Source organism: Dendropsophus ebraccatus, chromosome 5 (genome assembly GCF_027789765.1).
Source record: "Dendropsophus ebraccatus isolate aDenEbr1 chromosome 5, aDenEbr1.pat, whole genome shotgun sequence".
Taxonomy (NCBI): Eukaryota; Metazoa; Chordata; class Amphibia; order Anura; family Hylidae; genus Dendropsophus; species Dendropsophus ebraccatus.
Genome location: NC_091458.1, coordinates 152,651,239 through 152,711,385, shown reverse-complemented (window position 1 = coordinate 152,711,385; position 60,147 = coordinate 152,651,239). Strand labels below are relative to the sequence as shown.

The 60,147-nt window shown below is 46.2% G+C and overlaps 2 protein-coding genes and 1 long non-coding RNA gene across 6 annotated transcripts in view; all 3 read right to left on the bottom strand.

Annotated features, from left to right (window-relative positions):
* Positions 1-17,417: 17,417 nt before the first annotated feature.
* On the bottom strand, positions 17,418-25,166 carry LSM10 (LSM10, U7 small nuclear RNA associated). Of its 3 annotated transcripts, none has more exons than XM_069972655.1 (2): positions 25,086-25,166; positions 17,418-17,978 (listed from the first exon to the last, which is right to left on the bottom strand). In XM_069972655.1, exon 2 carries the CDS (start codon positions 17,968-17,970, stop codon positions 17,608-17,610), a length of 363 nt encoding a protein of 120 aa, XP_069828756.1. In that variant the 5' UTR covers positions 17,971-17,978; positions 25,086-25,166; the 3' UTR covers positions 17,418-17,607. The 3 variants fall into 3 exon arrangements, with proteins under 3 accessions (XP_069828756.1, XP_069828757.1, XP_069828755.1); XM_069972656.1 differs by having other exon boundaries at positions 25,094-25,118; XM_069972654.1 differs by lacking the exon at positions 25,086-25,166 and adding an exon at positions 20,945-21,030.
* Positions 25,167-31,319: 6,153 nt separating this feature from the next.
* Positions 31,320-55,075, bottom strand: OSCP1 (organic solute carrier partner 1). Of its 2 annotated transcripts, XM_069972652.1 has the most exons (11): positions 54,778-55,075; positions 47,208-47,237; positions 41,573-41,727; positions 41,307-41,474; positions 40,266-40,346; positions 38,978-39,081; positions 38,558-38,686; positions 38,369-38,438; positions 35,373-35,512; positions 33,754-33,817; positions 31,320-31,640 (listed from the first exon to the last, which is right to left on the bottom strand). In XM_069972652.1, exons 1-11 carry the CDS (start codon positions 54,887-54,889, stop codon positions 31,524-31,526), a joined length of 1,170 nt encoding a protein of 389 aa, XP_069828753.1. In that variant the 5' UTR covers positions 54,890-55,075; the 3' UTR covers positions 31,320-31,523. The 2 variants fall into 2 exon arrangements, with proteins under 2 accessions (XP_069828753.1, XP_069828754.1); XM_069972653.1 differs by lacking the exon at positions 47,208-47,237 and having other exon boundaries at positions 54,778-55,073.
* Positions 55,076-58,993: 3,918 nt separating this feature from the next.
* LOC138793913 (uncharacterized) overlaps positions 58,994-60,147 on the bottom strand; it is a 7,020-nt gene continuing 5,866 nt past the window's right edge. The window contains exon 4 of the long non-coding RNA XR_011363370.1: positions 58,994-59,155. This is a non-coding gene — a long non-coding RNA (uncharacterized lncRNA). The remainder of the gene's footprint in view (positions 59,156-60,147) is intronic.

Genomic DNA, 60,147 nt, shown 5'->3' with positions numbered 1-60,147 from the left:
TGCCACCTCTGTCCAAAGCAGGAGAGGTTTTCTATGGGGATTTGCTACTGCTCTGGACAGTTCCTGACATGGACAGAGGTGGCAGCAGAGAGCGCTGTGTCAGGCTGGAGAGAATACACCACTTCCTGCAGGACATACAGCAGCTGATAAGTACTGGAAGACTGGAGATTTTTAAATACAATTAAATAACGAATCTATATAACTTTCTGAAACCAGATGATTTGAAAAATTTTTTTATTTTCGCCGGAGTACCCCTTTAAATCCCACCAACATGCAGTTTGTCTGCTCTCGCTGTGTTTTTGTGGGTTTCTTCCCAGAACATACAGATAGGTCAATTTAGATTGTGTTACAGGGTCCAAGAAGAAAAAGAATTGACAAACTATGTTGGCCTTAGGGTCTGTTAACACTGAGGAATCGGCGCTGAAATTCCAAGTGGAATCCCCGTCACAGACCCCAACCAGAATTGCGCCTGCGCCTGCACCTCAATGTAAGGTATAGGGCGCCTCTCCGCTCTCTGCGGTTTTCAGCTCAAAGAATTGACATGTTCTTTACGTGGAGAGGCGCCCATACCTTACATTGAGGCGCTGACGCAGGCGGAATTCTGAGTGGAGTCTGTGACGGGGATTCCGCTTGGAATTTCATAGCCAATTCCTCAGTGTGAACTGACTCTTATACAAATAAAAAAGCAGAGCAGGAGAGGTTTTTTGGAGGGGATCTGGACAGTTCCTGACATGGACAGAGGTGGCAGCAGACTGGAAAGAATACACCACTTCCTGCAGGGCATACAGCAGCTGATAAGTACTAGAACACTTTGGCTGCCCAGGCATGATGGGAGTTGTAGTTCTGCAACAGCTGGAGAGCCAAGGTTCCCTATCACTGTTCTATATCTTTTGCTCTCAGCAAGAATCTTATGATCAACTTTCTGTATAGGAAAAAGGTCAATGGTAAATGCCTATAGTGACTATATATATATATACACTGTATACAGAGGGATTTACAATCATGTTTAAACAGACTATGGGGGAGATTTATCAGACATGGTGTAAAGTGAGACTGGCTCAGTCGCCCCTAGCAACCAATCAGATTCCACCTTTCATTCATCACAGACTCTTTGGAAAATGAAAGATGGAATCTGATTGGTTGCTAGGGGCAACTGAGCCAGTTTCACTGTACATAATGTTTGATAAATCTCCCCCATATATATATATATATATATATATATACTGTATAATCAGATTCATTATCTCGTGTGTCAGAAAGAGAAATTGACATCAAGTGCGAGTGACATGTGATGCAACCTGGTGTCCTAGATAACATGGCTGCTGTGCCCAGAGATTTATTGTGCTTCTTACTTCCACATGAATCACGGGGTGTTGTTTATGTCGTTTATCGTTTTATTTTATTCTCAGTCTGATTGCCTTCTTTTTATTACAGCAAACGCTCAGTGGACGGTCCCCATGTTGTATCATCCCTTCTCCGCTGTATACGCATGTGATATATATAATACACACCCCTGACACAAACGGCAGACAATGTATTTATTAGGTCGTCTGAACGAAGCCTCAATAAATAATAATATCAGGATACTTAATATTGTACCAGATTTCCTGGTAATGAAAACAGCGCCACCCTTGTCCTCAGGTTTTTTGTGGTATTACAATATAGCTCTATTCACTGTAATGGAACTGAGCTGGCAAACCCACACCCTACCTCAAGACAGGAGAGGCGCTGTTTTTGAAGGAAAGCGGCCATATTTTGCCTAATGCTGGATAACCTTATAATGGCAGGAATGCCCCTTTAAATCGGTTATCCAGGACAAGTAAATCATAGCTGTTTTTTTTCCAGAAACAGCGCCTCTCCTGTCTACCCCCAATGATCCAGATGTATCAATCGGAAGCCATTTATTGTCTCAGATAACAACCAATCACAGCCTGTTCTGTGACGTGAAAGCTGAGCTGTGATTGGTCGCTATTTGTCCGAGACAAAAAAAAATAACTGATAAATTTGTGTGATTGTGCGGTATTGCAGCTTATCGCCATCTAAGTGAGTACAGCAGAGTTGTAATACCACGCAGGACAGGGGTGGCGCTGTTTTTTTATGTTTTTTAATTATGCACAACTTGTTTAAAGGGATTTTCCAATTAACACTTACTTGTCCCCTAGCCCCCAGCTTCTTTGTTTTAAAGGGGTTATGCAGTGCTACAAAAACATGGCAATTGTTTTATGATCGGTTAAGCCCATCTCACACATAGGGTGAATCGGTGAAAGATGGTTTACACAAAGCGATCTGCGAATTTTCAGCGAACGACCAACAACGATTTGAGAACATGTTTGAAAGATCACAATGAACGATTTCTCGCTCGTCACTTGATCGTTCGCTGTGTTTACATGAGGCGATTATCGCTCAAATGCCATCGTTATCGGGAAAATTTGAACGATAATCGTTCTGTGGAAACGCACCATTACACAGGACGATTATCGTTTAAATTCGAATTATATAACGATTTTTGTCCCATGTAATAGGGCCCTAAGGAATCCCCCAACTTTCCCACTGCTGCACTAAAAGGATTCATCTGGTGATATACAGAGGGTTTTCTAGCTCTGTGCGTGCGTGTTTGTGTGTGTGTATATGTATGTCTGTGTTCGTGTGTATGTATGGATGTATGTATGTGTGTGTGTGTGTGTGTGTGTGTGTTTATATGTATGTCTGTGTGAGTGTGTGTATGTATGTGTGTATTTCTGTGTGTGTATGTGAGTGTGTGTGAAAGTATGTATCTATGTATGTGAGTGTGTGTATGTCTCTCTGTGTGTATATGTATGTATGTATCTATGTATGTGAGTGAGTGAGTGTGTGTATGTCTGTGTGTGTGTGTGTGTGTATGTATGTATGTATGTGTGTGTATTTATGTATGTGAGTGTGTGTATGTCTGTGTGTGTATTTATGTATGTGAGTGTGTGTATGTCTGTGTGTGTATGTATGTATCTATGTATGTGAGTGAGTGTGTGTGTGTGTGTGTATGTCTGTGTGTGTGTGTGTGTATGTATGTATGTATGTAGGTGTGTGTGTGTGTGTGTGTGTGTATGTCTGTGTGTGTATGTATGTATGTATGTATGTATGTATGTGTGTGTGTATGTGAGTGTGTGTATGTGTGTATGTCTGTCTGTATGTATGTGGGCCGGATTGTGATATTGTTACCACAGACAACACCCAGCATGAATCATCCCACATCAAAAATCTGCAGGCCAATATGTCTTCCCAAATTCCTGTATGTGTTTGGCTCGGCACCGATTTGGATCCCAGAAAAGCACCTTAGAAGGATTAGAATTATGATCAATTCTTTGATATGGGGTAGAAAGAGGGCCCGATTAAAATTAGAGGTATTATGTCAACCCAAAAATATGGGGGGTCTTGCTTTCCCAGATCTAAAGTTATATTTTTTAGCCTCACAGTTGTATTGGTTGGTAAATAGAACACAAACTAATTTTTATAAGATAGTTGGGGAAGAGATGGGACAGAGGTCGGATATGGTGTTTGAGTTCCTAGAGGGGGGATATTGGAAAGTAGGGGGAAAAAAGGATTGGCCTATGATTCAAGCCCTAGGGAAAACATGGGAGACCATGAAAAAGGTGCTGGGATTGAAGTCGGTGTTTGAGTTCACTCCAATTTGGGGGAATACTAGGTTTGAGGAACTGAGGAAGTTGGGAGTGATAAGAAGTTTAGATAACAGAGGCATTAGAAAAATGGGGGAGGTCTTCTATAGAGGAAAGGTAAAAGAATGGGAGGTTATAAAAGGTGAATGTGATCTGCCTGAGAGTTTGTGGTTTGATTATTTCCGTTTAGGGACGGCGTTAAAAAAGCTAAATATATTGAAGAACGGGCTCTTTGATTGTGATTTTTTAGTTGATCGCATTATGAGACAAAATATTGAGAAAAAGGTGGTAGCATATATATATGGTCAACTGAAGGGTAGAGAGAGGATAGAAATAAGAAGCAGGGGGAAATGGGAGGAAGAGGTTGGGAAGCTAACAGATAATCAATGGCTCAGAATATTCTCTGGAGTCAATTTAGTATCTAAATCCGGTAATCACAGACTGGTACAATTTAACATAATACATAGGATTTATTTTACACCAGTATTATTAAAGAAAATAAAGAAATGGTCGGATAGTAATTGTCCTAGATGTGAGTTTCCGGAGGCAGATTTTATTCACATGATATGGTCGTGTAGGGAAATTCAGAAGTTCTGGAGGGAGGTATATGAAGAGATTAAGAAAATAGTAAAGATAGATATTCCCTATAGTCCTGCTTTGGCTATATTAGGGGATGATACAGGATTGAAAACAGGTAAAAAGGTACGTAGAAAGATCTTGAGATTACTATTCCTCGCCCGGTTGGTTATTTCTCGTAACTGGATTTGTTCTGTTCCCCTTAGTAAAGAGATGTGGGAGAGGTGTATTAAACGGTTTGAGCCCTTTTATTAGTGAGAGAATAATATGAGTAGGGCATATGTGATGTATACTCATGATGGCTAATCATTTAATAATTATTTTTTTTTTTTTTTTTTTTTTTCTCACTCCATGGCAGGGGGGGAGGGAATGGGTGGGGGGGGGGGGTTGAAGTCTAATATTTATATACATGATGTTACTGAGATGTATATTGTTGTTCTATTTTTTATGGAAGCAAAAGAAAAATAAAAATTCAAAAAAAAAAAAAAAAAAAAAAAAAAAAAAATCTGCAGGCCAGTGTGACTTCACCGCGGACCGGCAGCTGGCGTCTGGCTGCTCCTTATCTAAGCAATTATTCATTGGGAAGCAGGTCTAACTACCGATTGACAAACATATTCTGGAAGGTTCCATCACCGATATAGTATAATACCATCACAGAGAAGCTCCGCTGTACCAGCAGGGACTGATTCTGCACAGATGGGAATAACATTAACTAATGTCATTTAGGACCCACACAGCAAATGGATCTCATGAGATGCTATCATACACCAATCAAAGAGCCCAACAGCCCATAGAGTACATAGAGCCCAACAGCCCATAGAGTACATAGAGCCCAACAGCCCATAGAGTACATAGAGCCCAACAGCCCATAGAGTACATAGAGCCCAACAGCCCATAGAGTACATAGAGCCCAACAGCCTATAGAGTGCATAGAGCCCAACAGCCCATAGAGTACATAGAGCCCAACAGCCCATAGAGTACATAGAGCCCAACAGCCCATAGAGTACATAGAGCCCAACAGCCCATAGAGTACATAGAGCCCAACAGCCCATAGAGTACATAGAGCCCAACAGCCCATAGAGTACATAGAGCCCAACAGCCCATAGAGTACATAGAGCCCAACAGCCTATAGAGTGCATAGAGCCCAACAGCCCATAGAGTACATAGAGCCCAACAGCCCATAGAGTACATAGAGCCCAACAGCCCATAGAGTACATAGAGCCCAGCAGCCCATAGAGAACATAGAGCCCAGCAGCCCATAGAGAACATAGAGCCCAGCAGCCCATATAGTACATAGAGCCCAACAGCCCATAGAGTACATAGAGCCCAACAGCCCATAGAGTACATAGAGCCCAACAGCCCATAGAGTACATAGAGCCCAACAGCCTATAGAGTACATAGAGCCCAACAGCCCATAGAGTACATAGAGCCCAACAGCCCATAGAGTACATAGAGCCCAGCAGCCCATAGAGAACATAGAGCCCAGCAGCCCATAGAGAACATAGAGCCCAGCAGCCCATATAGTACATAGAGCCCAACAGCCCATAGAGTACATAGAGCCCAGCAGCCCATAGAGCCCAACAGCATCCAAGGGAGAGTGGAAATCTTCAGGCTTTTATTGCACAATTGCAAACTTCTAAACCGTATCGACGCTCCTGACATCATTATTAATGATGATGCTGGGAGCTCCGAGGTCCGGTCCATAGAACACAGTCTGTGCATGGATGGAATTCGATGGACGTGACCATTAGCCATTACTGTTGCTGTTCCTCAGGGATCAGTTCTGCAGAGGGGGCTTTGCTGCAGCGGGGTTTACTACAGAATGTGGGCTATGCTACTACAGAGGAAGGCTATGCTACAGGGTGGCTAAACTATAGTGGCTGGACCGAGGGGGGTATACTACAGAGGGAGGCTATGCTACAGGGGAGCTAAACTATAGTGGCTGGACCGAGGGGAGTATACTACAGAGGGAGGCTATGCTACAGGGGGGCTAAATTATAGTGGCTGGACCGAGGGGGGTATACTACAGAGGGAGGCTATGCTACAGGGGGCTAAACTATAGTGGCTGGACAGAGGGGGGTATACTACAGAGGGAGGCTATGCTACAGGGGGCTAAACTATAGTGGCTGGACTGAGGGGGGTATACTACAGAGGGAGGCTATGCTACAGGGGGGCTAAACTATAGTGGCTGGACAGAGGGGGGTATACTGCAGAGGACCCTGTACTACAGAGGCTGCACAGAGGGAGCCTATAATATACAGGGGTGGTACAGAAGGGGCCTATACTATATAGGGGCAGCAGAAAGGAGGCCTATAACATACTGGAGCAGCACAGAGGAGGCCTATACTATACAGGGGTTGTACAGAAGGGGCCTATACTATACAGGGGCAGCACAGAGGGGGCCTATACTGTACAGGGGTGGTACAGAAGGGGCCTATAACAGGCATGTCCAAACTTTTTTCGAAGAGTGCCAAATTTGATGAAGTGAACATGTGCGAGGGCCGACCATTTTACATGCTACATGCTATATGCTTTATAACACAGGCAGATAATAGCAAGCTGGATACCTGGGGGGCCGTAAAAGTTCGGAACGCGGGCCGCAAATGGCCCTCCGGACGGACTTTGGACATGCCTGGCCTATAACATACAGGAGCAGCATAGAGGAGGCCTATAACATACAGGAGCAGCACAGAGGAGGCCTATAACATACAGGAGCAGCACAGAGGAGGCCTATAACATACAGGAGCAGCACAGAGGAGGCCTATATTATACAGAAGCTTTACAGATTAGTCCTATACTATGCAAGAGCTGCTCAGAGAAGAGCTACACTATATGGGGGCTGTACAGAGTTAGGCTATACTATACAGGGGCAAAGAGGGAGCTATATTCTATAAGGCTACACAAAGGGGGCCTATACTATAAAGGGTCATAGAGGGAACAATTATATAAGGGGGCTGCACAAAGGAGGCCTAAAACATATAGCGGCTGCACAGATGGGGACTATACTGTAGAGGGGGCACTGAGGGAACCTATACTATATAGGGGCTGCACAAAGTAACACTATACTATATAGGGGCTGCAGAGAGAAGGAATAACAGGAGTGCAGAGGTGGGACTAACTACTACATAGAAGAAAACCACCTCCAGCCACCAAACACGGGTCACAGGGCGCAGGTCCGACACAGGCAACCAGAAAGGTAAATATCCAAACATAAAATGCTTTATTGTAAAGAACCAACGCGTTTCGAAACAATACCGGTTCCTTTTTCAAGAGTATGGTTTCGAAACTCGTTTGGCCTTTACAAAAAAGCGAGAGGACGACTCCGGTGAGTCACTGCACTGTAATCACTTATAAGGTCTGCAGAACCTTCTGTATATAGTGGTGTATGATGGTGTATGGTAAGGGTTGGGCTTATTGTGTATTAGTTGTCCTGTATATACTGGTATTATTAGTAATATTTGTTTATAGTGGTGAGGAGGGACGGAGAGGCGTCACAGGCCTGGGGCACAGACACTCTAGCCCACGCCAATGTGACACAGGGCTGCAAGTTTAAAAGTTGTTTTTTAGGACAATAACTGCATCACCTGCCGAACGGATCCCAGAATTGTAAAGCGCTTCAGGATCTGTTGGCGCTATATAACTAAACCTGGACAGTAACATTATCAGACTATTTATCGTATAAGTATTTTAAGGATGTGAGGAAGGTTGTCACTTATCTGCTGAGGCGCCCCTCCTTGCAGAAGTCTAAAGTCCTTGTTATTGCTTTCATCTGGCATGGCTTACATTATTGCAGCTTGTTGGAGACTTTGAGACATTGTGCAGCATGTATGTTCAGTCTGGATACACCATTGTGCTTGCTGCAGTATGTGTATGGTTTGGTAGCATTGCAGTTGTACAGTCTGCTCCTAGACATCATGAGGCTTAAGGGTACGTTCACACTTACCGGATCCGCAGCGTATTTTCTGCTGCAGATCCGCAGCAGATTTCATTTAAATAACTGAACACAGCATCAAATCTGCTGCGGATCCTGTAGGTGTGAATGCACCCTTAGGATGTGTTCACACCTACAGGATCTGCAGCAGATTTGATGCTGTGTTCAGTTACTTAAATGAAATCTGCTGCAGAAAATCAGCTGCAGATCCTGTAGGTGTGAATGCACCATTAAGAGGTATTACAGGGGGGAAAAAACCGCTTTCCCCCTATCCACAGCAGTGTGGATGATGGTAAGTATTCACTGCATGTGTGATCTGAGAACTGACAGCAAGGATGTATACATATCTGTGCTGTCTGTTTCCACGGCTGCACCAGCAATTCAATGATCCATCGTGCAGCCCGGAACCTCACTTTATTGTATAGCTAAGGGTTCTTTTACATGGCCTGACAGGGGACTGTGCAAGAAGGACGCAGTGAGATCAGCGCTGGTTTGTGTCCCATGTCAGACCATGTAAAAGGACCCTTAGCTACACAATAAACAGAGGGCCCGGCCTGCATGAAGGATCATTAAATCATTAGTACAGCCATGAAAACAGCACAGATACAAGGGTCGATCAACGAGATTTGCTTCCTTGTGGGGTCACGCAACAGGACCCCTACTTATGCAGAAATGCCAGCACATGTACCGTATTTACCGGTGTATAAGACGACTTTTTAACCCCAAAACATCTTCTTAGAAGTCGGGGGTCGTGTTATACGCCAGGTTTGGTTGCCCCATACGGTGGGGGGAGCTCAAAAATGGCCGCATCCCCATTGTATAGGGCGACCACTATATAAAAATAACAAAAAAAAAACGTCAACTCACTTGGGGCCGGTTCCCGGCGATAGCAGTGCATTGGGGATCCCCAGTGCAGTCAATGTATGTCATACTGCCTGCACTGGGAACGGGCCAGGAGGCTGAGAACGGGCCCCAGGTGAGTTAATTTTGTGTTTTTCTTTTTTATTTAGCTGCAGTTAACCCCTGCAGGGCTACGGTCAGGCAGGGGTTAACATTTTCCAGCATTTACATGTTCAGTGATTACGGTCCATGCATGGAAGACGTGCTATGGACCGGAATCACAGAACTTTCGGCATCATGTATCGGTGTGATTGCCTCTTGCCTATGGACTTGTTCACTGTGCGGTACTGGCACCAAACTTTAATCAGCGGCGCCCTGCTGATCAGTCCAGAAAACACCTTTAAAGGGGCACTCTGGCAATTTTTTTTCGTTCAGATTAACTGCAGCCAGAAAGTTATATAGATTTGTAATTTACTTCTATTTAAAAATCTCCAGTCTTCCAGTACTTACCAGCCGCTGTATGTCCTGCAAGAAGTGATGTATTCTTTCCATTCTAAAACAGTGCTCTCTGCTGCTACCTCTGTCCATGTCAGGAACTGTCCAGAACAGGATTTGCTTCTGCGCTGGACAGTTCCTGACATGGACCGAGGTGCCAGCAGAACACTGTGTCAGACTGGAAAGATTACACCACTTCCTGCAGGACATACAGCAGCTGATAAGTACTGGAAGACTGGACATTTTTAAATAATAGTAAATTACAAATCTGTATAATTTTCTGAAACCAGTTGATTTGAACCCCCCACCCCTCTGGAGTACCCCTTTAAGCTTAGTGCCTTACAATATCTTAAATGGAACTGCAGATATTTGCCTGCTAACCTTAGGGTCCTATTACACGAAGAGATTTTTACCGATTAACAACTAACGATAAACGAAGCAAACGAGATTGTTTATCATTAACCTGAAATCGTTCACCATATTACATATTAATCGTTATTACGATCGCTATTGCAATAGTTACTATCGTTTAAATTCGAACCATATAACGATTTTTCACACGATAATCGTCCCGTGTAATAGGGCCCTTAGGATACATACCATGGATTGTCTTATCTAATGCTGGGTTTACACGGAGCGATAATTCGCCCGATCGTACGATTAACGATTTTGAAGTAACGATTTTTTTATTATAACGACCAGCGTTTAGACTGTACGATATATCGTACAGAAAATTCGCTTTGCGATCGCTTAAGCCTATCTCACACATAGGGAAAATCAGTGAACGACTGTTTACACGGAGCGATCGGCGAATTTTTTGCGAACGACGAACGACGATTTAAGAACCTGTTAAAAGATTGAAATGAACGATTTTTTTGATTGTTTGCCGCGTTTACACGTACGATTATCGTTCGAATTCGATCGTTATCGCGAAAATTTGCCCGATAATCGTTCCGTGTTAACCCAGCATTAGGGTGTGTTTACACAGAAAGATTATCTGCCAAAGATTTGAAGCCAAAGCCAGGAATGGATTTGAAAAGAGGAGAAATCTCAGGCTTTCCTTTATGACCTGTTTTCTGTTTATAGTCTGTTTCCGGCTTTGGCTTCAAATATTTGGCAGATAATCTTTCTGTGTAAATGGACCTCTTAATGTGCCTTATTGTCTGAAAAAACAGCTTACAGGCTATGGTCTCCAATTTGTGGTAATCCAGCTGTAGTGACACTACAACTCCCAGCATGCTGGATAACCACATGCTAGCCATATAGAGACTACTGGTCAGTCCTGTATACACGCATAGTAAGTGGCCTTCCCTCGCAGCCATGCTTCACCAGGCACCGAGGAGTTTATGCGTCACAGGTCTCCTCTGTGCGGTATTTGCACGAGCTGACGTGGCCGGGACTGCAAGTCAGCAGGATGACTCACTTTCCAAACCCAACGCTGCCTGTCAAACATTCTCCGCTGTCATTTCATCCGTGTGTTGTGAGCAGACACAAAAAATGTCAGCTCTGAAGGTGGAGAAACTGTATATGCATCTATAGCAGGGGTGGGGAACCCTGGCCCTCCAGCTGGTGCAAAACTACAACTCCCATCATGCCTGGACAGCCAAAGCTTTAGCTTTGGCTGTCCAGGCATGATGGGAGTTGTAGTTTTGCAACAGCTGGAGAGCCAAGGTTCCCTACCCCTGTTATAGAGTAACATTCTGCTATATATATATAAATATATATATAGGCTTCTGCATAGTATTTTTCTCCAGAAAACCTTAAAAGAGTACTCCGAGTACTCCATGGAAAACATTTTATATATTGCTGCAGATGCCGCCACTCCCTAGGAGGTCGTTTCGGTAGTGACAGCCCTCGCAGCCAATCATTGATTGAGACGGGACAGCATGGCAGCCAGTGATTGGCTGAGCGGGTGGTCACCGCCGAGACAAGTCAGAAGTGGCAGCGGGAGTGTTCAGCGTGGGACCTGAAAACATTGCAGGAGGAGGACATCAGAGGAGCGAGGGGGGCAAGAATAGCGCTTTTATTGTACTCTGTGTAGGGCTGGGCGATTAATCGAATTAATTCGCCTAGATTTTAAGAATTGATTTCAATCTCTTTGAAAAACGTAAATTCGATTTTTAAAGAAAAAGAAAAGAATTGCCCTCCGACCTGCAGGGGGAGCAGTGGCGCTCCAGGCAAGCTGATCCTCCTGCAGTTCAGAGCGGGACAGCACACAGCCGGCCACCCCCCGCCTACCTACATGCACGATCGCCCCCAGCAAGATGCCCAAATGCACCCACAGAACTGGGAGCTGCTCCTCCGACCAACGGAAACATGGAGCTGGTGCCCGCTTTAGCGTGAGTGTGTGCCTGTTACTGTGTGCGTCCTCTACTACTACCACCCCCAATACTGCTCTACTACTACCCCTAATACTACTCCCAATACTGCTCTACTACTACCCCCATACTGCTCTACTACTACCCCTAATACTACTCCTAATACTGCTCTACTACTACCCCTAATACTGCTCTACTACTACCCCCATACTGCTCTACTACTACCCTTAATACTACTCCTAATACTGCTCTACTACTACCCCCATACTGCTCTACTACTATCCCCAATACTACTCCTAATACTGCTCTACTACTACCCCCATACTGCTCTACTACTATCCCCAATACTACTCCTAATACTGCTTTACTACTACCCCCAATACTACTCCTAATACTGCTCTACTACTACCCCCAATACTGCTCTACTGCTACCCCTAATACTACTCCTAATACTGCTCTACTACTACCCCCAATACTACTCCTAATACTGCTCTACTACTACCCCCAATACTGCTCTACTACTACTACTCCCAATACTGCCCTACTACTACCCCCAATACTACTCCTAATACTGCTCTACTTCCCCCAATACTACTCCTATACTGCTCTACTACTACCCCCAATACTACTCCTCATACTGCTCTACTACTGCCCCCAATACTACTCCTAATACTGCCCCCAATACTGCTCTACTGCTACCCCTAATACTACTCCTAATACTGCTCTACTACTACCCCCATACTGCTCTACTTACTACCCCCAATACTACTCCTAATACTGCTTTACTACTACCCCCAATACTGCTCCTAATACTGCTCTACTACTACCCCCAATACTACTCCTAATACTGCTCTACTACTACCCCCAATACTGCTCCTAATACTGCTCTACTACTGCCCCCAATACTACTCCTAATACTGCTCTACTACCCCCAATACTACTCCTAATACTGCTCTACTACCACCCCAATACTGCTCTACTACTATCCCCAATACTACTCCTAATACTGCTTTACTACTACCCCCAATACTGCTCTACTACTACTCCCAATACTGCCCTACTACTACCCCCAATACTACTCCTAATACTGCTCTACTACCACCCCAATACTGCTCTACTACTACCCCCAATACTACTCCTAATACTGCTCTACTACTACCCCCAAATACTGCTTTACTACTACCCCCATACTGCTCTACTACCCCCAATACTGCTCTACTACTACCCCCAATACTGCTTTACTACTACCCCCCAATACTGCTCTACTACTACCCCCAATACTACTCCTAATACTGCTCTACTACTACCACCAATACTGTTTTACTACTACCCCCAATACTGCTCTACTACCACCCCAATACTGCTCTACTACTACTCCCACTACCATTGCTATTAACCCCACTCCTGATACCACTACTACTTCCATAACTGCTACTCCCCTTATCTACTACTACACCCCTCATCTTCTATGCTTCTACTGTTACTACACCCCTTATCCACTATGCCTCTACTACTACACCCATCATAATTAGCCCAAAAATATATATATTTTTTTTTTGCCCATATTGCCCAGCCCTAGTTCTATGTAAGAATTGCAATATTTAAAAAGTTTTCCATGGCCGGAGTACCCCTTTAACTGTTTTGGGCAAATACTTTGGTAGGAGTTTATAATTTCCTGCACTTGTGCAGAGGGGCAAAATTGCAAAAAAAAATCTTCGCACTGGCTGTTTTTGCACTTTTTTTTGTGCAAAGAGGGAGGAAATGATATCTTCATCTACTGTTTGCAACCTGCCCCAAGTCTCATGTGGGAATGTTCGGTTTGATAGATATCTTATATAAGGTCTGTGCATCCAGGGGGAGCAAGGACGGGGCGCATCAACGAGTCTCCACTGAGGTTAGGGTACTATACTAACTGCTCCCAAGGAACCTGGCAACCACTATCGGAGCAGAGCTGGGTGGTTGAAAACCTCAGCAATGATCAACAGTACAGGGAGAATAGCACCAGTACTGACACTAAATAGAAACCATTGTACAGAGTCCAATATTACCCTCATGCAGTGGCAAGATTAAGATCAGAGTGCAGTTACATTCAGTGACCCACAGGGGGTCATCTTCTCTCGTTAAAGTCATTAACTTTCCCTTTTTCTCTCCATTCGGTTCATGAAGACTTTTTAGCCACGACTCGTCCCCACAGCATCTATCGGAAAAACATCGGCAATCCCTTTTCCTGTGCCCCTAGGTAGCAATAATCCTTACTTCTGTGCTTTCAAGTAGTCCCCCTCCTGTGCCCTTATTGATAATCCCTCTCCTGTGTCCCTCATCTCCTATATAATTTTTTTCAGCAAAAAAAAAAAAAAGTACAGTTCAGATTAGATGCTATCAAGTTGCTCACAAATATAAAGAGCATACATGGTACTTAAAATCCAGAACAGCATGTCAAACCAAAACCACACAGTGGTGTCTAAGTAGGTAGGAGCCGGCTGGCACATGATCCTGGCACTCGCAGAGCATTGCACAAGTGCCCCTTCTTGCCAAACAGATCCCACAATGGAATAAAACAGCGGTGAAGTCAGAGGTTCTAATTGAAGCTGGCAAAAATCCGTGTTTACAGCAACGTCCCAGAGTATAGTACAGAGAGTTCTCACAGAGAGGAAGGCCGACTGCTATCACTGCCTGAGATACAACCTTACATGACCCAATGGAGCCACAGAGGAAAGGGCTACACATAGAAACCTGCAGCTCTCCGCAATAGGATGTTGTGCATGTAACTTACAGAGTCTTCCAACCAGGAATGAAATATCAAGTAGAGTGCCGAATCCTTCTCGCATTGTACGGTCAGCTCTCCTGTCACACATCAATCATACAGTGACATTATACTGACTGGATTGTTGTATAACACAGAGCATTGTCTCCTGGTAAGGGTCCATTTACACAGAAAGATTATCTGACAAAGATTTGAAGCCAAAGCCAGAAACAGACTATAAACAGAGATCAGGTCATAAAGGAAAGCCTAAAATTTCTCCTCTTTTCAAATCCATTTCTGGCTTTGGCTTCAAATCTTTGGCAGATAATATTTCTGTGTAAATGGACCTTTAGCTGCAGAGCTGACAAAATAATTAGAAAAAGTTAATATCATCAGGTAATTTCCCTCAGCCGATATACAACCTGCATGGTGGACAGGTGTCTCTCCTTGGATGGGACAAGACTTTGTCTCTTTTTTTTGAACAGAGAAAAGACCAAATATGAACACGGAGAAAGCATGGAGCACAATTTGGCCGTATGTATAACGTTGATTTACACATAGAAAACTTAAAATAATAAATCGAGTATATTGCAAAACCGCTTGCGACCACAACCCATATTCATTTCTTAAAAAATAAATTTATGACAGGTACACTTTAAGAAGCAACTTGGCATTCACATTCCACTGTTACAGTGCGTGCACAGGTGAGGTCCCGCGGAATGAAATTCAGAACGAGTTTAACTCTTTGTGCTGGTGTTCTGCACTTTTCGTATATACGGAACGGACTTCGGTACTCACAGCATCACTGACCCTAAGGGTCCCCATACACCTTATACTTTCATCAGCTGTATGCGGCGATCGTGGAAGGTTCAGACGTCGGTATAAGGTGTACGGAGCTCTCCCGAATGGCCACTGACTGACAGATGATGTCGGGGGTGGTAGAGATGATGGGAAAAACACTGCCGGACCCCTTTGCTCTGGAGCAGATAAGCTGCAGCGAGAATTCTCTGGCTGCAGCTTAACTTTTCCCAGAGAGAACACAGAATCGCTCGGCTGTGCCTAAGGGCCCTTTTACACAGGAGCGATAATCGGCTGAATCGGCCCAATTATCGCTTGGTGGAATACAGAAAACGATCAGCCGATGATCGTGTCATCGGCTGATCGTTTATTTAGGGCCAGACCTAAAATCATCGTTCCCCCACCGCGCATCGCTACGGTGGAAAAGCGGTACACGGATGATTTGGGAAGCATCATATATTACCTGTTCGGGCTTCTCCTCCGCTCCGTCTTCCTCCCCGAGTCCTGCACGCTCTAGCTTCAAAGCGGCCTGTCAGCTGTCAGAGCGCTCAGCCAATCACAGGCCGGGACATCCCGGGGAGGAAGACGGAGCGGAGGAGAAGCCCGGACAGGTAATGTATGGTGCAAGGACATCGGTAACGATGTCCCTGCAGCCCTCGCTCAACGATCAGGCCGTGGAATAGGCACAGTAAACGAGCGCCGATCTAGCAGATCGGCGCTCGTTTACATCGTTGATCAGGCCCTGCTCGGCCCGTGGAATAGGGCCCTATTACACGGGACGATTATCGTGCGAAAAATCGTTATATCGTTTGAATTTAAATGATAATCGTTCTGTGTAATTGCAGGCAGCGATCGAAGAATCGTTCGTGTGTCGTTGATCTAGATCTGAACTTAAAAATGATTGTTAATCGTTCACTGTAATTCCACATTCGTTCACTAATCGTTCAGTGTAATTGCACATTGTTTTGCTGGGATCAAAAGAAATGAACGATCATAGTAACGATCGCAGTAACAATCGTAACTAACGACCATCGTTCTGTGTAATATGGGGAACGATTTCAGGTTAACGAAAAAACAATCTCGTTTGCGATCGTTCATCGTTAAGATTCGTTCCGTGTAATTGGATCCTAATGCTGCGTTTACACGGTGCGATAATTCGCCCGATCAAACAATTAACGATATTAAAGTAATGATGTGGTTTTTATAGTGATCAGCGTTTAGATGGAACGATATATTGTTTGGAAAATTCGTTATTCCGGTCGTTTAAGCCCATCTCACACATAGAGTGAATTGGTGAAAGACTGTTTACACAAAGCGATCGGCGAATTTTTAGTGAGCGACCAACGACGATTTGAGAACCTGTTAAAAGATCAAAATGAACGATTTCTTGCTCGTCGCTTGATTGTTCGCTGTGTTTACATGAGCTGATTATCGCTCAAATGCCATCGTTATCGCTAAAATTCGAATGATAATCATGTATGGGGAGGATGGCGATGTCAGCTGTCAGTTATTGAGGGTGTGCGGCCACCATTACAGTGCAGCTGGGTACAGGTAACAGTAACACACACACACACACACAACATATATTAGTATGTACAGAAAGAATTTAGTATAGCTCACGCAGCATGGGACTGACCACCCAGGTTACTGGACTTGATTTGTAATTTACTTTATTTAAAAATCTCTAGTCTTCCAATACTTATCAGCTGCAGTATGCCTTGCAGGAAGTGCTGTATTCTTTCCAGTCTGACAGTGCTCTCTGCTGCCACCTCTGTCCAGAGCAGGGGAGGTCTTCTATGGGGCTTTGCTACTGCTGACATGGACAGAGGTGGCAGCAGAGAGCACTGTGTCAGACTGGAGAGAATACACCACTTCCTGGAGGACATACAGCAGCTGATAAGTACTGGAAGACTGGAGATTTGTAAAGAGAAGTAAATTACAAATCTATATAACTTTCTGACACCAGCTGATCTGAAAGAAAAGAAGATTTTCGCTGGAGTTCCCCTTTAAGGTCTGTCGCTTTCCTGTATGCATTAGTATGTGTCAGTACATTTCACTCTGACAGGAATGATCCTTAGATTTTATTGATAATCTGACAGGGTACGTGAGAACACACGGCCCCGGTAATGAGTCCGTTAGCTTCATCTCCAACCATGCATCATGGCTGCTTCCTTGTTTTTTGGTGAAAATTTTTGGTGTCAAATACGAAGGTCCTTGTCCGTTCATCGGGAGATGGAGGATATTGGAGGATGCAAGTTACTTGAACTTTTTTGATGCAAATTCTTTCCTTCCTTTTCCAAACCCGCGGACACTTTGTATCTTCCTCAGCTGTTCTTCTATCGTGGGGATGATCTCCACCTCTTCGGGGATATGAACGTACCTCACGTTGCGTCCGGTAATAAACAAGTCATCCAGCTTGGCCTCCTGGCCGTGGCGATCCGTGTAGGTCACTTTTTTCAGCCGTATATTCATAAAAGCATCTACATTCAATACGGTCCCGGTGGCGGAGCTCTCGTTCCGTAAGTCGACGGTGGTGACGCGTCCGTGTAAGCCCTGCAGGAGGAGGACCAGGCTGTTCTCGGCAATCGTCCTCTCCTTCACCGAGTGACTAACCTCCATGGCGGCACCTGCAAAATAACATCAACCTGTTAGTCCCCACGTAAGGCCGACAACAGCTGATCGCAACTTTAGAATTTATCGTTAACGGACGCACATTTTCCTGTGTAAACAGGGTTTGTTCGGCCGATAGCAAAGGAAAAAAAGACAGCAGGGATATGCATGTATCTGTGCTGTCAGTTTCTAGTTCAGTGTATACTTACCTAGGGCGCTGCTGTGTGATCTGGCATCCTGCTCTCCCGTCCCACCACTGTATCGTCAGGCCACACCCTCCTCCAGAATGATTGACAGACGGTGGAGGCGGGGCTTGAAGATACAGAGCAGGGTGCCGGATCACACAGCAGCGCACTAGGTAAGTATGCACTGCATGTTTAATCCGTAAACTGACAACACGGATATGCACATGGCCACACAAACAATACAAGGATTGTTTGTGCAGCCCAGACGCTCGATTAATTGTGCCATGTAAAAGACCCTCCGATCGTCCGCTTGCGTCCGTGTAAAAGAGCCCTAAGTGTCCCTCCCCCTGGATGACCTGTTTGATAGTAAACACTGAAAGCACCAACACTGACATATATAAACTTCTGACACGTTTGCCCTAAGGGCCCTTTTACACGCGACGATTATTGTGTAAAAAATCGTTATAACGGTCGAATTTAAACGATAATCGTTCCGTGTAATTGCAGGCAACAATCTGGAAACTGTTTGTATGTTGTTGATTTAGAACTAAACCTAAAATTATCGTTAATCGTTTGCTGTAATTCCGCATTCGTTAACTAATCGTTCAGTGTAATTGCACATTGTTCTGCTGGGATCAGATAGAGTAAACGATCATAGTAACGATCGCAATAACGACCATCGTTCTGTGTAATATGGTGAACGATTTCAGGTTAACGATAAACAATCTCGTTTGCGATCGTTAGTGATTAATCGCTAAAAATCGCTCCGCGTAATGGGACCCTAAGGGTCTTATAACACAGAGCGATTTTCAACGAATAACGACTAACGATCGAAAACAAGATTGTCTATCATTCACCATATTACACAGAACGATGGTCGTTATTGCGATCGTTACTATGATCATTTACTTCGTCTGATCCCAGCAAAGCAATGAACAACGTGCAATTACACTACAATGTGGAATTACAGTGGACGATTAACGATAATTTTAGGTTCAGATCTAAATCAACGATCAATGACATACGAACGATTTTTCGATTGTTGCCTGCAATAACACAAAATGATTATCGTTTTAAATTCAAACGATTTTTCACACGATAATCGCCCAGTGTAATAGGGCCCTGAGACCCTCTGCGATCATGCGCTTTATCTGAGTGAGGTGTATAGCAAAGGAGTCCACTTCCCTTCAGTATTTTGGTAAAACCAGGAGTGGAACCAACTGAATAGTGACCACAATACAGTGTGTGAACACGGCCTCAGGCTCCATAGACTATAATGGACTCCTGTAATCAGTCAGATAGGGAGGGCGGCCAGTAACACTCGTCCAGGCAGCAGGAGGAGGGAGCCGCTTCAATCACTCCCCTATAGCTTTACAGCAGCCATATACACAGGAATATCCACAGCATCGGATACAAGAGAGGACAACAGCATCAGAATGGAGCTGCGGAAGAGAGACGAATGCCGCCTCCAGCTCTCTCCAGTGGCTCCATAGTGTGAATGGAGCTGATGGCATTTCAGGGTCCCTGTTTATGAGATTGCTGGGGGGGCCCAGTAGTGGGAAAGTGGCGAAAGTGACCATTTAAAGGGGTACTCCTGCAAAAATCTTTTTGGAAAGTTATTTAGATTTGTTATTTACTTCTATTTAAAAATCTCCAGTCTTCCAGTACTTATCAGCTGCTGTATATCCTGCAGGAAGTGGTGTATATTTTTCATTCTGACCATGTCAGGAACTGTCCAGAGCAGGAGAGGTTTTCTATGGGGTTTTGCTACTGCTCTGGACAGTTCCTGACATGCACAGAGGTGGCAGCAGAGTGCACTGTGTCAGACTGGAAAGAATACACCACTTCCTGCAGGACATACAGCAGCTGATAAGTACTGGAAGACTGGAGATTTTTAAATAGAAGTAAATTACAAATCTATGTAAATTTCTGACACCAGTTGATTTGAAAGAAAAAGATTTTTTACTGTATAACCCCATTATAGGGGCACTCCATCATTTTTTTCACCAAATAAACTGGTATCGGGAAGTTATGTATATTTGTAAATTACTACTATTGAAAAATCTCCAGTCTCCCAGTACTTATCAGCTGCTGCACGTCCTGCAGGAAGTGGTGTATTCTTTCCAGTCTGACACAGCGCTCTCTGCTGCCACCTCTGTCCAGAGCAGGAGAGGTTTTCTATGGGGATTTGCTGCTGCTCTGGACAGTTCCTGACATAGACAGAGGTGGCAGCAGAGAGGACTGTGTCAGACTGGAGAGAATACACCACTTCCTGCAGGACATACAGCAGCTGATAAGTACTGGAGATTTTTAAATAGAAATAACAAATCTATATAACTTTCACCAGTTGATAAAAAAAAAAAACAACATATAGTATAATAAACATATAATATAACAAAAATCGGCAAAAAAACGGCCAGACATCCAGGAGAAGATATGAGGGGACGCTGTGACGGCTACAGAAAGGGACTGTATATCACTGTGTAGTTCTGGTGAGGAGCGCTCCCCGATATCTACCAGCCATACACGGCCGGCCTGTTACACAACGTCTCCTCTGTGAGTCCCTGCGGTCAGGACGGGAAGGCCAATGTGCTCCTTTCCTGCTGATGGATTCTATTTCGAGGGGTTTTCCTTTCTGAGAAGCTTCTCATGAGGTCACAGGAGGAAGTGGACGTTCACCATGATAACCTCATGATCACTTCTCCATGGGTCACGTCCACGTTCTATATACTGGACTGAGAGTGGATGTTTACATCTTTTCCTGCTTCCTTTTTTCTTACTTCTCTACTATCACTTACTGGCGGCGTGTACAGATCGGGACGTCCCCATATGGGAAGACTGGGAAACTCTTTAAAGTGATAGGGGGAGATTTATCAAACATGGTGTAAAGTGAGACTGGTTCAGTTGCCCCTAGCAACCAATCAGATTCCACCTTTCATTCCTCACAGATTCTTTGGAAAATGAAAGGTGGAATCTGATTGGTTGCTAGGGGCAACTGATCCAGTTTCACTTTACACCATGTTTGATAAATCTCCCCCATAGTGTGCCCCCCAGTTTTCCTGTGCGCTTTTATCATTGTTGTAGAGTGTCACTAAGGCGGGGCTTAGCAACAGTTCAGCCCCCCTATTTCCCTGCCCAGTCCACTGCTGTTAGCCACCTTCCCCACCCCATGATAAGGCTCAACCAATGCTAAGCCCCGCCTTAATGGCACTATACAACAACAATAAAATAACACAGGAAAACTGGGGTGACTATCACTTTAAAGGGAGGCTCCAGAAAAGAAGATGGTGTTCATTTCCACTGGTGTCAGATGGTTATATAGATTTGTAGTTTACTTCTATTTAAAAATCTCCAGTCTTCTAGTACTTATCAGCTGCTGTATGTCCTGCAGGAAGTGGTGTATTCTTTCCAGTCGGACACAGTGCTCTCTGCTGCCACCTCTGTCCATGTCAGGAACTGTCCAGAGCAGCAGCAAATCCCTATAGAAAACCTCTCCTGCTCTGGACAGTTCCTGACATGGTGGCAGCAGAGAGCGCTGTGTCAGACTGGAAAGAATACACCACTTCCTGCAGGACATACAGCAGCTGATAAGTACTAGAAGACTGGAGATTTTTAAACAGAAGTCAATTACAAGTCTACATAAACATCTGACACCAGTTGATTTGAAAGAAAAAGATTTTTGCTGGACAGACCCTTTAGGGAGTAAAAGTGTCAGACTCCCAGAATCCCGCCTGCCTCGGTATCACACAGCGTCTCTATGGGAGGGTTCACACGCGTCCACTTCTGTCGCTCTCAGAGCCCTCCCATAGAGACACACAGTGTGATACTGAGGCAGGTGGGATTGCACCAGCAGATTTGAAGCTGCAGATCTGCTGCGGATCCTGTATGTGTGAACGCTCCCCTAATAATCATAAAACTAGGGATCTAAGTTACAAGTTCAATTACTCAGGATTAAGATAGATAATGACCCAGCCCTGCCCCCTAGTGTCACACTGCAGGAAGGACAGGGTACAGGCAGATGTGAGTGCAGCCTCGCCCCTCTCCTCGCTCTGTATCTATATATCTCTGTATACAAGTGAGAGATGTATCTGAGTATCTGAGATGTATCTAGACATGTATCTGAGTGATCGCTCTGTATCTGAGTGACCGCTCTATAGCCATGTATCTGAGTGATCGCTCTGTATCTGAGAGACCGCCCCATAGACATGTATCTGAGAGACCGCCCCGTAGACATGTATCTGAGAGACCGCCCCGTAGACATGTATCTGAGAGACCGCCCCGTAGACATGTATCTGAGAGACCGCCCCGTAGACACGTATGTGAGTGACCGCTCTGTATCTGAGTGACCGCTCTGTATCCATGTATCTGAGTGACCGCTCTGTATCCATGTATCTGAGTGACCGCTCTGTATCCATGTATCTGAGTGACCGCTCTGTATCCATGTATCTGAGTGACCGCTCTGTATCCATGTATCTGAGTGACCGCTCTGTATCCATGTATCTGAGTGACCGCTCTGTATCCATGTATCTGAGTGACCGCTCTGTAGACACGTATGTGGGTGACCGCTCTGTATCTGAGTGATCGCTCTGTAGACATGTGACTGAGTGACCGCTCTGTGTCTGAGTGACCGCTCTGTAGACATGTATCTGAGTGGCCGCTCTGTAGACATGTATCTGAGTGGCCGCTCTGTAGACATGTATCTGAGTGGCCGCTCTGTAGACATGTATCTGAGTGGCCGCTCTGTAGACATGTATCTGAGTGGCCGCTCTGTAGACATGTATCTGAGTGGCCGCTCTGTAGACATGTATCTGAGTGGCCGCTCTGTAGACATGTATCTGAGTGGCCGCTCTGTAGACATGTATCTGGGTGGCCGCTCCGTAGACATGTATCTGGGTGGCCGCTCCGTAGACATGTATCTGAGTGGCCGCTCCGTAGACATGTATCTGAGTGGCCGCTCCGTAGACATGTATCTGAGTGGCCGCTCCGTAGACATGTATCTGAGTGGCCGCTCCGTAGACATGTATCTGAGTGGCCGCTCCGTAGACATGTATCTGAGTGGCCGCTCCGTAGACATGTATCTGGGTGGCCGCTCCGTAGACATGTATCTGGGTGGCCGCTCCGTAGACATGTATCTGGGTGGCCGCTCCGTAGACATGTATCTGGGTGGCCGCTCCGTAGACATGTATCTGGGTGGCCGCTCCGTAGACATGTATCTGGGTGGCCGCTCCGTAGACATGTATCTGGGTGGCCGCTCCGTAGACATGTATCTGGGTGGCCGCTCCGTAGACATGTATCTGGGTGGCCGCTCCGTAGACATGTATCTGAGTGGCCGCTCCGTAGACATGTATCTGAGTGGCCGCTCCGTAGACATGTATCTGAGTGGCCGCTCTGTAGACATGTATCTGAGTGGCCGCTCTGTAGACATGTATCTGAGTGGCCGCTCTGTAGACATGTATCTGAGTGGCCGCTCTGTAGACATGTATCTGAGTGGCCGCTCTGTAGACTATGGCAGTGCCCCTGGGCCCCATGGACCTGGCTGTGACCCGTCTCCCGGATATATGAGCAACTACTCGGTGCCTGCGCCCATATAACGCTGCTGACATCGCTTATTTCCACCATGTTTATGCGGCCAGGGACGGAATACAGTTCCACAGCTCCAGCTCCCCCTCGCATCCCTCTGCATGCGCCTCGCTCCCCCTGGCATCCCTCTGCATGCGCCCCGCTCCCCTTGGCATCCCTCTGCATGCACCCCGCTCCCCCTGCATCCACCCCGCTCTCCCTCACATCCCTCTGCATACACCCCGCTTCCCCTCGCATCCCTCTGCATGCGCCCCGCTCCCCCTGGCATCCCTCTGCATATGCCCCGCTCCCCCTCGCATCCCTCTGCATGCGCCTCGCTCCCCCTCGCATCCCTCTGCATGCACCCCGCTCCCCCTGGCATCCCTCTGCATTCGCCCGCTCCCTCTGCATGCACCCCGCTCCCCCTCGCATCCCTCTGCATGCGCCCCGCTCCCCCTCGCATCCCTCTGCATGCGCCCCGCTCCCCCTCGCATCCCTCTGCATGCGCCCCGCTCCCCCTCGCATCCCTCTGCATGCGCCCCGCTCCCCCTCGCATCCCTCTGCATGCGCCCCGCTCCCCCTGGCATCCCTCTGCATACGCCCCGCTCCCCCTGGCATCCCTCTGCATGCGCCCCGCTCCCCCTCGCATCCCTCTGCATGCGCCCCGCTCCCCCTCGCATCCCTCTGCATGCGCCCCGCTCCCCCTCGCATCCCTCTGCATGCGCCCCGCTCCCCCTCGCATCCCTCTGCATGCGCCCCGCTCCCCCTCGCATCCCTCTGCATGCGCCCCGCTCCCCCTCGCATCCCTCTGCATGCGCCCCGCTCCCCCTCGCATCCCTCTGCATGCTCCCCCTCGCATCCCTCTGCATGCGCCCCGCTCCCCCTCGCATCCCTCTGCATGCGCCCCGCTCCCCCTCGCATCCCTCTGCATGCGCCCCGCTCCCCCTCGCATCCCTCTGCATGCGCCCCGCTCCCCCTGGCATCCCTCTGCATGCGCCCCGCTCCCCCTGGCATCCCTCTGCATGCGCCCCGCTCCCCCTGGCATCCCTCTGCATGCGCCCCGCTCCCCCTGGCATCCCTCTGCATGCGCCCCGCTCCCCCTCGCATCCCTCTGCATGCGCCCGGCTCCCCCTGGCATCCCTCTGCATGCGCCCCGCTCCCCCTGGCATCCCTCTGCATGCGCCCCGCTCCCCCTCGCATCCCTCTGCATGCGCCCCGCTCCCCCTGGCATCCCTCTGCATGCGCCCCGCTCCCCCTGGCATCCCTCTGCATGCGCCCCGCTCCCCCTCGCATCCCTCTGCATGCGCCCCGCTCCCCCTGGCATCCCTCTGCATGCGCCCCGCTCCCCCGGCTCCGGTCACTCCCGCGCTTCTCAGTCACCTCAGTACCGGGATCCAAACACTGTATTTCCTCGTGGGCTACAGGAACTCTGGTGACGTCATATCCACGTGACCAGCCCCGTGTGTTTGTGGGCGGAGCTAGTATTGGTATGCTGAGTCCCGGGTTCTGTCTCCAGCAGCATCAACAGGAGGGGAGCCCGGGCCAGGGTGTAATGTTATATAATGCTCTGCAGGCCCTGGGTGTAATGTTATATAATGCTCTGCAGAGACTGGGTGTAATGTTATATAATGCTCTGCAGGGACTGGGTGTAATGTTATATAATGCTCTGCAGGGACTGGGTGTAATGTTATATAATGCTCTGCAGGGACTGGGTGTAATGTAATATAATGCTCTGCAGAGACTGGGTGCAATATATGTGATGCTCCGCAGGGACTGGGCGCAGTGTAGGCGATGCTCTGCAGGGACTGGGTGCAGTATATGTAATGCTCTGCAGGGACTGGGCCCAGTGTAGGTGATGCTCTGCAGAGACTGGGTGCAGTATATGTGATGCTCTGCAGGGACTGGGCGCAGTGTAGGTGATGCTCTGCAGAGACTGGGTGCAGTATATGTGATGCTCTGCAGGGACTGGGCGCAGTGTAGGCAATGCTCTGCAGGGACTGGGCCCAGTGTAGGTGATGCTCTGCAGGGACTGGGCCCAGTGTAGGTGATGCTCTGCAGGGACTGGGCCCAGTGTAGGTGATGCTCTGCAGAGACTGGGTGCAGTATATGTGATGCTCTGCAGGGACTGGACGCAGTGTAGGGTTATGCTCTGCAGGTACCGGGTGCAGTGTAGGTGATGCTCTGCAGGGACAGGGTGCAGTGTAGGTGATGCTCTGCATGGACTGGGTGCAGTTTAGGTGATGCTTTGCAGGGACTGGGCGCAGAGTAGGCGATGCTCTTCAGGGACTATGCAGTGCTCTGTAGGGACTATGTGATGCTCTGCAGGGACTGGGCGCAGTGTAGGTGATGCTCTGCAGGGACTGGGCGCAGAGTAGGCGATGCTCTTCAGGGACTATGCAATGCTCTGTAGGGACTATGTGATGCTCTGCAGGGACTGGGTAGGCGATGCTCTCCTTTTTCGGTATCACGATTAGAGATGAGAGAATTTATAGTAATAACGAACGCCTGTATAATCCGCCATCAGCCGGCTGTGCTCGGTGCTGCTCCTCCCGGGTGCTGGGAGAAGTTTCCAAGGACTGGATCCAGCTTTTCCGGACCCCGGGGAGGAGCGGCAGTCAGTTATGAGGCAGCAGCCGATGAGCAGATAATGAAGCACTTCATTTTATTACTGTAAATTCTCCCATCTCCAGATACCAGCAGCCTGCTGCCCCCCCACCCATCCGCAGGTTCGGGGATCCAGAAGGAGGAGAAGAGCAGATCCAGAAGAAGGTGAAGAGGAGATCCCAGAAGAAGAGGAGATCCAGGAGAAGGAGAAGAGGAGATCCAGGAGAAGGAGAAGATCCCAGAAGGAGGAGATCCCAGGAGAAGAAGAGAAGATCCAGAAGAAGATCCCAGAAGAAGAAGAAGAGGAGATCCCAGGAGAAGAGGAGATCCAGAAGAAGGAGAAGAGAAGATCCAGAAGAAGGTGAAGAGGAGATCCCAGAAGAAGAGGAGATCCAGGAGAAGGAGAAGAGGAGATCCAGAAGAAGGAGAAGATCCCAGAAGGAGGAGATCACAGGAGAAGATGAGATCCCAGGAGAAGGAGAAGATCCAGAAGAAGGAGAAAAGGAGATCCCAGGAGAAGGAAAAGAGGAGATCCCAGGAATATTAGTGGAGATTCCAGGTGCTGTGCGGGAGGAGACCGCTGCGGTGTCAGGATCAAATAGAAGCCAAGTTTACTGGGCTTTATACAGATACAGACAACACATTGACCCTAAGTAGCTACAGTCCTACCAGTCACAGGAGAGGTCCCAGAGGTTAGCAGAGCTCTGCTCAGGCAGCCATTACAAATAACAGAGCAGGGCCAGGTTTAGAGGGGTTCTCCGGGGGGGGGGGGGGGGGACTTTCAAATCAACTGGTCTCAGAAAATTATATACATTTGTAATTTACTTCTATTTAAAAATCTCCAGCCTTCCAGTACTTATCAGCTGCTGTTGATAAAGACCTCACGGTCGGAACGCGTGCAGCAGCGAACCACATGTGTGAATGAAACACCGTGAGTGCTGAGATTTCTTGTACAAGATTGTCTCACTTTTCCCTGGGAACCTCGACTACCGGTGAGCTGATCATTGGTTACTACTAGGATCTCTCTATAAGGATCTCTGCCTCGCCCGGTGTGCTGATCATTGGTTACTACTAGGATCTCTCTATAAGGATCTCTGCCTCGCCCGGTGTGCTGATCATTGGTTACTACTAGGATCTCTCTATAAGGATCTCTGCCTCGCCCGGTGTGCTGATCATTGGTTACTACTAGGATCTCTCTATAAGGATCTCTGCCTCGCCCGGTGTGCTGATCTTTGGTTACTACTAGGATCTCTCTATAAGGATCTCTGCCTCGCCCGGTGTGCTGATCATTGGTTACTACTAGGATCTCTCTATAAGGATCTCTGCCTCGCCCGGTGTGCTGATCATTGGTTACTACTAGGATCTCTGCCTCGCCCGGTGTGCTGATCATTGGTTACTACTAGGATCTCTCTATAAGGATCTCTGCCTCGCCCGGTGTGCTGATCTTTGGTTACTACTAGGATCTCTCTATAAGGATCTCTGCCTCGCCCGGTGTGCTGATCATTGGTTACTACTAGGATCTCTCTATAAGGATCTCTGCCTCGCCCGGTGTGCTGATCAGTGGTTACTACTAGGATCTCTCTATAAGGATCTCTGCCTCGCCCGGTGTGCTGATCATTGGTTACTACTAGGATCTCTCTATAAGGATCTCTGCCTCGCCCGGTGTGCTGATCATTGGTTACTACTAGGATCTCTCTATAAGGATCTCTGCCTCGCCCGGTGTGCTGATCATTGGTTACTACTAGGATCTCTCTATAAGGATCTCTGCCTCGCCCGGTGTGCTGATCATTGGTTACTACTAGGATCTCTCTATAAGGATCTCTGCCTCACCCGGTGTGCTGATCTTTGGTTACTACTAGGATCTCTCTATAAGGATCTCCGCCTCGCCTGGTGTGCTGATCTTTGGTTACTACAAGGATCTCTCTATAAAGATCTCTGCCTCGCCCGGTGAGCTGATCATTGGTTACTACTAGGATCTCTCTATAAGGATCTCCGCCTCGCCCGGTGTGCTGATCATTGGTCACTACTAGGATCTGTCTATAAGGATCTCTGCCTCGCCCGGTGTGCTGATCATTGGTTACTACTAGGATCTCTCTATAAGGATCTCTGCCTCGCCCGGTGTACTGATCATTGGTTACTACTAGGATCTCTATAAGGATCTCCGCCTCGCCCGGTGTGCTGATCATTGGTTACTACTAGGATCTCTATAAGGATCTCTGCCTCGCCTGGTGTGCTGATCTTTGGTTACTACTAGGATCTCTATAAGGATCTCCGCCTCGCCCGGTGTGCTGATCATTGGTTACTACTAGGATCTCTATAAGGATCTCCGCCTCGCCCGGTGTGCTGATCATTGGTTACTACTAGGATCTCTATAAGGATCTCCGCCTCGCCCGGTGTGCTGATCATTGGTTACTACTAGGATCTCTATAAGGATCTCTGCCTCGCCCGGTGTGCTGATCTTTGGTTACTACTAGGATCTCTCTATAAGGATCTCTGCCTCGCCATCCATTATTGTGCGTTGTGCCCACAGGCTATGGGTAGTGACGTGAGAAGAGAAATAAGATTTACATGTTTCTTGAGGGTGAATGTTACCAAGTCACCCCCCCCCCCCCATTCCTCATTATATGGCTGCCCTAGTGAGGCTGACCGATGGGCTCTGACTGCCGGATCCCTGACAATCTGCAGAAAGACATGAAGCATGTTTTCCTCCCGCAATCCACAACATACTGGGGTTAGAGTATAAGCAGCTTACAGCCAGGGACGTACAGGATCATCTCAGTACAGTGATGCCGAATAGGTCAGCTTGAAATTCCTCAGTGTGAACATACCCTTATACCATAGCCAATCCATAATATCACTGCTGTAATATACCAGAGAGACCACATTCAGCTCAGATTCAGGTTTTTATTGTGTTCAGAACCATAAGACGTCATAATTATTGGCCACACTATTATGGTCCATCCTAGTTTACCTGTCCCACTGTTCTAAAGTTAAAGAAAAACACGGCTGCTTTCTTCTGTCCTCAGGTTGGATGTGGTTTTGCAGCTCAGATCTATTGAAGGGAACGGAGCTGAATTGTAATACCGCACACAACCAAAGGAGAGTGGTGGCACTGTTTCTGCAAAAAAGTGCTTTTTCTTATCCTGCACACCCCTTTAATTCTAACCTTAAAGTGTCACTGTCGTTTACATTTTTTTTTATTTGCAGAAATCAACAGTACGGGCCATTTTAAGAAACTTTGTAATTGGGTTTATTAGCCGAAATATGCATTTTTATCATAAAAAAACAGTATAAAGCGCTCCCCCGTCTTCATTGTTATCTATGGAGAGGGGAGGGGTTGAGTAAGATGAGGCACCAAAACAGGACAACAAAGATTTAATTTACAGCTACATCACCGGGCTATCTTCTTTGAAGTCAGCACTAACCTCTGAATAGCACTTTCACACAGGTTCCGCTGTGCAATCCTTTGTTCTCTGCTCTCTGCTGCCGACTAATCTCCCTCTCCATAGGTTACACAGGGCCCGACTGATGTGAAAGAGTCGAGATTGCCTGATAATGAGCAGTGGATGAGAGAGAGGAGGGAGGGGGGGGACCTGGGGAAAGTCTTTTTGAATGCAGATAATAGCATATTTGCCTAATAAACCCAATTACAAAGTTTCTTAAAATCGCCTGGACTATTGATTTCTGCACAAAAAAAACAAAAAAAAACACGACAGTCAGTCTCTTTCAGAGGGTCTACACTGTGTCTGTAACTGGCTTTTGCGGGTCCCTACTAGGACCTGTCAGGTTGTTGTATTTTTTTTTTGCCGACTCCATCACAGCCCAATAACGCGTACGGATGTGTGTACAGGGCCATGTAATGGGTCCGTAGTGCGGTCCGCAATTAAAGAAAGAAGTACAATAGTGTAGATGAGGCCTTAGGCAGCATGCACATGTCCATGATATACAGTCCGGAATCTCACTATACCACGGACTGCACTCTTGACCTCTTATAGAACTCATCATGGCATCATGATTATGATCCCATGATACAAGTACGGACTTACCTTTCCCCGCGGGACTGGGGGTGGGGTGGAGAGGACTTCTCCTTCAAAGCCCCGTTCCCCTGTATCGGCACAGCCTTATCAATTCAGCATCGTAGAACATTAGCCATTTCAGAACTCCCAGCATCATAATAACTCATGATGCCGAGAGCTCCATTACAGGTCAAGAGTGCAGTCAAGGTCAAGGTATACAGTCGGCATGCAGACCATATATCGTGGATGTGCGCATCCCGCCCAGTCTGGCAGGGTGTCATCTTTATTAGAGGAGGGCTGCTAGTGTCATTTAACCCCTTAACCCCTTCCATTCTGTTACTCTCTGTCACTGTTTGTTTCCTTTCAGCTCACATTGCATCTTGTAGACTCCGTAAACAAACCGCCTTCCCTGCCCCCAATGTAATCTATAGTGCTCTAGCTGAAAACATATATATGGAGGTTAAAAAATTCCTTAAATAATATTAAATATAAATGTATGATACATAATAGGACTAACCTATGTGCTTAAAGGGGGGAGGGAATCATTTAAATCAACTGGTGTCAGCAAGTTATGTAGATTTGTAATTTACTTCTATTTAAAACTCTCCAGTCTTCCAGTACTTATGAGCTGCTGTATGTTCTGCAGGAAGTGTTGTATTCTTTCCAGTCTGGAGAGCAGAAGAAGTTTTCTATGGGGATTTGCTACTGCTCTGGACAGTTCCTGACATGCACAGAGGTGGCAGCAGAGAGCACTGTATCAGACTGGAAAGAATCCACCACTTCCTGCAGGACATACAGTAGCTGATAGGTACTGGAAGACTTGAGATTTTTAAATAGAAGTCAATTACAAAACTATATACCTTTCTGACACCAGTTGAGTTCCCCTTTAAAATAAAAACAAATCCATTTTAGTCCCCCTGTATGCGACTCAAGAACATGTGAAGGCATCTGGTAGAGAATTCATGTTGGTAAGTTGTAAGAAAGGACAAGCATCTGGAGCCCAGACAGACTATATTTTTAGACATACATATATACACATATCAATATTACAAACGGGATCTATAAAATTGACCTGTCACTTGTTCAAGCTGCCGGCTTGGATCAGTACATGAACAGTAAATGTGTCTGCTGTTACATGGTATGAAAGCCGCCACCTCAGCCCTTCACTGTGCATATCTAAAGCAGATGGCTTGTCTCATTACAGTCCGTCCATCAGAGCTAGAAGATCCTCCCCCTTGCTGGTGCTCTGAACCTGGGTCTCTTCTGGTTGAAACTCGCCAATTATTCGTGAAAGTTCCTTATTTCTATCCTGATCCTGAAAAGAAGATTAGGAATAAAAAGTTAGTTTATCACGAATATTATATTTTACATGCATTTTCAGTGTCACTTGCATTGTCTATATATATGTACAAATATATATACAGCGGTGCCTTGGATTACGAGCATAATTCGTTCCAGGACCGCGCTTGTAATCCAAATCCACTCTTAAACCAAAGCAAATTTTCCCATAAGAAATCATAAAAATGCAGAAAATTGGTTCCACCCCCCAAAACTCATTTTTTATTTTGAACATGTAAAACTAATGAAACATTTACAAACAGCTGAATCTGTGATATTATAAGTTACTGTACAGTATAGCAATCAGCATGTGGAGTATAATGTATAGTAACTGCATAACCCTGATAACACAGCAGCAGCTTGTAGATACAGGATGAAACTGCAGATCCCCATAAGGCAGTAGCGTAGTACAACAGGCTAGAATAGAGAAGCAGGGCTGCTGTCAGAGGTCTGTGTGGTCACATGACATTAATGGGGAAGGGGGGGGGCGTTTAGTGTGGACCAATAACGAAGAGAGAATTACAGAGCTGTGCAGGAGGACAGTGACAGAAATGTGCAGTGTGAATGGCTGAGTATAAGTGCAGGCACATTATAGCAGCAGTGTGTATAGCTGAGCGTTAGTGCAGGCACATTATAACAGCAGTATGTATAGCTGAGCGTTAGTGCAGGCACATTATAACAGCAGTATGTATAGCTGAGTGTAAGTGCAGGCACATTATAGCAGCAGTGTGAATGGCTGAGTATCAGTGCAGGCACATTAAAGCAGCAGTTTGTATAGCTGAGTGTGAGTGCAGGCACATTATAGCAGGAATGGAGAGGATGGGAAACACAAGGGATGACAGAGACTGCAGGGTGCATGGAAAAATGAGCAGGACATATGTGGGCACATAATGCAGCACTCTCTGTCCGGGGAGAGAAAGTTACAACTATTAAGAGATTACCTCCACAGTCCTGTCCCCTGATGCAAGCCCCAGCCTGAAGTGGATCTGCCATGATTTGGAAAGTGAGGGAGACTTCCTGGGTCAGAGTACAGAGCTGTAGACCCCGCTATGCAGACCATGCCCCTCCCCCGCTCGCACTCCCACCCAGTACAGGGAGCTTTTACACCAAAGCAATGCTCTTACATCAAGTTACAATTTTAAAATACCGTGATCTCTTCTTGCAAAATGCTCTTAATCCAAGTTACTCTTAAACCAAGGTACCACTGTATCTCTAAAATCCAGGCAACCAATCACAGGCCATATAAATCATGGCCTCTTAGTAAAGCTTGCCGGACCTGCACCTGATAACTTGGGTGTGAGATGAGGCTACGTCTCCGCCTTGCCGCACTCTTTTCATATTCATCAGGGAAGCAATGGTTACGACTAAGGCTACGTTCACACAGAGCAAAAGGAGCGGATTACGCAAGGAAATATTTCCGCCTGAAATCAACTGACGCTGAATTCCGAGCAGAATATAAGCAGAATGTAAGCAGAATCCCTGCGTATTCTGCTAGGAAAGTGTTCAGCTCGTAATCAGCTCTTGACAAATTCAGCGCGGAATACTCGAGGAATCCGTGCTGAATCCGCATGCATTCAGCGCTGAAATTCAGCGAGTATTTGGTGAGTAAACTAGACTATACCAGAACATATACTAGAATCCTCCTCCCCCCCCTTTTCCCCATTTCCGCGCTGATTCAGCGAGTAATTTCCGCTTGTATTACGCTTGTATTCCGCGCTGAAACAGAAAATCAGAGCCCCATTGATTTGTATAGGCTTCCGCTAGCGGAAGAATGAACATGTTCATTCTTCTGGCGGAAAGCGGATTAGTTCAGTGCGGAAATTCCACTGTGTGAACTGCAGAGCAGAATTTCCATTCAACACAATGGAAATTGGCTCTGCACCTATTTTAACGGCTGAAATTTCAGCGCTGATTCAGCGCAGAAATTCAGCTGCTTTTGCTCAGTGGGAACGAGCCCTAACGTACACCATGGAAAAGGTAAGAATCTGTGCCTTCTCCACAGAATACGCCATAGACACAACGTTATCAAATGTCTCCTAATAATTGCAATATATGATCATCCATGTACGTTAGGTTATAACTTTACTTACGTCACTGGCTTCAATGTTGATAACTTTATAAGTAAACTCTTCCGACCTTGTAAGTGCTGCTTGTCTTGTTACGGGGAGAAAAAAAAACGTGTCAGTAACAGTGTCATACACCATACAGTATATTGTTATTACAGTGATGACAATGCTAGAGATGAGCGCAACTGGAGCATGCTCAAGTCTGATCGTTCAGCATTTGATTGGCTGAAGAAGTTGGATGCAGCCCTAGGGAGTCTGGGAAAACATGGATCTGGCATTTGGCCTGTGGCTGTATCCATGTTTTCCAGGCAACATTAAATAAGAAGTCTGGCAAAAATTTTTATTAAAGTATTGTATTGCCCCTCAAAGTTATACAAATCACCGATATACATTTATTACGGGAAATGCTTATGAAGTGCTTTTTTTCCTGCACTTATTACTGCATCAAGGTTTCACTTCTTGGATAACATGGTGATGTCACTTCCTGGGTAACATGGTGATGTCACTTCCTGGATAACATAGTGATGTCACTTCCTGGATAACATGGCGATGTCACTTCCTGGGTAACATGGTGATGTCACTTCCTGGATAACATGGCGATGTCACTTCCTGGATAACATGGCGATGTCACTTCCTGGGTAACATGGTGATGTCACTTCCCGGATAACATGGTGATGTCACTTCCTGGATAACATGGTGATGTCACTTCCTGGGTAACATGGCAATGTCACTTCCTGGATAACAGGGTGATGTCACATCCTGGATAACATGGTGATGTCACATCCTGGATAACATGGTGATGTCACGACCCGACTCCCAGAGCTGTGCGGGTTGTGGCTTCTGGAGAGGATGATGGCAGGGGGGGACACTGAGGGACACAGGGCAATGTAGGGACACAGCATCCCTCTGCCATCATCCTCTCCAGCAGCCACAGTCCGCACAGCTCTGGGAGTCGGCTTGTGACATCACCATGTTATCCAGGAAGTGACGTCACCATGTTATCCAGGAAGTGACATCAACATGTTATCCAGGAAGTGACGTCACCATGTTATCCAGGAAGTGACGTCACCATGTTATCCAGGAAGTGAAGCCTTGATGCAGTAGTAAGTGCAGGAAAAAAGCACTTGTGTTCTCTCTACAGGTATTGAGCTGTTCAGAAGCTGGATTACAGAGTGTTTGTGTCCCTTTATCTGTTTAGGCCTATGTTCACACTATGTAAGTACCGTAGTGATCACGGCTGTTTTTGATCACGATTGCTATGGTACTTACGTAGTGCTGCCGCAGAGGGAATCCCGTCTGCATTCTATACACATAGTATACACTCCAGCGGGGATTAATAGCGGCGCCGCAAGAAACTGACATGTCAGTTTTCTGCGGTAGCTGTTCACTGAATAACGGCCGCACAAAACCCTGTCAGTTCACACAATGGAGCATGCGGCTCCGGCCGCACGCTCCATTGTGAGCAGTGGGGAATTCGGATGCGCCCGCATCCAAATTCAGCGGCAGTAAAGATCATCCAGCCGGTACTGCAGTACCCGCCGGGATGATCTTCTCTGACACGGCCGGTGTCTCACGCTGTGGGAACATGGCCTTGCAGTGTACACCAAGTAAAACAAGTTAAAAAGGTTACTGTTCACACTCACTCTTCTTCTTCATCGTTCATGAACAGGTTAAGTCGGAAGCTGTGGTCAGTACTAGAGGGCTTCTTTAACTCCAAACCACCTAGAAGCTGGGCAAGGAGATTGAGTTCTTCTTTAGCCAGAGGATTTGGCACTACGTTCTCCTATAGATACCAAAATAAAATGAATTTACGATCACACATGGTAAGAACATTGCAGTCTATACATGGAATACATGTCAAGTTTGCCCCACAACATGGATTTCAAAGCCGCTCCTGGAAAAAAAAGCTTTACCCTATGAACGACAATGTGCAGATTCACATTGTGGATTTTGTGCAGAATCCAGTCTAAAATCTGTGCAGCAATCCTTGTGGAAAATCTCAGTGTGAATGAGGCTTTAGACTCAAAGCCCGCAATGGGTTATTCTGATTTAAACTGGTCCAAAAATTGAAAAAAAAACAAAAACAAACAAACAACCTTGAAAACATCTTTTATAGCAGCCTCTCAGTAGTTCTATTCACTGACATACATTGTTTCTTTTTTTTATTATTTAAAGTGTCTGTCGTTTGAAGCTCTCCCCCTGAAGCTCTCCACGCAGTTTGAAGCTCTCCCCCTGTCTTTATGGTTCAGTTATGGAGAGGGGAGGGGTGGATGGAGATGAGGCACCAAAGCTGGACAACAAAGAGTTAATTTACAGCTACATCATCGGGCTATCTCCTCTGAAGTCAGCACTGACCTCTGAATACCGGCTTTCACACAGCTCCCACTGCGACTAATCTCCCTCCCCCCCCTCCCCTCTCCATAGAACAGACAGGGCCCTGACTGATGTAAACTAGTCGAGTTTTCCTGATAATGAGCAGTGAATGAGAGAGAGGAGGGAGGGTGGGGGGACCTGGGGAAAGTCTTTTTGAATGCAGATAATGCCATATTTGCATAATAAACCCAAATCCAAAGTTTCTTAAAATCACCTGTACTATTTTTTTTTTCAGAAATCAAAAGACTGTGTCACTTTAAGCTACAATTAAACAACCAATTCCGGGTCATGTAATCGCTGTGTCACACTGCATAGATCATACTATGTCCCAGCTAAGCAAAGTAAATGAGTTCACAATGCAATAAAAAAGTGGCCACTACCCGAAAAATAAAAATTAATTGAAGATAGATTTCTTGGCCACTTGATGCAATGCGATCTCATTGACTGACCTTGGCTCCGACACACAGCGATTTTCGGTCATGCGACCCCTGTCACAGCCAAAAATGGACATGTAGCCTATTCCATAATTACTGCTTAGAGCAAATATCTCAGAAGTTATTGATCCTACTGGGTCTCACTGCTGAGGCACGCTGGGATTAGGAGATATAGTGAGGGAGAGACCGCAGCAATGCCACCCACTCCCCGGACGCCCGCTCTGTCCGTCTAGGTCGTCTCATAGGGTCCTATTACACGGAGCGATTTTTAACGATTAACGGCTAACGATAAACGATCGCTAACGAGATTGTTTATCGTTAACCTGAAATCGTTCACCATATTACACAGAACGATAGTAGTTAGTTACAATCGTTACTATGAACGTTATTGCGATCATTACTATGAACGTTATTGCAATTGTTACTACGATCATTTACTCCTTCTGATCCCAGCAAAACAATGAACAATGTGCAATTACACTGAACGATTAGTGATTAACGATTAACAATGATTTTAGGACCCTATTACACGGGACGATTAATGTGCGAAAAATCGTTTTATTGTTCGAATTTAAACAATAATTTAAACTATCATTCTGTGTAATTGCAGGCAACAAATCGAAAAATTGTTAGTATGTCGTTGATCGTTTATTTAGATCTGAACCTAAAACCATTGTTAATCGTTCGCTGTAATTCCACATTCCTTCGCTCAAGTTCACTAATCTTTCAGTGTAATTGCACATTGTCCATTGTTTTGCTGGGGTCAGATGGAGTAAACGATCATAGTTACCATCGCAATAACGACTATTGTTCTGTGTAATATGGTGAACGATTTCAGGTTAACGATAAACAATCTCGTTTGCAATCGTTTATCGTTAATCATTATAAATCGCTTTGTGTAATAGGACGCTTAGGGGACTATTTCACGGCCCGATGGGGGCTTGATAACAACTGTAAACGAGCGCTCGTTTACTGGGCCTATTACACGGCCCGATAATCGTTTAACAAGGGCTGCATGCACATCGTTACCAATGTCCTTGAAGCCCTTGCTTAAACTGCATACATTACCTATCCATGATCCAAGGCTCCTCCTGCTCCGCTTCTCCCCAGGTCCCGCACGCTGCAGCTTCAGAGCGGCCTGTCTTAGCTGACAGGCCGTTCAGCCAATCACTGGCCGTGGCGGTCCCGGCCTGTAATTGGCTGAGCGGCCTGTCAGCTAAGAAAGACCGCTCTGAAGCTGCAGCGTGCGGGACCTGGGGAGAACCAGAGCGCAGGAGGAGCCCTGCAGCATGGATAGGTAATGTATCCACTTTTCAAATCGTCAGCCATGCACAGCTATTACAGGTAGCGATGCGCGGTTGGTGCCCGACAATTATAGGTCCAAACTTATATCACCGATCAGCCGATGATCGTTGTGTTTATTACACGGAGCGTTAATTGGCCGGATAGGGCCGATTCGGCCCATTATCGTTCCGTGTAATAGTACCCTTAGGTTCAGATCTAAATCAACGTCACAAGAATAATTTTTTCGATCGTTGCCTGCAATTACACAGAACGATTATTGTTTAAATTCGATATAACGATTTTTCGCACGATAATCGTCCCGTGTAATAGGGCCCATAGACTTCCATTGATGGACCAAGCGGTAACAAAGACACAGTGGGGAGTGAATGGCATTGCTGCTGCTGTCTCTCCCCGGATGTGTCTCCTGATCACAGCAGCTGTCAATCACTTTTGATGTACCTGATGACATATCAAAAATTATTTTCCTTGACAGGTGCTCCTCAAACATATCCGTCACATACTGTGAACACTTTAGGAGATGATATTACCTTGGTGTGTGACGCAGAGCTTTTTAAGGTTCCAGACATGTGAGTTTCCACAGAGCGGCTTACACTGTACCTGTGGACACATTACAAATTATACGTGATTTATATAACTTGTTCTTGCCCGGTTTTTATGGTCACTTATTTTTCTATAGATTACACATCAATGGATATAACTGCTATGGATACACTTACATATTTGTTCCCAGCTTGAGAACTCTGTCTCCAAAAAGATCGTAAGATCCTTCCCGTAGTGGACTGACATAGTTCCCACCATTCTGAAACTCCATTCTTTTCACCTCCTCGCCTTTACAGTTGAATATCCTGAAGTGGGTAAAATGACAGGTAAATGAATGAGGAGGATAGAAGAGAGCAGGGATAGGGAAGCCTTCAGCTGTCCAGGCATAATGGGAGATGTAGTTTTGCAACAGCTGGAAGGCCAAAAGTTCCTGATCCCTGGAATAGAGGAATGACTGGGTTTGTCCGCTGTCCCTTTCTGGATCTCCCTCTATGACTCATGCTGCGACCATGCACGGTGACCCATTCACAAATCATCCAGCCATGATAACTTATTGGAGAGTAACCGGAATAAAAGATAGATCAGTCAGTGCTCACCTAACTATCCCAGGTACCTCAGTGCCCCATGGAACAGGACCAGATGTTGGGAGAACAAAGCGCCCATTCGAGTTTTGGACTTTGTCTTTTAAGAAAATAGAAACCTAAAAAAACAAGAATGGCAGGAAAAAAATTAACAGAAAACCAAATGCTGAAATACACAAGAGGAGCCTTCACGATAAGGCCATTACACAAAGGACTACAGATGAGCGAACCCGGCGCACACTCAGAATGATCCAAGCCCGAACTCTTTGCGTTTGATTAGTGGTGGCTGAAGAAGTTCGATGCAGACCCAGGTAGTCTGAGAAAACATGGATACAGCCGTAGGTCATAGGTTGTATCCATGTTTTCCAGGCAGCCTTTGGGTCCTATTACAAGGGCCGATGAAGGCCCGATCAATATTATAAACAAGCACCAATCTGCTAGTTTGGCACTTGTTAACCGGGCCTATTAGATGGCCCGATAATTGTTTTGCAAGGGCTTCACAGACATCGTTAGCAATATCCGTGCAGCCCTTGCCCAAACAGTTAAAGGGGTACTCCAGACGGGGGTTATTCTTTGGGTATGGCCGGGGAAGAGGTGTAAATAGAGGCTACCGGTAACTTACCTACCCGCTTCCATCACCGGGTCCCAGATCGCGCCTCCCCTTTCTTCCATCTGGACGACGTTTCATGGTCTGAGTTGCGGCTTGAGACGTAACGTCTCAAGGCAGTCCAGCTATTCAGCGGCGGCCGGCGGCTTCTATTTCCCCCCCTTCCCCGGCTATACCCTAAAAATAACCCCCACCCGGAGTACCCCTTTGATACTTCATCTCTCTACGCTCCTGGTCTTCTCCTGTGCTCTGTATGCGTCCCGGCACCGCGCACTGCAACCTGTCTGAGCAGACAGGCCACTCGGCAAATCACTGTCCGGGACCGCCACGGAGGAGAAGACCATAAGTGTGGAGAGGTGAAGTATTCACTGTTTGGGAAAGCGTCGACCGTAGCGATGCGCACTCGGCAGCGATGATTTTAGGTCCGGGCCTAGACAAACAGTCAGCCAATAATCGTTTCACCAGCTGATTGTTGCCTCTATCACACGGAGGGATAATTGGGTCGATTATGGCTCCATGTAATAGGGCCCCTAGGATTGCATCCAACTTCTTCAGCCACAGTTAATAAAATGCAGAGAGTTTAGGTTTGGAGGAGCATGCTCCAGGTTCGCTCATCTCTACAAATGACAGTTCATAGGGTTTGCAGAACACATTATCACAATAAACCTTATGTATCAGCTGAAAGTGAATACTTACCCTAATATGCATGTCCTGGAAGAAGATCAGCAACGTTTGCCTAATAAGCTGAAACTCACCAGCAGGAAGACAGTTATACATCTGGGGAGAAACAGAACACATGGAAGTCTTAGCTGATGTGAGTACAACGCTCACATAACACACAGTAAGTAATGCCAATACACTGCACAAAATGCCACCGTAAGATGGTTCTGACTATGATACCAACCAAACCTAGAGGCGTTCTTCACCCATAGTAGGTCATGACATATCACTGGTTAGAGAGATGACTTATGCGTCCTTACCCATGTTTACAGTGCAGAAGCTGCAGCACCGTATAACACCTTGTGATACGCCATGATGTAAAACACGATCTGCTAAAATCGGCGCTCGTTTACTGGGTCTATTACACGGCCCGATAATCGTTTAGTAAGGGCTGCAGGGACATCGTTACTTGTCCTTGCAGCCCTTGTTTAAACACCATACACAGCTTCGGTGCGGCCTGTCTGAGCTGACAGACCCCTCAGCCAATCACTGGCCTAGGTGGTCCTGGCCAGTGATTGGCTGAGGGGTCTGTCAGCTCAGACAGGCCGCACCGAAGCTGCTGCAGCGCGCGGGATCAGGTGAAGGAGCGCAGGAGAAGCCCTGCAACATGCTTAGGTAAAGTCTGGTACTTGTGAAATCGTTGGTCGCCCGCCGTGCATCGCTACGGTGCCTGATGGTTATAGGTTTGAACCTAAATAAACGATCAGCCAATGAAACGATCATCGGCTGATCGTTGTCTCTATTCCACAGAACGATAATCGGCCGAATCGGGCCGATTATCGCTCTGTGGAATAGGCTCCTTAGGCTGGGTTCACACTGCACTTCTGCAATCCAATTTTTTTCATGAGTTTTATGCAAAAAATGGATGAATAGGGATGCATTTGTATGCATCCGTTTTGATCCGTTTTTCCATTGACTTCCTGTACAAAAAAACGAAACAAAAAAAAAACTAATCAAAACGCATCCACAAATTCATCCGATTATGCATTATTCACTCACTGAAATCTACCATCTTACATCAATAAGCTGCCGGAAAGTCTCATCAACTTGGTTCAGAATGCTTGGAGAGTCCCGGATAAAGTCTTTGATGGCGTCCATGTGGTTGAAGGTAACTAAGAGGATATCTTTGGGACGAGGGCACAACAGGACTTGGTATTTGAAGGCCATAGTCATCAGATCATAGAGCTGTTTGAATAAAAGCAGAAGACGTCATTGTCAAAGTGAACGGCCCAAGATCAGAAGGTTTTCCGTATCTACTGAAGGTGAAGGCGTTTTCTGCCTACCTTGTCCATACTGGCTTGGTTTAGTCTCATGATAGAGGCGTGGGCCAGGCGGTCAAACACGGTCCTTAGGGCCTTCTTGGAATACACCTCCTGAGGCTTAAAGAGTTCTTCCATAAACTTCTTGTTAAACATGGTGGTGATGATATCATTCATAACTGTAATACAAACAATAGGTTTAAGAAGAATGCTTCTTATAATATGGAGCAACACGACTGTGCAAGTATCCTTCATAATGTACAGTATAAAGATAGCATACAGTATATACAGTATAGAGATAGCACACAGTATATAGATAAAGTACAGTATAGAGATAGCACACAGTATATAATGTACAGTATAAAGATAGCACACAGTATATAATGTACAGTATAAAGATAATGTACAGTACCATTATACAGTATAGAGATACCACACAGTATATAGATAATATACGGTATATAGATAGCACACAGTATATAGATAATGTACAGTATAAAGATACCAGACAGTATAAAATGTACAGTACAGATATACCACATAGTATATAATGTACAGTATAGAGATGGCATACAGTATATAATGTACAGTATAGAGATGGCATACAGTATATAATGTACATTATAGAGATACCACACAGTATATAGATAATGTACAGTATAGAGATAGCACACAGTATATAATGTACAGTATAGAGATACCACACAGTATATAGATAATGTACATATGGATAATGTACATATGGAACTGTATATAGATAATATACGGTATAGAAATACTTAGGAAACACATTATTTTTGTAGGTAACAAACCTGTGAAATAGAAGTAAAAAAAAAGCCACACAGATAGTATAAAGGGGTATTTCTCTAAAAATGTACATTTAATATGTGGCTGCCCAGAAGCAGAACATAACAAACCGCCTATTCTTACCTCTCTCTGCTCTGCCGGTGTCCATTTAGACTGTTCTATTCTAGAGGTGGGATGTATGAAACACTGCTCACCTCAGCCAGGGATCGATGTGATTGGTCTGTTAGGGTGCGTGCACACTACGGAATTGCCGCATATAACCCGCGGCGTATTCCGTCGCTCGCCTCCGCACGCGGCGGCGCGCATTTCCGTCCGTGCCATAGACACTATTCTATGCACGGGCGGATTCCGCGTCCCGCCAAAAGAATTGACATGTCAATTCTTTCGACGGAACGCGGAATCCGCCCGTGCACAGAACAGTGTCTATGTCACCGGCGGAAAAGCGCGCCGCCGCGTGCGGGGACGAGCGACGGAATACGCCGCGGGTTATACGCGGCAATTCCGTAGTGTGCACGCAGCCTTACTACAGATGGACCAATCACAGTGTAAAATAACAAGAATGGCCGACTTCTGCTATGATCTCCTCCACTGTGTATGGGAGGAGATCAGAGCCGAAAGAGAAGAGCAGTCATATGGCAAAGTACAGTAAAATACACACACACACACACACACACACACAGACACAAATTAACTACTTTCCAACCTGGTCGTTGCTCCTGTCCCCTGCTGGTGTACCTAAAAGTCTCCCAGTACCTTGTTTCTGTACCAATAGTCACCACTGTGACTGTACCTAATAGTCATCCCTGTTACTGTACCTAATAGTCGCTCCTGTTGCTGTACCTGATAGTGTCCTCTGTTGCTATACCTTATAGTCTCCCCCTGTCTCATGTTGCTGTACCCGATAGTCATCTCTGTCCTCTGTTGCTATAACTAATAGTCTCCCCTATTGCTGGACCTGATAGTCGCCCCTGTCCCCTGTTGCTGTACCTAGTAGTCGCCCCTGCTCCCTGTTACTGTTCCTAATAATCTCACATGATTGTCCATGTTGTCACCATATGCAAAATTTGATATCATTTCTGCTAAACTTTTAAGACGTATAACATCTTATCAAAAGACCTTTACTAAATAATGCAGACAAAGAGTAGGCATATTCTAAGAGTGAATTACTACCCCACTTTGTTGTGTGATTATCTTTGATATAAGCAAAAAAAATAATATTTTATGACATTTTAGAGTTTTACACAAAAAGGGTAAATGTATATCCCAAAATTACACTAATATAATGTACATTTTGTCAAGAAAAAAAAATCACTTGGAGAAGTTATAGTTTTACAAAGTTATTGGCTAATAAAACAAAACATTGGTTTATGCAGGAAGGCAACGATCGGCTGACATCATGCATGTCAGGCTGATCGTTGCCTTTCTGCACGAGCTATTACACTAAACGATTATCAACCAGAACGGCCAGTAATCAGGCACATAAGGCTGATAATCGCTTCATAACTTTTGATATGTTGCTGCCCATGGTGAGACTAACAATTCATTCCATACTTATTATACTAGGTTTTGAGCTCCTGCTTTCTGCTGAAGACACAAAAATCTGTGTGTGAGCTTTTCTCTCTCTGTCTCCCCTCCTCCCCCCTCCCTTCTAAGATGACTAATGTAAACAAGTCCCTGGCAGGCAGCATCTGCAACATTGTAGCTTCTTTGTAATGCTGAGAGGGCAATTCACAGTAAGTTCATTAGCAACTTGACCTCAGATTAACCCTCCCAGCATTACAAAGAAGCTACCATGTTGCAGATACAGCCTGCCAGGGACTTGTTTGAGCACAACCTTCTTAACACTTGGCTGAGAAATAAAAAGTGAGAATTAAGTCTGGCAACCACCATCAGCTCCAGGAAAGGCACAGTGCACTATGAATCCCTAACAGTGTCAGTAGCAGCAAATGAAGCTTACAGATTCCCATTAAACGGAAAAAGAAATTACCATGCATGGAAGTAACACATATGGGGAGATTTATCAAACATGGTGTAAAGTGAAACTGGCTCAGTTGCCCCTAGCAACCAATCAGATCCCACCTCTCATTTTCCAAAGAGTCTGTGAGGAATGAATGGTGGAATCTGATTGGTTGCTAGGGGCAACTGAGCCTGTGTCACTTTACGCCATGTTGGATAAATCTCCCCCAATATGTTGCTGCAGGGAGCGGATACAGAAGACGGCCCAAACTGCTGACATGATTACATAGCTGTGTGAGCAGTGAGGCTATCTATACCTATGTTATAGCTGTAACCACCTTAACCCTTTGAGGACCAGGCCCAAAATGACCCAGTGGACCGCGCCAGTATTCATTTTTGTATTTTCATTTTTTCCTCCTCCCCTTCTAAGAGCTCTAGCACTTTCAGTTTTCTATCTACAAGCCATGTGGGGGCTTGTTTGTTACAGGAATAGTTGTACTGTGTAATGGCGTCTTTCATTTTACCATAACATGTATGACGGAATCCCAAATATATTATTTATGAAGATATAAATAGGTGAAATCGTAAAAAAAGAATGCAATATGGTAACGTTTGGGGGGTTCCTGTGTCTACGTAATGCACTGTATGGTAAAAGCGACATGATACCATTATTCTATAGGTCAGTCCGAACACAACCATATGCAGGTTACACAGATTTTCTAATGTTATATATTTTTTTTTTATCCTTTTTTTTCACAATTAATTATTAATAAAATGGGCCTATTGTGACGCTTATAAAACGGTTTTATTTTTTCACCTACGGGGCTGTATGGGGCACCATTTTTTGCGCCTTGATCTCTAGTTTTTATTAATACCATGTTTGGGTAGATCGGATGTTGTGATCACTTTTTATAATTTTTAAAAAAAATATAATGTAACAAAAAAAATAAAAAATAAAAATCGTCAACCCTGGCACTTTCCCCCCCCCCCCCCTCTATTTGTTTACGCCGTTCGCAAAGACGATTGTTATATTTTAATAGATCGGACAATTACGCGCGCTACGATATATTATATGTTTAATTATATATATACACATATGTTTTATTTATATTATGGGATGGGGGGTGATTTTAATCTTTATTGGGGGAGGGGCTTTGGGGTATTTTTAAAAACATTTTAACATTTTTTTTTTTTTACACATTATAAGTCCCCCTGGGGGGCTTTTACATGCAATCATCAAACTGCATACACTGTACAATGCTATGCCATAGGCACAGCATTAGTCAGTGTTATAGTCGGTCTGCTGATTGAGCCTGCCTGTGGCGCGATCGCTGCAGCCTGTCATTAACAGTGAGGGTCCAGCTGCTCACTGCAGCCCATCCCCACCTGCTATGAAGCGTGCTCCACATCTCCTTAGAGACCCAGGACACACAGTTACGTCATGGGTCGTCTGGCGACGGACTTCCATGACGTAACTGTACGTCAAGGGTTGTCTAGGGGTTGAAAAAAAAAAAAAAAGCTTTTTATTGCCACTGTGAAGTGTCAGAGGCGTGGCCAGGTTACTTCAGTGTCCTGGCCACGCCTTTATGACACTTTACTGTAGCAATAAGAAGCATTTTTTAGGTGATTACTATACAATAGCTATGGATAGACTTAGGGCCCTATTCCACCGGACGATTATCGTTCAGATTATCGTTAAATCGTTCGAATCTAAACGATAATCGTTCGGTTGAAATGCAGTAATGATTAACGACCGAACGAGAAATCGTTGATCGCTTTATAAGACTTGGACCTATTTTTATCGTTGCTCGTTCGCAAAACGTTCGCATTGAATAAGACATTGTTCGGTCGTTCGCAATAGATACGAACGCAATAGCGAAGAAATACGGAAGAAGAAACGATCGCAATTACGATCATAAGTAACGATTATCGTTCCATGGAAATGAGTGAACGTTTTCAGGTCTTTAGCAATAGCGGTCGTTTGAGATCGTTAATCGTTAACGATTATGCTAACGATAATCGTCCGGTGGAATAGGGCCCTTACTTCTCACATAGCTATGTAACAACGTAAACAGTTTCCCTTTCAGGCGCACACACCGTCGTTTTTATTGAACGGCCGTCATTTAATGGCAAATAACGGGCGATATTTTGTCGTTGTCTTAATACGAATATTGGCCGTTATTTGGCGTTAAATGGAAACAAAAACAGCCGTCATTTTGACGGTGTGTGAACAGAGGCTGACTCTGCACTACTTTCATCTTTCAGCTGATCTAGAGTTGAATTCACACATGGCAGGTTTATTGTGGACGTTTCTGTAACCGTCCCGTACAGGATTGCCAACCGGCCAGACGTTCCTGGAAAAATAGGGGAACCTGTTCCCGTAGTCTATGGGAGAATTTAGCAGGTCATATTGGCTGGAAGTATCATCATTTTACAGCTGAGACTGAAGGCCACTGATTGTTTTATACCAGTATTTGGAGCGATAGCACGTATACCGCATCTTTATACTGTTATGATGGTTTTCAGTTCCAAAAAAGCATGCATCAAAATCCGCCATGTGTGAATCCGGCCTTACTGTACATCAGCTAGCAGGTCCTTGGCTTGTAGCACAATGTGAAATCCCAGTCCTATTGCACTAACATTACTAGCTATAGTGACAGGGAAGCACTGAAAGCAAAACACTTAGATCAGGGGTAGGGAACCTTGGCCCTCCAGCTTTTGTGAAACTACAACTCCCATCATGCCTGTACAGCCAAAGCTAAAGCTTTGGCTGTCTAGGCATGAAGGGAATTGTAGTTTTGCAAAAGCCAAGGTTCCCCATCACTGACCTAGAGCAAAAAGCAGAAGCGATAAGCCAAAAGGAGAGAGGAGCCATGTTGTCTACAGCGCCCCGTACCTCGTTTTCTTTCCTGATCTGTCCAGTCATCTATATGGTGGTAGGTCAGAGAAAAGAAAAGGGCAGATCAAAAGATGGAGACACTCTCATGTTTATATATGTATTCTTCTGTGAATAAAGATAAGAGACATGGAGATTATCAAGACTTTTCAGCAGTAAGAAACAAAGCAGACCAGGGCCGGACTAGGGCTTTCCTCCAGGGGGGGGGGGTAGGTAAAGTGGGTAAAGGTTTAGGCCCCAATGCAGAGGTTTGCCCCTGTCCCTAATAAAGACACATTTTATATATATATATATATATATATATATATATATATATATATATATATATATATATATATATATATACACACACACAACCGTTCAAAAGTTTGGGGTCACATTGAAATGTCCTTATTTTTGAAGGAGAAGCACTGTACTTTTCAATGAAGATAACTTTAAACTAGTCCTAACTTTAAACAAATACACTCTATACATTGCTAATGTGGTAAATGACTATTCTAGCTGCAAATGTCTGGTTTTTGGTGCAATATCTACATAGGTGTATAGAGGCCCATTTCCAGAAACTATCACTCCAGTGTTCTAATGGTACAATGTGTTTGCTCATTGGCTCAGAAGGCTAATTGATGATTAGAAAACCCTTGTGCAATCATGTTCACACATCTGAAAACAGTCTAGCTCGTTACAGAAGCTACAAAACTGACCTTCCTTTGAGCAGATTGTGTTGAGCAGATTTGTGGGGTCAATTAAACGCTCAAAATGGCCAGAAAAAGAGAACTTTCATCTGAAACTCGACAGTCTATTCTTGTTCTTAGAAATGAAGGCTATTCCATGCGAGAAATTGAAGATTTCCTACGACGGTGTGTACTACTCCCTTCAGAGGACAGGACAAACAGGCTCTAACCAGATTAGAAAAAGTGGGATCCCGCATTGCACAACTAAGCAAGAAGATAAGCACATTAGAGTCTCTAGTTTGAGAAACAGACGCCTCACAGGTCCCCAACTGGCATCTTCATTAAATAGTACCCGCAAAACACCAGTGTCACCATCTACAGTGAAGAGGCGGCTGCGGGACATTCTGCTTCAGGGCAGAGTGGCAAAGAAAAAGCCATATCTGAGACTGGCCAATAAAAGAAAAAGATTAAGATGGGCAAAAGAACACAGAGATTGGACAGAGAAAGACTGGAAAAAAGTGTTGTGGACGGATGAATCCAAGTTTGAGGTGTTTGGATCACAAAGAAGAAGGTTTGTGAGACGCAGAAGAAATGAGAAGATGCTGGAAGAATGCCTGACGCCATCTGTTATACATGGTGGAGGTCATGTGATGGTCTGGGGTTGGTGCTGGTAAGGTGGGAGATTTGTACAGGGTAAAAGGGATTGTGAATAAGGAAGGCTATCACTCTGCACCGCCATGCCATACCCAGTGGGCAGCGCCTGATTGGAGCCAATTTCATCCTACAACAGGACAATGACCCTAAACACCTCCAAATTGTTCAAGAACTATTTCCAGCAGAAGCGGCAGCTGGTATTCTATCATAGGTAATGGAGTGGCCAGCGCAGTCACCAGATCACCACCCCATTGAGCTGTTGTGGGAGCAGCTGGACCGTATGGTACGCCAGAAGTGCCCATCCAACCAATCCAACTTGTGGGAGCTGCTTCCAGAAGTGTGGGGGGCAATTTCTCCAGCTTACCTCAACAGATTAACAGCTAGAATGCCAAAAGTGTGCAATGCTGGAATTGCTGCAAAAGAAGGATTCTATGACGGAAGCAAAGTGTGATGTTATTTCACATACAAATCATTATTTCTAACCTTGTCAATGTCTTGACTCTATTTTCTATTCATATCACAATGTATGGTGGTAAATAAGTGTGACTTTTCATGGAAAATACAAAATTGTTTGGGTGACCCCAAACTTTTGAACGGTAGTGTGTGTGTATATATATATATATATATATATATATATATATATATACATAGACCATAGATGGGGGGGGGGGCAAGCCTTTGCATTGACCATATGGATGCGTAATATATATATATTTTGTTCATGGGGTGATAAGCTGCTGCCGGAGGTGAGGCAGAAGTAGCGGGTAGGTAGGTACAGGCCCCTGTAGACTTATGGACCTGTGCGGGCCTGGAGCTGTAATGACTATCTTGTCCTTGCCATAGGTGTAAGTAGTCAAACCAATCTATAAAATAAAGAGTTAAAAAATGTATTGTTAACCCTTGCTAGTGATGGGCATAAGCAGATACTAAATTGAGAGAAAGGGATAAACACGCAGCTCTTATCTCCTCTGCTCCTGTCAGTGCAGTCTCTTGTTTATGACTTTTCGGACCTCTAACCTGGTGTAATATCTTTGCTCCTGTCAGTACTGCAGCACAGACCTCCACATACTGCTGAGCATTATCAACCTTAAAAGAGGTGAGGACCCCTGCAGCTACACTACTGCTTTCCCCCAAAGAATCAATGCATTGGTTTTGGGAGATTAGTAGTTTTGCATTTATTTGTCAAAGGAAGAAAAGGGGAAAGGCCAAACCTCTCTATGACTGGTCATCTACGGCCGCGGTTACATCCCCACAAGCTCTGGAGGCCCCCATACACATAAGGGAGACCCCCATACACATAAGGAAGACCCCCATACACATAAGGAAGGGAGGTGCTGGTCCTAGAGGTGGGACCTGCTTATAGGGAGCACTTATGCCCCATCCTTTGTGCTTTAGGGACACAAGTTTTTATCTGTCAGGGTCTGAGTGTCCCGACCGCAACTGATCTGAGAACGGGCAGGGACAGAAGCCGGACGAGGTGCTTAAGTTTTTGCATACTAGCACATACTTAATAAAAAGTCACACCTGATGAGCAACATTTGTGCAAATCCGCATATTATTTCTTTTTCTCAGTATTTTTTTTAACCAAACAAGACAGGACAAAATTAAAATCGCAAAGATTTGCGCAGTTTCTGTGTTATCATCCCATTCCTGGGACTAATGGAAATACTACTATGAGTGAACACCGCCATAATAAGATTAAAGGGAATCTGTCACTAGGTTTATTCCACCTTAAATGAGGGCAGCATAAACTAGTGACAGAAATGCAGAACAGATCGGTGTATTATTTACATTGTTCTGTTCGGCCGTTCTCCTAATATGCAGGAGAATAGTATTCTTGCCACACCCCTCCCCCCGCCCTCCAGCTGCTGATTGACAGCTGCTGCCTATACACAGCATGGATAGATAACTGCCAATCAGCAGCTGGTGGGCGGAGTTTTCTGCTGTTCATGAATATTCAGGACTACTGAGCTCATGCACATAATGGAAAGGACTACTTATTGTCCATGTTATTCAGGAGGAGATCTCTGGATCAGCTGCACAGAACAATGTCAGTGATATATCACTCTGTTGAGCTTCTCTGTCACTAGTTCATGCTACCCTGAGATAAGACGGTATAATCCTACAAACAGAGTCTCTTTAAACTTGCTTATAACACTAGCCAGAACGATGAGACTGTATGCTGTCACAAATATTTTTCACTTGAAAGTAGGGCTGGGCGATTAATCGAACTAATTCGATTAATTCGCCCAGAATTTTAGAATCGATTAGATTTTTTGTTAAAATCGTAAATTCGATTTTCACAAAAAATCATTGCGGGTGAGGCGGGGTGGGCATTGCGGTACATTGTAGAGCGGCCGGCGTGGTATAGTGTGGGGCGGGCAGTTCAGAGAGGAGCGGTGTGGGCACGCAGCGTGATAGAGTGTCGGGCGGCCGGCCGAACAGTCCGGAGAGGAGCAGTGTGCGGCCGGCGGGTGGACAGTCTCAAGAGATGCGGCGGGCGGCCTCCAGGAACTGCTGCCCCCGCCCCTTACACACAGCGTCCCACTCCCCGGTCTCTGGAGGAGGCAGCAGGGACTGCAGGGTGATCGCTGAGGGTCCTGGAGCTGTACAGCTGGATCAGATCTCGCTGTACAGCTCCAGTAATCACCTATTCTGCAGTCCCTGGTGCCTCCTCCAGAGACTGGGGACCTGCATGTGCACTCCTGCCCCAGTCCCCATCAGTCACCCAGCTGCCTCAGTCACCCCCAGTCTGCCCTAGTCACAGGGGGGAGCACTGTTACCCTGGGAAGCAATACAGTTGTTGTCTCAAACGTCTTTAATATAGTATCTATAGTATCTGACGCTGCGAGAAAAAATTTCAGTTTATTTAAAAAAAAAAAATTGAGATTTTATTTTTATTGCCATATTGCCCAGCCCTACTTGGAAGAAGGAAATGGAACCAAAAGTCACAATTTTTTGAGCAAACAAACTATTGTGCAAACATCAGCAACTTTTTGACACAAAAACCCATGACTGCACTACTGGTAAATTTCTGGTCACATGATGCTGGACTGGGAGAGGATGACTAAGGGCACGCTTCTCCCAGGGTCACACACACTTCTCCCAGGGTCACACACACTTCTCCCAGCTCTATCTTGTGAACTAGGACATTAGAAAGTTATTTATAAATGAGATGTAATTTCTAAAACATGTGACGGTAACAAAGGTTTTACTGCGGCTCCTTCTAATAGAATATGACTTGAGCCCCCCCCCCCCCTGTATAACACGGCTACACGCAGTCGCTCCTGTTGTTTGTTTAGAAAGATGCCGGATTCCATAGCAGCTCTATACGCATGATGCTCATGTAACAGGGAAGCAGGGATCCGTGCAGATCCGTGCCGTCAGTTTCCCTGTAACTTCACGTTTTTCAAAAGGAAATCTAACACAGACAGATACTCATAGGACATGTATCTTGTTTGTCCGTATAATAGAGCAAGGCTTCTAGTTCACCATATATAAAGGAGGCTCCTCCTGACCTAGAAGTAGCAGTAAGATGGGCCACAACAGACTAGAGACCACATCTGTTGGAAGTTTGTTCCAAGCATCTACTACTCTTTCTGTAAAGTAATTTAAAGATTTCAATAATGTTCCCCCTTTCCTATCGGGCTCCACAAATCAGTGGGGGGGGGGGCTCCACACATCAGAGGCAGCAGGGGGGGGGGGGGGGGGGGCTCCACACATCAGTGGGGGGGGGGGGGGCTCCACACATCAGTGACAGCAGGGGGGGGGGGGGGGCTCCGCACATCAGTGACAGCAGGGGGGGGGCTCCGCACATCAGTGACAGCAGGGGGGGGGGGGGGGGCTCCGCACATCAGTGACAGCAGGGGGGGGGCTCCGCACATCAGTGACAGCAGGGGGGGGGCTCCGCACATCAGTGACAGCAGGGGGGGGGCTCCGCACATCAGTGACAGCAGGGGGGGGGGGCTCCGCACATCAGTGGCAGCAGGGGGGGGGGCTCCACACATCAGCGGCAGCAGGGGGGCTCTGCAGTTTTCCCCTTGCTCATTTAAATTGCAGAGTTTCAAAAATAATGTCCCCTGTGGCCTAAAAGCCGACAATGAAGACATCCTTGTTTTCCGCATAGTTCAGCAGCATCTCCCATTGAAGCCAACGAGGCCAATGGGAATTGTTCAGTGTTGAACAAAGATGCCTCCTAGGCGACCTGGTAACCATGGCGCCCAACACAGCTCAACACTAACAGCCTGCGCCAAGCAGTATCACAGACACCATGACTGGCCCCCCCATGGATTCTGTCAGCTGTAATTCCCCTTACATTCTGCTGACACTGTTAGGTCAGGGAGATACATGGGGGGAGATTTATCAAACATGGTGTAAAGTGACACTGGCAACCAATCAGATTCCACCTTTTATTTTCCAAAGAGTCTGTGAGAAATGAAAGGTGGAATCTGATTGGTTGTAGGGGCGACTGAGCTAGTTTCACTTTACACCATGTTTGATAAATCTCCCCCATTGTACCTTTCATATATCTGCGCTTCCAGAACGTGGACACTTTCCTTCTACTGTGTAAAGTGTCAAAGAGGCGTTCCCAAGCCCCTCAACTGCTAGAGTCTGAAATGCCTCCTCGTTCCCCCGCCCATCCCTACCCTTCAGCTGTCAATCTTCTTTGACATTTTTCACACTTACACTGCACAGACAGGTCTATTCTAATTATTAGGGTTAGTGTATGGAACATGGGAGGTATCCAGGGTAATGTGACCACCGTCTCTGCCCGCATGCCCATCTGCACAGATGTCACCGTGACAGGTATGATTTAAAGGGGGGTTCCATTCTGGTAAAATAAATGCTGAATCCTCCCCCCTCCCAGAGACTGACAATTCGTTCCATACTTCCCTAAGGGCCCTTTTACACAGAAAGATTATCTGCCAAAGATTTGAAGCCAAAACCAGAAACAGACTATAAACAGAGATCAGGTCATACAGGAAAGCCTGAGATTTCTCCTCTTTTCAAATCCAGTCCTGGCTTTGGCTTCAAATCTTTGGCAGATAATCTGTCAGATAATCTTTCTGTGTAAAAGGGCCCTAAACTGTTCACTCTGCCCCCTTTCTGATCGCCCTCCTCTCTTCCAGAGGCTGGATGGCTGTCTCTGCACTCTGTAATGCCAGGAGGAATAATCTGAGGTCAAGTTGCTGGTGACCTCACTGTAATTAACTCTCCCGGCAATACAGAGGGCAGAGATAGACAGGCAGGGACACTGTTTACATCAGCAGTCTCCAAAGGGAGGGGGAGAGTGAACCGCTCTTATACAGTTTTCTGTGTCTTTGTCAGAAAGCAGCAACTCAGAACTGGGGGAAGGAGACAGATAAAGTAATAACAAGAATAGAGTTAAAGGAGAAGTTCTGTGATATTCTAAAAATAGAAATGGGCTGGGGGTGTGGAAAAATAATAAGGGCCAGTTCACACTGAGCAAGATCGTCAGAATTCCGCGGCGGAGATTTCCGCCGTGCTCAGTGTGCTGCTGTAAGTGAATGGAGAGGGTGCGCGCTCGTCCGCTGCCGCCGATCTCCGCTCAAGGAGCTAAGAATTCCGACGATCTTGCTCAGTGTGAACTGGCCCTCACTTACCCGTCCTTGTGCCTCCGTAGCGCCATTCCAGGGCCAGTGTCCTGGAGCTCCTCCAGCTGCAACATCACGTCCCTGGGTGGGTGACTGCCCGCTCAGCCAATCAGTGACTGGGGCAGGACTGGTCTGGGGCAAGAATTCCAAATCTTTATTGCAGGGGGCGTGGCCACGCGGACAGACAGCGAAATTCCGCGGACATTATCCACGAGAATTCCTCAGTATGAACCCACCCTAAAAGCAAATCCCCATAGAAAGGGAAATAATAACCACTTCCTGCAGGACATACAGCAGCTGATAAGTAGTGGAAGACTTGAGTTGTTTTTTTTATAGAAGTAAATTACATATCTCTGTCACTTTCTGACACCCTTTGATTGGAAAAAAAAAATGTCTTTTTCTTTTTTGCTGAATTACCCCTTTAAGCCTGTGGCATGCTGGGAGTTGTAGTCCAGGATGACTGGGGGCAGATAACATTAGATATAGACCTTATGGATGATGGTAACAGTAAGGACAGAGGAGGTGGTGGGGTCATCTATAGAGGAAGCCATAGTGTCCATCATACAGGAGAGTAAAGCGGAGCAGCCATGACACCCGACCACCCGACCACCATGACCCCCGACCACTCACCCTTCTTGGCCTTGTCCGGGGGGATGTTCTGGGCTCGGAGCCGCTGGTCCAGTATATACAGCATCTCCCCTCCCAGGTTGATGAAGAGAAGCGGCAGGGTGCGGAGGGACATTGCCGGGGACGGACACCGGGGGGGGGGGAGCCCCGGGATGTGGCTGCAGACGTAGAGATAGCGGCCCGGAGAACGCTGGAGGACAGTGAGGACACCGGCCCCGCTTGTCAGACCTCCCCGGTGTCGCAGGCCTCAGACGCCGCCGCTCGGTTGCTAGGTTTCCGGCTCAGCCAATCACAGAGCGCCTTGCTAATTCTGCGGCTCTTAAAGGGGCTTGCTCCCCTTGGCCGACGTAAAATGTCGTCATGGCGATCAGCTTAGAACTAATAAGACATCACATTATCCATATTACACGTCGCTGCCTGACAGACACTACAGCAGAGCTGCGCTATTAATTTAATATATGAATACAATAAAGTCTTCCTTTACGGCTTTGGCTGTCCAGGCATCATGGGAGTTGTAGTTTTGCAACAGTTGGAGAGCCTACCCCTACTTTAGGGCCCTATTCCACGGGACGATTATCGTTCGCATAATCGTTAACGATAAACGATCCAAACGACGGCTATTACAAAAGACCTGAAATCGTTCACCCATTTACATGAAAAGATAATGGTTCCTTATGACCGTTCTTGCGGCCGTCTTGTCGTCGCTATTGCGTTCGTCACTGCTGGGAACGACTGAATGACTTCTTATTCAATGCGAACGAGCAACGATAAAAATAGGTCCAGGTCTTACTAAACGATTTCTCATTCGGTCGTTAGTCGTTAAGGGCCCATTTACATAGAAAGATTATCTGACAGATTATCTGCCAAAGATTTGAAGCCAAAGCCAGGAATGGAATTGAGAGGAGGAGAAATCTCAGTCTTTCCTTTATGACCTGTTCCCTGTTTACAGTCTGTTTCTGGCTTTGGCTTCAAATCTTTGGCGGATAATCTGTCAGATAATCTTTCTGTCTAAATAGACCCTTACTGCTATTCAACTGAACAATTATCGTTTAGATTTGAACGATTTAACGATAATCGTCCGGTGGAATAGGGCCCTTACAGTCACATTTCAGCACTCCAAGTGCCCCCCATGTTACCCCAACAAGAAGGGGGTATCACTTTAGGCTTCATGCTATAGGCCAGGGATAGGGAACCTTCACCCCTTCAGCTGTTGCAAAACTACAATTCCCATCATGCCTGGACAGCCTTCGGCTGTCCAGGCATGATGGGAATTGTAGTTTTGCAATAGCTGGAGGGGTGAAGGGTCCCCATCCCTGCTACGGTATACACCTATATAAATCAGGCCGCCATATTATGTATGGTTTTACATACACACCAGACCTCTTATTATATATTATTCCTGAAAGGGTTAATATCAATGCGTCCATTGGTCTAGGGCAGTGAAGCTGCTAAAGGGGTACTCCATCCTGCATCCTATGGTAAATAATTAGGATACGCCAACCTGTGGGACCCCACTGATCCTGATACACTGTGTGGATTGCTCGGCGTTGCAGCTATGGTCTGTGAATGAGATTTCGCTGCAACCCAAGACCTTGCAACTTTTGGGTCACAGTCGCTGCGACAGTGCAACCCTATTAAAGGGAACCAATCACGCCGAAAATCGCTCTAATAATAAGGAAGCGTGCTGGCACATCACCCAGAGCGCTTCCCAAACATCCCCCTGTACCCTCCATGCCCCCCCCTCTATTAGACCGTATTCTTACTTTTATGATGTCCCGCGCTGTATGTAAATTGCAGGCATGTAGTCACGGTGGGCGTATCTAGTCATGGCGGATGGAATCGCTGTAATCACGCCCACAGGGGCATGATTAAAAGACCTGCCTTCCGCTGACGTCACCCGGGGGCCTGTGTTCCACGTCGGTGGCGTGGCGACGTCTTTGGCACGCCGTGCATGCACTTTACGGCGGGAGAAGACGCTGACGTACTGCACATGCACGGTGTCCTGAAGACGTCGGCGCTGCCGATGTAGAATGCAGGCCCCCGGGTGACGTCAGCGGAACGCAGGTCTTTCAATTATTCCCCTCTGGGCATGATTACAGCGATTCCCTCCGCCCAGGACCGTGACTAGATACGCCCACCGTGACTTCATGCCCGCAATTTACATACAGTGCGGGACATCATAAAAGTAAGAATACGATCTAATAGAGGGGGGGCATGGAGGGTACAGGGGGATGTTTGGGAAGGTGATGTGCCAGCACGTTTCCTTATCATTAGGGCGATTTTCAGCGTGATTGGTTCCCTTTAACTTAAAGGAGAAGTCTGGCAACATTTTTTATTAAAGTGTTGTATTGCCCCCCAAAAGTTATACAAATCTCCAATATACACTTATTACAGGAAATGCTTATAAAGTGCTTTTTTCCCTGCACTTACTACTGCATCAAGGCTTCACTTCCTGGATAACATGGTGATGTCACTTCCTGGATAACAGGGTGATGTCACTTCCTGGATAACATGGTGATGTCACGACCCGACTCCCAGAGCTGTGCGGGCTGTGGCTGCTGGAGAGGATGATGGCAGGGGGACACTGAGGGACACAGGGCACTGGAGGGACATTGAGCATCCCTCTGCCATCATCCTCTCCAGCAGCCACAGCCCGCACAGCTCTGGGAGTCGGGTCGTGACATCACCATGTTATCCAGGAAGTGACTTTACCATGTTATCCAGGAAGTGACGTCACCATGTTATCCAGGAAGTGACGTCACCATGTTATCCAGGAAGTGACGTCACCATGTTATCCAGGAAGTGAAGCCTTGATGCAGTAGTAAGTGCAGGGAAAAAAGCTCTTTAGGGCAGAATCTTGGTGTAGCCCCAACCTCATAAAGCGGTTGTATGTGCTTAAATCCAGGACAACTGCAGGTGGCCAAGCACACATTGCCAAAATACTGCTGGGGCACCATCATTTTAGGGATTTACAAAGACCATTCCTCTAGGAGCTAGCTACGCTGTGGTACATTTTTCAATAGTGTCTTAAAGGGGTTATCCAGGATTATAAAAAGCACAGCTTCTTTCTTGCAAAAACAGCGCCACCCCTGTCCTCAGGTTGTGTGTGGTATTACAGTTTAGCAACACACTTCAATAGAATTGTGCTGCAAAACCCACATCCAGACTGAGGACAGGAGAGGGGAATGTTTTTCTAAGGCTAGATAACCCCTTTAAATTCACTAGACCAAAGAGAAAGACAAAGTGATGCGTCTATTATAGATTTTTCACATCTTGTTAGTCTCATTTTTGTGCCAACTTTACTCCAATATTTTCCACCAAAAGAACGGCTTATATTATAGCTTAATGTGACCCATGTTATTGCTTTGCTTAGCCCTTTTATTAGAGCACATAATAGTTGGCATACAGCTTAATGAATCTCCCCCATTATGTGCTCTATAGTGTACAATCATGGTGTTGGGGTTATATTGGAATAATTTACTTAAAGAGACTGTCACTTACATTGTTCTGTGCAGCTGATCCAGAGATCTCCACCTGAATAACATGGACAATAAGTAGTCCTTTCCATTATGTGCATGAGCCCACTAGTCCTGGATATTCATGAGAAGCAGAAAGCTCCACCCACCAGCTGCTGATTGGCAGTTATCTATCCATGCTGTGTATAGGCAGCCAACTGCCAATCAGCAGCTGGAGGGCGGGGGAGGGGTGTGGCAAGAATCCTATTCTCCTGCATATTAGAAGAACGGCTGAACAGAATGATGTAAGTAATACAGCGATCTGTCACTAATTTACTCTGCCCTCATTTAAGGCCACATAAACCTAGTGACAGATTCTCTTTAAATTTGGCTAAGAAACACTCAGAAAAGGCTATAGGCCATAGGGTTGCTTTGAATTGAAACCTCACCTTAGTTACATTGTGAGACTGTGCCAGCCAGTCAACACCCACCATGTTGATATTCTCTCCAGGCTGACCATCAGGTGATATGGTGGGGATCACATGATGTGACATCCCAGCATACATCACACCCAGGGCCGCTTCCCCAGATCCCTAGAAGCAATGGTTGTATTGTGGAGACACCTTAATGGGGTCTCCAGCTCTATCAGCCCCAGTTGTGACTACAACTAATTTCTGATATAGTGTGTGTGTGTGTGTGAATGGTGTGTATAACTGTATATGCCACAATGAGATCACATAGGATAGTAGACCAATTGAGTTTTCATCATAATAATATTTATTGTAATTCCTTTCTTGTATATAGCGCCAGCATCTCCCGCATCCATTTCCATTTGTCATGAATGAAATCCAGCATTTTGGGTGACATGGCCGCTGATTATTACACACGCTTCTCTTCCTCATGTCATCATCATTCATAGCCGCAACCTACCAAAAAATCCAAAGATATTATTGTCGCTCAGTATTATTATCATTTAATATGAATATTGTCAGTAATAATAGTTCTTACAGTATAGGGAGTGCAACCAATGTGACAATGACAGCATTGTGTCGGGGCCGTCTGGTCAGCATTATGGGCCCCTGGGTAGAGATGTGGACTGCCCCCCCCCCCCCGCTGACCATGTGACCTCCTTGTGACTTCCCTGAGATTTGTCCATTTATTCTTTATTTATTTATTCGCCCAAATCACAGTTGAGGAACAAGAAGTTGTGTAATGTAACTATCACAAGGTTTAGAATGTTGAGTGATGTTTATGGGGAGAATTGAGAAGACTTGTACATTGTCATTGCTAGGAAATTAGATAAGTAGAGAGAGATTTGATTCCTGTTCCTTTAGGTTACAAACACACTTGCCGGATCTGCAGCGAGTCTCCTAGCTGCGTTTTTGCAGCGAGACTCGCTGCAGATCCCGGCCCTATACTTTCAATAGCAGATTTTGTCTGCAGCCCGCCCCATTAACCCCCCGGCCGCCGGACATTATACATTACCGGGTCCCCGTTCCTGCTTGCTTCGGGGCTCCCGGTGTCTTCACGGCCCGCCCGGCCAATCAGTGCGCTGCGGCGGGGCAGCGCACTGATTGGCCAGGCGGAACGTGCCGGGAGCCGCTGAAGCAAGCAGGAGCCGGGATCAGGTAATGTATATCGCCCCCAGCCCCCGGCCGCACGATCGCCCCCAGCCCCGCAGCCCCCGACCGCACGATCGCCCGCAGCCCCCGGCCGCACGATCGCCCCCAGCCCTGCAGCCCCCGACCGCACGATCTCCCCCAGCATCGCAGCCCCCGGCCGCACGATCGCCCCCAGCGGGCGATCGTGCAGCCGGGGGCTGCGGGGCTTGGGGCTGCGGGCGATCATGCGGCCGGGGGCTGCGGGGCTGAAGGCGATCGTGCGGCCGGGGGCTGAAGGCGATCGTGCGGCCGGGGGC

Bases quoted from the DNA above. Each gene is read 5' to 3' on its own strand.
- OSCP1 (XM_069972652.1), bottom strand. From the start codon at position 54,889: ATGTCCCTCCGCACCCTGCCGCTTCTCTTCATCAACCTGGGAGGGGAG. The intron at 39,082-40,265 runs GTAAGTATTCAC...TTGTTTTTTTAG, and splicing joins TCCAGGACATGCATATTAGG to GTTTCTATTTTCTTAAAAGA. The intron at 33,818-35,372 runs GTGAGTGTGAAC...CCCCGTAACAAG, and splicing joins ATGAACGATGAAGAAGAAGA to ACAAGCAGCACTTACAAGGT.
- LSM10 (XM_069972654.1), bottom strand. From the start codon at position 20,975: ATGGGGACGTCCCGATCTGTACACGCCGCCA. The intron at 17,979-20,944 runs GTAAGTGATAGT...GTTATTTTGCAG, and splicing joins CCGATCTGTACACGCCGCCA to GTGCCGCCATGGAGGTTAGT.